The sequence below is a fragment of the Metarhizium acridum genome (assembly GCF_019434415.1).
Source record: "Metarhizium acridum strain ARSEF 324 chromosome Unknown scaffold_395, whole genome shotgun sequence".
Taxonomy (NCBI): Eukaryota; Fungi; Ascomycota; class Sordariomycetes; order Hypocreales; family Clavicipitaceae; genus Metarhizium; species Metarhizium acridum.
Genome location: NW_027094033.1, coordinates 1 through 69,370, shown reverse-complemented (window position 1 = coordinate 69,370; position 69,370 = coordinate 1). Strand labels below are relative to the sequence as shown.

At 40.3% G+C, this 69,370-nt stretch overlaps 15 protein-coding genes across 16 annotated transcripts; 8 read left to right on the top strand and 7 right to left on the bottom strand.

Moving 5' to 3' along the window:
- Window positions 1–31,861: 31,861 nt before the first annotated feature.
- J3458_016619 (uncharacterized protein) lies at window positions 31,862–33,731 on the bottom strand (the record flags this gene model as incomplete). Its single annotated transcript, XM_066120993.1, has 3 exons — window positions 31,862–33,186; window positions 33,253–33,349; window positions 33,414–33,731. The coding sequence occupies 3 exons, from the start codon at window positions 33,729–33,731 to the stop codon at window positions 31,862–31,864; spliced, it is 1,740 nt and encodes a 579-aa protein (XP_065974010.1).
- Window positions 33,732–35,594: 1,863 nt separating this feature from the next.
- J3458_016618 (uncharacterized protein) lies at window positions 35,595–36,397 on the bottom strand (the record flags this gene model as incomplete). Its single annotated transcript, XM_066120992.1, has 2 exons — window positions 35,595–35,641; window positions 35,707–36,397. 2 exons carry the CDS (start codon window positions 36,395–36,397, stop codon window positions 35,595–35,597), a joined length of 738 nt encoding a protein of 245 aa, XP_065974009.1.
- Window positions 36,398–38,185: 1,788 nt separating this feature from the next.
- J3458_016617 (uncharacterized protein) lies at window positions 38,186–39,645 on the top strand. 2 transcript variants are annotated; one of them, XM_066120991.1, is made up of 3 exons: window positions 38,186–38,798; window positions 38,851–39,040; window positions 39,092–39,645. In XM_066120991.1, the coding sequence occupies exons 1-2, from the start codon at window positions 38,318–38,320 to the stop codon at window positions 39,033–39,035; spliced, it is 666 nt and encodes a 221-aa protein (XP_065974008.1). In that variant the 5' UTR covers window positions 38,186–38,317; the 3' UTR covers window positions 39,036–39,040; window positions 39,092–39,645. The 2 variants fall into 2 exon arrangements, with proteins under 2 accessions (XP_065974008.1, XP_007809128.2); XM_007810937.2 differs by having other exon boundaries at window positions 38,851–38,868; window positions 38,924–39,599.
- A 521-nt stretch (window positions 39,646–40,166) lies between these two features.
- J3458_016616 (uncharacterized protein) lies at window positions 40,167–41,685 on the top strand (the record flags this gene model as incomplete). The annotated part of the gene is made up of 2 exons (XM_007810938.2): window positions 40,167–40,397; window positions 40,453–41,685. The coding sequence occupies 2 exons, from the start codon at window positions 40,167–40,169 to the stop codon at window positions 41,683–41,685; spliced, it is 1,464 nt and encodes a 487-aa protein (XP_007809129.2).
- A 4,122-nt stretch (window positions 41,686–45,807) lies between these two features.
- On the bottom strand, window positions 45,808–46,774 carry J3458_016615 (uncharacterized protein; the record flags this gene model as incomplete). Its single annotated transcript, XM_066120990.1, has 1 exon — window positions 45,808–46,774. The coding sequence occupies exon 1, from the start codon at window positions 46,159–46,161 to the stop codon at window positions 45,808–45,810; it is 354 nt and encodes a 117-aa protein (XP_065974007.1). The 5' UTR covers window positions 46,162–46,774.
- Window positions 46,775–47,461: 687 nt separating this feature from the next.
- Window positions 47,462–48,754, top strand: J3458_016614 (uncharacterized protein; the record flags this gene model as incomplete). Its single annotated transcript, XM_066120989.1, has 4 exons — window positions 47,462–48,006; window positions 48,083–48,189; window positions 48,254–48,385; window positions 48,456–48,754. 4 exons carry the CDS (start codon window positions 47,462–47,464, stop codon window positions 48,752–48,754), a joined length of 1,083 nt encoding a protein of 360 aa, XP_065974006.1.
- A 2,067-nt stretch (window positions 48,755–50,821) lies between these two features.
- Window positions 50,822–56,238, top strand: HMG1_2 (3-hydroxy-3-methylglutaryl-coenzyme A (HMG-CoA) reductase isozyme). Its single transcript, XM_066120988.1, has 3 exons — window positions 50,822–51,139; window positions 51,403–54,667; window positions 54,728–56,238. The coding sequence occupies exons 2-3, from the start codon at window positions 51,483–51,485 to the stop codon at window positions 55,104–55,106; spliced, it is 3,564 nt and encodes a 1,187-aa protein (XP_065974004.1). The 5' UTR covers window positions 50,822–51,139; window positions 51,403–51,482; the 3' UTR covers window positions 55,107–56,238.
- Window positions 55,409–56,208, bottom strand: PNC1_2 (NAD(+) salvage pathway protein; the record flags this gene model as incomplete). Its single annotated transcript, XM_066120987.1, has 2 exons — window positions 56,085–56,208; window positions 55,409–56,029 (listed from the first exon to the last, which is right to left on the bottom strand). Exons 1-2 carry the CDS (start codon window positions 56,148–56,150, stop codon window positions 55,409–55,411), a joined length of 687 nt encoding a protein of 228 aa, XP_065974005.1. The 5' UTR covers window positions 56,151–56,208.
- A 1,686-nt stretch (window positions 56,239–57,924) lies between the features above and the next one.
- J3458_016611 (uncharacterized protein) lies at window positions 57,925–59,052 on the top strand (the record flags this gene model as incomplete). The annotated part of the gene is made up of 1 exon (XM_007810943.2): window positions 57,925–59,052. The coding sequence occupies one exon, from the start codon at window positions 57,925–57,927 to the stop codon at window positions 58,993–58,995; it is 1,071 nt and encodes a 356-aa protein (XP_007809134.2). The 3' UTR covers window positions 58,996–59,052.
- A 708-nt stretch (window positions 59,053–59,760) lies between these two features.
- On the top strand, window positions 59,761–63,532 carry J3458_016610 (uncharacterized protein; the record flags this gene model as incomplete). The annotated part of the gene is made up of 4 exons (XM_066120986.1): window positions 59,761–59,912; window positions 59,989–60,017; window positions 60,074–60,786; window positions 60,919–63,532. 4 exons carry the CDS (start codon window positions 59,761–59,763, stop codon window positions 61,960–61,962), a joined length of 1,938 nt encoding a protein of 645 aa, XP_065974002.1. The 3' UTR covers window positions 61,963–63,532.
- On the bottom strand, window positions 62,724–63,029 carry J3458_016609 (uncharacterized protein; the record flags this gene model as incomplete). The annotated part of the gene is made up of 1 exon (XM_066120985.1): window positions 62,724–63,029. The coding sequence occupies one exon, from the start codon at window positions 63,027–63,029 to the stop codon at window positions 62,724–62,726; it is 306 nt and encodes a 101-aa protein (XP_065974003.1).
- A 585-nt stretch (window positions 63,533–64,117) lies between the features above and the next one.
- On the bottom strand, window positions 64,118–65,150 carry J3458_016607 (uncharacterized protein; the record flags this gene model as incomplete). The annotated part of the gene is made up of 4 exons (XM_066120984.1): window positions 64,118–64,122; window positions 64,182–64,252; window positions 64,328–65,026; window positions 65,095–65,150. 4 exons carry the CDS (start codon window positions 65,148–65,150, stop codon window positions 64,118–64,120), a joined length of 831 nt encoding a protein of 276 aa, XP_065974001.1.
- Window positions 65,151–65,685: 535 nt separating this feature from the next.
- On the bottom strand, window positions 65,686–66,141 carry J3458_016606 (uncharacterized protein; the record flags this gene model as incomplete). Its single annotated transcript, XM_066120983.1, has 1 exon — window positions 65,686–66,141. The coding sequence occupies one exon, from the start codon at window positions 66,139–66,141 to the stop codon at window positions 65,686–65,688; it is 456 nt and encodes a 151-aa protein (XP_065974000.1).
- A 2,627-nt stretch (window positions 66,142–68,768) lies between these two features.
- Window positions 68,769–68,948, top strand: J3458_016605 (uncharacterized protein; the record flags this gene model as incomplete). The annotated part of the gene is made up of 1 exon (XM_066120982.1): window positions 68,769–68,948. One exon carries the CDS (start codon window positions 68,769–68,771, stop codon window positions 68,946–68,948), a length of 180 nt encoding a protein of 59 aa, XP_065973999.1.
- Window positions 68,949–69,015: 67 nt separating this feature from the next.
- MIR1_4 (mitochondrial phosphate carrier protein) lies at window positions 69,016–69,348 on the top strand (the record flags this gene model as incomplete). The annotated part of the gene is made up of 1 exon (XM_066120981.1): window positions 69,016–69,348. A coding segment is annotated over one exon (333 nt), but the record flags the coding sequence as incomplete, so codon positions are not given.
- Between the last annotated feature and the right edge of the window lie 22 nt (window positions 69,349–69,370).

The following is a 69,370-nucleotide window of genomic DNA, read 5'->3' as shown; positions in this document are numbered from 1 at the left end:
GACCACAACTGTGAGTGCCGGCGCCCTGCCGAATTCAATTTGCAAATTTCTTGCTAATGAGAATGAATGGATAGGATTCATTGCTACTAGTGAAGGCGAGCCCCCAATCTCGATGAGTTTAGGCTCAAACAAGGCCCGGGAGTGGACGGAAATAGATTCAAGACAGCACTCTTTCTAGAGGCGTCATATTTGTCGGTGTGGGACCTCTCGACACCATCTGGACATCCTCAGTGCTCCTACTTGGAGTAATTCGTCCATTCCTGAGCCGATATCTTTGGCCAATTACTGGGACACGGAAAGCCTTTTCCGTACGGGTATCTGCAAATGGTAACGGCCAGAGCGAATCAACCGATTGCCTGTGTCGACGACGTCGATGAAGAACCAGGGCCAGCCCAAAGGCAATCAGAGCAAAGACCGCTGAGAGCTGTTAGAGACAATATCTCACTGCTGAAATAATTCACTTTACCTATTACGACTCCGGCTATCCCTGCCATTTCGGCCCTGCTAAGACCTCTATATTCCATAGTGGACACTGCGCCAGTCTCAGTCATGTTCTTGGGCATAATACATGGCAGTGAAGTACATGTCGCCAGGGAAGTGGGCTTCGTGGAAGTATTGTAGCGGGAGGTTGAATAAGGCTCCATATCCAGTATACGCGGTTCTGTAGATGGCGTTACCGTCGAGACAGTGGGAGCAGACGAAAGACTCCTTCCCTCTACCGGTAGTGTTGTCATCGGATAAGATGAGTTGGCTGGCGTCGCCTGTTGTGAACTCCCCAATTGCAATACTGCATACACCTTGCTATTGCTGGTGTAGACGGACACAAAGCCGGGGACGATAGAAGGTACACTCATAGAAGCAGCATCGACGGTTGTCATCTGTAATTGCGCACTGGTTTGAGATATAGTGGAGAACATGGTGGAATGTTTCCTTTATGCCTAAGTTGACAAAACTAAAGAATTTCTTAGAGTAGTAAGGTCGCCCACGGCGTCACTGCAAAGGTTCAATATGTTTGGTGAGAGGCTTCCTGGGCCCTGTTCGGTATCGTAATGCCTAAAGAGAAGAGTGTCTAGATAATTGGTCAAGTAGCCAGAATTGAAGTTCACATGCCCAGTATTTAAGTAGAAAGAACGAGGCAAAGATGTCAAACTGAGGTGACGTATATCCGAACCAGCCACCCTTTATCAACTGTTACACCGCAAATGGGACTGTGTCATTTGTATCAAAAACCGTCCGATACATACCTTGAGAAAACCACATTTGATTTCTGATAGGTATGATCCAACAAACCCAAGAAGGCTGCACAAACTTGGTTGCCGTCTGCCTGCTCCTGGTTCTCATAGAGTTCCATATATGTGAAGGTTGGCACCATGATTCCACATCAAACTCTCTGGCTAATGCATTTGATACGCCAGGACTTTGGTCCGCAGTGCACTCCTGCATAGATGCTGTCGCGCTAATGTTCTGAAACGGATCATAAGGCTCATGCAGGGGTTGTGTCTAATGCTTCAGATTTGACTTCAGCCTTGATTCCACATTGCCCACAGGCTTGTTTGTTCCGGAATGGGGCGTCTGAGCGTATGATAGGGCCCGTCTGAAATAATGTCGGACATTGACAGGAACCCAAAGCCTTTGATAAAATAGATTAGACGGCTACAGAATGAAATGTGAAACACGGCATGGGCCGGAGCATGGCATTGGTTCCAATCACGTCCGTCGGCCCAGCCACTCTCGACAATAGCTATTTAGTATATATTTTAGTATTGAAACCATGGACATGTCGCAGCCTCTCATCCCATGGCAATTCCTGACCTTGGGCTTCCCACCTCGTCGGTTCACACAGACGCGCTCCGTAAAGAAATGGCTTGGATAAGGGGCATAAGGCAGTGCGGAACTTCCTTAGCAAGTGATATCAACTGAGGGGTGATTAGTCAAATACACTGCGAGAAAACAAGACAAAGGATGCACATATAGCTCAAAAGGAACAGGTTTTGCGTTCGGAGGGTCAATGTAACCATGGCGAGGCGGTTGAGGGAGAGAATCAGACTTGTCAAAAACGAATCAAGTAAAATTGAAGTTACAAGTCAAATGCAAATTCGGCAAAAAGAATACTGGATTGCAATTTCGTGCAAGGCGTACCATCATGGAACTCAGCCCGTTACATTCAGATTCGGGCAAGGTGAGATCTGCATGGGGCCGCAATATTGGTACGCTAAGCACATATTCAAGGGGAATGGTTGTTACATTGGTACCTGTTTTTACCTGAACGGCTGATTTTTGTTATGTAGAGGTCTACGAAATAGGTCTGGACAAAAGGTATCACGTTGACAGCTATGGAAGCAGATTAAATAGTGGAATTGCCCTTAATTAAAGCTATTTAGGTACGGAAAATAGGCCCTTATTTATAGATATTAAGGTTAATTAATAAGTCACCTAAAAAGTTATTAATTTAAGGGGTTTTACGGTATTTAGCTATTAAAGGTTTAGCTTTAATATAATAATAGCGTGAGCCTTCTTTTAAGGCTTTTTATATAATTAAAAAGTAATAATTTAAGGCGTTTTAAAGCTTATTAAAGTCTTTAATAAATAATAGCCTTTTTTTATTAAAAGAGGCCTTTAACGTTAATATACCCCTATAAATTAGGTTAATAGCTTATTATTAAAGCTATTAATAGCTATTAAGATAAGCTAGATTAGTTAATTTAAGCTTTTTTAATAATACTAATAATATTAATAAGCTTTAATTACTTAATAAAGCGGTTGAATTATTAGCCTATTAGAATCTTTATTAATTTATTAGTTAAATTATTAACGCTTTAAATAAATTTAATATTAAAGGTCTTTTATTAATAGGCTTATTATAAATATTAATATAATAAAGAGCGGTTTTAAGCCTTAAAAGACTACTATTAATAAGCTAGATTATTTATAAATTATTACATTATATTATAGGCTTTAAATAATTTAATTAAAGGTTTAGCTATTAAAAAAGCTTAAATATTATAATAATCTCTTTAGCTATATATATAAAAGCTAATAATTTTGTTAGGATAAACCTAGGATATAGGACGATTAGGTAAGGAATCAGGAAAGAACTCTATTCTTAGGCCTTCTAATAATACAAGACTAAAACTTATCCGAATCATCTAATATTTAGACTAATCCTTTTATACTTATTTATTAAGGGTTCTAGCCCTAATTCGTGCCCGCTTCTCACGTGATAATACTTATAGGATTTAGACTAGAATTAACGGGGATTCGTACCCCGTTTTAGAATATAAGCGAACCCGATTTAGTCCCTCTTTACAGGTGACTTCGTGTGCGCGTTACAATTATCCCCCCCTTTCGGTATAATCGTCCCCGATTATCGTTAATATAGGTGGGCTTTAAAGGTGTATTATCCTCGTTAAAACCTAGTAGGAAAAAGAGTAATAATACTACCCTCTCTAGGTTCTTATAGTTCTATTCCTGTCCTTATATTCTAAGGCGCCGTTTTAGGGTCTCGCGCCTTCATCTCGTTAGGTTGTAATCGTTACCCTTAGTCGACTAACCGTAACGTTTACCCCGCTAATACGTGTCGCTCCTGCTTGTTTTCGTTCTTGGCAGAGCCCTTAGTTAAGGTCTAGCATTTTTTAGGGAAGAGCTTCGCGGGTTCTTTCCTTATTAACCTTTCTTATTCTAGAGTGCCGAGCGTCGTTCTAAATATACCCCTAAGCGTATTCCCCGTCTTCTTCCTAAGAACATTTATTACCGCCCCTAGCGTACTGCCCTAGTAGATTTTTATAACAGCCTATTTCTGTGCTTAAAGGGGTTTAAAGGTGCTAAGAAGGCTTAGCAAGTCATAAAGACGTTCCTAATTAAGCTAGGATAGGATAGTGTTACTAAGGGTTATAAGAAGAAGAAGGCTCGTAAGAGCGCTAGTTTTAATATTAAGGCCTAGTTATCTAATACCTAGTTTCTTTATCTTAGGTCTAATATAACCTAGAATATTTAGCCTATTTTAAAGGGAGACAAGCTTTAATACCGCACTTCTTACTTATATTATTTAGCTAGTCTAATTTACATTTATTCCTCGTGCTTTTCTAGGCTAACCTCTCTTTTAGGGTTCTTACGTAATTTCGTTCCTTTTTATAACTAGGAGTAACGCGATATAATCACGTATAATATTAGGCGCATTTACGAGGTCTTTACTATTAAGCTATTAGTTATACTCGTGTGGCTATCCCTTCCACTTTATAAGGTAATGTAATTAGGCTCCCTTTTAAATATAGTTCTTAATGCTTTTTACCTCCTATTTATCCTTATCGTCTTTTAGCTCTAGTATTAAGAGTATTTCTAACTCGTTTATAGTGCTCTTATACTAGTGCTACTATTCTAGTAGGCTTACGTGAAAGATATTATAGAGTTTCTCGTATTAAGTTAGGAGTGCTAGACGATATGCTTATTATTTAACTCGGTTAAGGATTTAAAAAGGGCTAATATACTTTAGGATTAGTTTATTCTTTTTATACTTAAATCTTATATTCTTAGTTTAAAGTAGCATTAGACTTTCGTTTTAGAATTATATTAATTTATGTTTATTATTATAGTATTTTACCTAGAATACTACCGCTTACTTCTAATATTCTTCTATTTTTTGTCTTACTTAAAGCATTTTTTTAACTTGGTTTCTTGCTTCCAGCACCCCCTCTCCCGTAATATTATCCCTAATATCGTAGTGTACACGAGGCTCGAACCCTATTAGGAGTTAATTCGGCGAGGTATTAGTTATTAAATTAATAGCATTATTACACGCAAATTATACCATAGGTAGTAGGAGCAGCTAGTACGACTAGTTCTTTGTTACAAAAGCTCGGAGATAATATTCTAGTATTTGGTTAGCGCGTTTCGTTTATTCGTTTATCTAGGGGTAGTACGCGGTAAAGAGTTGTCTTTAAATCTTTGCCAGATAACATAAATCCAACCAAAAACAACTAGTAAATAAAGATCCTCTATTAGACACGATTCCAGTAGGGATACTATAGGTATATTTAACCCGTTTATAGAATAGCGTTACTAGTTCGTTAGCCGTAATCGTGTCTAACACTAGGCAGAATAGCGAGTACTTCGTATAACGGTCTACTATTACTAGAATAGCATTAATATCTTATTTATAATACTAGGTCTCTAGTAATCCCATTATAAAGTCTATTAATAATTTAGCTTATAGGCCTTAAGGAATCGGCAGTAATTTTAGTTTACCGTAGGGCTAGTGCCTCCACGCTACGATTCTTTAGTATACTATATAAGACTTCACGTAATCTTTTACATTTACATTTATATGTATCTAGTAGAACTTCCTTTTTAATAGCTTATCCGTTCTTTTTATACTAAAGTGCCTAGTTAACGGGTTATTATAGTATAGCCTAAGTAATTCTTAAATAATAGCCTTATTTAGCGGAACTTATACACGTTATTAATATATTAAGATTCCCTAATTATTTAGGTGCTATTTATTAGCTGAATCTTAACTAAGACAAATCCTTATATATTTAGCTTTTATTTAAGGATCTCTTTTCTATGCATTTAAGATTATATCCCTTAGAGGCGTATTCACGTTCGTTTTATAAGGGTCTTCTCGTCCTATAGTGTCCCGAATTTTCTCCTAAAGCAAGGGTAGTTACGACCCACCTCTTAGTTCTAGGTTAAATTAGCGGCTTAAGGGGGGTAAATCCCCTCGTAAAGGTATCTTACTACGCCCGCTAGATTTTATAAAGACTCGTAGACTTTCTTCTAGTAAAGGCTTTTCGCTACGTCTCTCCTAATTAGGTACTTTATCTAGAAATAACGAATTATATTTTTATACCTAAATAAATCTAATAAGCGCTTTATTTACCTGCGCTATCTTTACACGAATTCCTTTAAGAATCGTAGGATTTTTACGCGGTCTCTCCGCGTAATTCGGCCGTCTTAACGGCGTATTAGTAGGGTTTCTTTTCCCTACTTAGTGCTTAGTTATAAAGTTAAAAGGGGTTAAGTATAAATACTATTAGAACTATCTCCCGTTTAGTTACTTATTACTTATAAACGTTTATAGGTTATAGTGGTCTATTAAGACCTTAATCGGCTTTATTATACCGTCCACATAATATTACTAATATTTAAATGCGTTCTTAATTACTAGTATCTCCTAATTAAGCGTGCTATAACGGGTCTTTATATCTTACAATTTTCGCGACTAGAAGGTAATAGGGTATTATTTCCTATCGTCTCCGAATTATAATAGAATCGCCGCGATTATAAAGATTAATGCATTCGTTTTAATTCGGGTTCGCTAATTAGAATTAAAATGCTATAATAATAGGGCTTTCGTAAAAGCGTTCTTTAAGGCGTGAAACGCCTCTATTTCCTTTTAATTAAGTTTTACACTCCCTAGTTTTCGCCTGTTTTTACTCCCTTTTAGTAAAGCTATTAATAGGGCTATTACGCGGGAGTATACTTTAATAAAGCGTTAATAAAAGTTATAAAACCCTAAGAATACTTATATATCGTGGTAACTTTTAGGTTTTAACTAAGACGTAATAATCTTAATTTAAGCGGGATCTATAAAGATCCCTTTTATTAATAAAATAAACCCTAGAAATTTCACTTAGGGTTAAAAGAATTCGCACTTAAATAATTTAGCGTATAACCCTGCGTTTCTTATTTATTTTAACACTTATACTAGGTGTTTTTTATGTTTCTTCTCCGTCTTAGAGAATACTAAGATATCGTTAAGGTACACGATATAAATAATATTATCTAGGCCTTATAACGCTTAATTTATATAACTTTAAAATATAGCGGGTGCGTTAGTTAACCTAAAAGGCATTACTAAGTATTTAAAATGCCTATACCGTGTCTAAAAAGCGGTTTTCTATTCGTCCCCTTCCTTAATTCTAATCTAATAATAAGCTTCCTTAATGTCTAGTTTTAAGAACACCTTAGCTTCTTATATTCGATCTAATATCTCGGTAATTAAGGGGAGTAGATATTAGTTCTTAATATTAACTTTATTTAGTCCCTAATAGTTTACGTAAAGGTAAAGCGTCCCGTCCTTTTTTAGTATAAATAAGATTAGTACCCCCGTTAGGCTTTTAAAGTGTTAAATTTAGCTTGCCTTTAGGTTTTTATCTAAATAGTCTTATAACGTTACTAGCTCCTTTAGCAAGAGCGGGTATATAGGTTCGTATAAAGGCGATTCTCCTTTTACTAGGTTAATCGTATAATCGGTTAGGCGGTATAGTAGTAGTTCTCCCGCCTTCTTGTCTTTAAAAACGTTAGTATATTCCCGTAATACTAGTAGTAAAGGCGTTACTTTTAGAAAGGGTTTAATGCCGTTTCCTTATAGCGGTACCACCTCTTCTACTTTAAACACGGTAAAGACGTATACGCGATTCTACGCTTCCCTTTTAAACTTATATATTAGGATCACCTTATATTTACTCTTCTTTATATTATACTACTATTATCGTAACCTTACGTTTATAGTAATATCCTTATCCTTAAGGGCTAGTATTCTAAGTAAAAGGAGATTCTCACCTACATCTAGTATTATATAGTAGATTCGAGTGAACTTCCTTCGTTTCTCTCGTAAATCTATAAGAGCTAGGGGTATCTCCTATACTCTTAGCTTTTATAGATAGATATTACCGGGTACTCTAAGGCTTAGTAGGATCTTATTTAAGCGGCGTAGTCTTACACGTTACACTAGGGTAATACCAATTAAGTTCGCTTTAACCCTAGTATTTAGGGTTACTTTAACGAGTATTAATTTTTATCCTTAAATTATAGCTTATATTATAAGGCTAGCTTCTACCTAAATATAGTCTTTATTAGTTATAAATTAGGTATTATTTATAACCGGTTCTCTTTTTTTATAGTGTTCTTCTCGTTTTCCCTCTTCTTATCTTAGGTTTTCACATTATTAATCTTTCCCCTCTTAGGGTATTTATTTCAAAGATATTTATTATTACTAAACTCCTAGCAGGTAAAATTCTTCTTCTCTTTACTATTAGCCTTCTTTTTATCTCCGTTTTAAGATGAGTTTTAGCGCGGGAAACGCCTCTAATTAAGTTCTAAGAACCTTTCTTAATTGCTTTCTCTCTTAAGGGAAGAGTCCCTAGGGTTTCTCTAAGGTACCTTAAAGGGCCTATTATTTAGGTTCTTATTCTAGGGCCGCTTATTATTTCGCTTACCTTTTATACCGTCCTAGAAACAGGTAGTAAGGGCTACGATTTCCTCTTAAGTTTTTAGCATGCTTAATACATGTATTTTAATATGGTTTTAGAGGTGAGGGTAGAGTTTTACGAAAAAGCTAAGTGCTTATTACGCCTTTAAGACGTGAGAGAAGTGCTTTTCCAACGAGTCTAGGTATACGTGAAAGTCTTAGAGAGATTAGTCTTCCCTTTAGCGTGTACCTTTTAACTATTATATTATAATTGTATTTTAGTTAGTAGAATCTTAAATGAAATTTAAGGTCTATACTTTAAATTTTTTCTAGTTAGTATTCACGTTTAAATCGCGCGCCTTTACTTCCTTAATATATTAGTTCTATTAGAAATAACATTCGTTTTTTATTTACGTAACCGTATATAAGATTTAAAAGTAATTCTTCTTAAACTTCCTTAAGGTACCCTTAAAAGTGTATTAAAGGTCGTTCAGCTAATTATCTCTCTTTCTCTAGTTTATATTAAGGGATAACTTAGAGAGGTCCTTAATTTGGATCTCTAAACCCTAATCTTCTTTTAAGAAGAAGAAGTCTTATCGTTTTAAGGACCTCCCCTTATTATTTAGGGATAGGTCTTAGAGTAACTCTTACTCTTAAGCTTTAAGTTCCCGAATTCGCTTAAGTTTACGTAAGTGCTTCTTTAGCTACGCCTCTTACGCGATCGTAGTAAAGTACTTGGTAAGAGTTAAGAGAGTGAATAATTTACGCGTAGGGGATATAGCAGGTGTCTCTTCTTCTAGTACGTTACTATGTAACGCACGGCTTTATCCTTAAGTTCTTACTATCTTTCTAAAGGTAATTATATAGAGAAGTCTTAGGAATTATTAGGATAAACCTAGGATATAGGACGATTAGGTAAGGAATTAGGAAAGAACTCTATTCTTAGGCCTTTTAATAATATAAGACTAAAACTTATTCGAATTATTTAATATTTAGACTAATTCTTTTATACTTATTTATTAAGGGTTTTAGCTTTAATTCATGCCCGCTTCTCACGTAATAATACTTATAGGATTTGGACTAGAATTAACGGGGATTCGTACCCCGTTTTAGGATACAAGCGGACCCGATTCGGTCCCTCTTTACAGGTGACTCCGTGTGCGCGTTACAAATTTAGCCTTTATAAATAATATTATAATTATATTTTACTTATTAATTATTTAATTAATAGGTTTATTAAATAGTTAAATTATTAAGTCTTATAATAACTTTTAGGTCTATTAATCGTTTATAAAGGTAATATTAAACGCTATTTAAAGCTTTAAGTTATTAAAACTTTTATTAAATTTAATTATTAGGTATTACGTTAAATATAAGTACTTAATAACTTAATTAGTAACCTATTAGTAGATTTTTAATGGATTAAAGAGAAATTTAACTAGCCTAACTACTAGTTTAACTATATTAGGTCTTTTAATAACCGCGATATAATTAATAGAGCTAATTATCTATTAATACTAATAAATTTAATTAATAATTATAATACTTAAATTAGATTTTAATTAATTTTTAGGTATTAAACTTCCTTCAAAGCTATCTTTTTTAGGGATATTAAATTTTATAGCTAGTTTTTTAATATAGAAATTCTAATATAATTAAAGCTTATAAGTAGCTTTATCTTAAAGGACTTAAATACCTAAGAACTATTATAGCTTATTAAGGTTCTTTATATTATAGGTTAATTTAAGCTTTTAAATTATTTAATTAATAGCTTTAAAAGCTATTTAATAATATAAAAAGATAATATTATTAACGTAAAAAAAGACTATTAATATTAGGCTATTTAAGATATAAGAGTCTTTTAAATAAGGTATTAGACCTAGTAGCTTAAAGGTTTTACTAAGAGACTATTATTATAATAAGGCTAACCTTTATAGCTTATATAAGGCTTATAATAGCCTTCTTATTTAACTAGGCCTTTTAAAGCCTTTAAAAAATTTAAAGTAAACTTTTACGTTAATTAAGCTATTTATAAAGGCGTTTATTACGTTAAGCTACCTAGCTTTAAGGTTAAATTTAATTATAATAGCTATTAGGGTTTAAAATAACCTTTTAGTTAAGGTTATAATATAGGTCTTCTTATTGTTTAATAGTTAAAGGTTACCTTATACGTATAAATAAGCCTTAAATTTATTAATAAATTCATATTTATTATATTTATATTTAAATACTTAAGTTAATAATAATAAGTAATTTAATTATTGTATTTAATTAGGTTAAATTAGTTAAAAAATCTCTTAGCTAGTTAAGGTATTATATTTAGCTTAAGTAGCCTTTTTAAATTTAAGCTTATAAGGGTACTTTTATAGCTCTTTTTAATATTAAGGTTTAAGTAGTAAGCTTCTTTTATATAGCCTTTTAAGCTATTTAATTAAAAAGCTATTATAAAAGCTATTAAAAGCCTTATTAGAAATTTATTATAATTATTAAGGTCTTTTATCTTAGTTAAAAGGCTCTAATAAAGCTAGTATTAAAAGGTCTTAATAAGAGCTACTTATATTAAATTTAAGGTCTTTAAAAATATTAAATTTAAATAATTAACTTTCTTTTTAATTAGCGTAAAGGCCTTAAGTATTAACTTTAATAATAAACTATATCTTATTAATATTATTATTATTATTAGACTTAATATAGGTTAAAAATTTAACCTATTATAGCTTTTATAATTAAATTTAATAAATTTAGCCTTAATAAAAGGTTTTTTTATTAAAGGTTAATCTTTAACCTATTTAACTTTTAATTTTAATAGAATTTATATATAAAAGATATTAATTAAGTTATATTTAATAAGATAGTCAATTTTTACGTGGGCTATTATCTTAAAAGCCTATTTTTAAATGCCTTAAAGAGCTTCTTAGGTTATTAGATAAGCTCTATAACTATACGTAATTAAATGTGTAATATTAGGCCTATTTAAATAACTTATATTACGATTATTTAATTAAAGCTACTATTAAAGCTATTAAAAGAGCGTCTTTTAGTTTAAGCCTTATTATAATAATAGATTATAAAGGTAGGTAATAGCTTTCTAAATTTTAGGCTATAATTTAATAGAAAGATTAGCTGCTAGCTATATTATACGAGCTTTTAATTTTAAAACACCTTTAAACCTTTTAATAGAGCTGTTTTAAGTGGGTATATATAGTAATATAAGCTTATTAATAATGCCTTTATAGTTAATTTAAGCCTTATAAGCTATTTAAAGGCTTCTATTATTATTCTAATAGATTTAATAAATACCTAACTAATATTACCTTTAAATTTAAGCCTTAAATAATTAAAGAGCTAATAATAGGGTATTTTAAGTGGTATTTTTAAGCTTAAAGACTATTAAAAGGCCTAAGAATTCGTCTTTAATTACTAGAGCTATTAACTTATTATTATAATTAAGCTTAAATTAAAAGATATTAATATAAATTCTTTAAAAGGGTGTTAGGCTTATTATTTAAGGGCTTTTATAAGAGATAACCCTTTTAGCCTTAGCCTTAAAATAGGCTTTATAATTAATTTATATAGGGCCTTAAATCTTTAATTTAATAGTCTATTAAACTAAATATTTAAGGCTATTTACGTTTAAGTAGCCTAGCTATTAGTACTAGAGGTTAATAAAGGCTGTTTTTTAGGGTTAAGATTACATTAAATTAGATTAAAAGCTTTTAATTTAATGAATTTCATTAAATTTAATAATAGATTACTTAAAGTAATACCTTATATAAAAGATAACCTTATTATTCTTTAATATAGCTTTTATAGTTTATTAGCCTAAACGCGATACACCTATATACACCTATAACTTTATACGCGGTATTATAATTTAATTACTTTTTAATTCTTATAACTTACTTCTTAAAAATAATAAGGTTCTTAAATAAGTAATAAATTAATTTAAATAGAGTAATTAAATGCTTTTAAAATACTAGTAAGTTTAATTACACGTATTATAAGCTATAGCTTATTATAAGTATAAATAAGTACTTAAATAACTTAAATAATTTAATTATATAATATAAGCTTATATAAGGCTAATTAAAAGACTTAATAAAACATTAATAAAAGACCTTATAAAACTAATTATAAAGGTAAAACTTATTAAATTAAAGACTTATATATATACTTATTCTCTTATACTAATAATATAGGTATAATTAAATATATTATTTAACTTTCTTTAACTTATAAGTATAAATACTATTATATAAATTCTCTTTAAATAAGTAAAGCCTATTACTTTTATAAGTTAATAATAAGTAATAATAATTAAGTAAATCTATTATATAATCTTTTAATTTATAAATTAATTATTTAATTATAGTTTTAGCTCTCTTATTTTTTTACTTAACTTTAAAGTCTTTAATATTATTAGCTTAATCTTCTTTTCTTTTTTCTTTATAATATTAAAACGTTTTAGTCTTTTAAAGGCTCTTATAAAGCGTTATCTTATAAATTTAATAATTATCTCTTAAAATAATTAATAGTATTTAATAATATTATATTAAAACTCTTTTTATATTAATTCTTTTAAAACTAAGTTTATAAAGCTTATACTTATAGGTAATTTATTATACATTAATTATTTCTATATATACCCTTATAAAAGGTCTATTATATCGCACGTAATTACAGCTAGTAGTAGCTAGCCGAGCCTGGCTAGGTAGCCCTAAAAGTAAGAATAAAGTAAAGTTTACTATAATATACTAACTATACTAGGAATATCTAGAATACAGCGTTATACTAGGCCTAGAATAGTGTAATATAATATAACACCTAGAGAAAACTACGTAATAGCCTTAAATACTTAAATACTAGGATAGCTACCTAACTAGCGTATTAAGACTAACCTAAACTTAGCCTAAACCTCTATTATATATACTCTAATAAACTACTATTAGAATAGCTAGCCTAGTAGGTACCTTTTACTTATATAATTTAAAATACGCTTTATATAACTTTAAGTTATAGTAGAGTAGAGATAACTTAAAATAAAAGCGAGAGGGTTTTTCTTCCTATATAAAGGGTTTTCCCACTTAAACTATATATAAAAGTACTAGAATAGCTATAATAGCTTTAAAGTACTTAAATAAATAAATATCGCACGTAATCTTCTAAGCTAAAGGGAGGTAATAGTACCTTACTTAATCTATAAGAGCCTTACTTTAATTAAAGGTTATTATATTTAAAATTACCCTTTAAATATTTTTCTTATAATTAAAGTATTTATCTTTTATAATTAATAATATAACGTTAATTTTTACTTTTTTCCTAGCCTTTTTAATTTCTTTAAGGTTTTTTAAGTAATTAAAGAGTTATTTAATAATTAAAAGTTAATTTAATATTATTATTTTCTCTTCTTTAATAAAACTTTTATAAGATAATAATAAAAAGAGAGATAAACTAATATTAAATAATAAAAGTTAATTTATTTATTTTCTTAATATTAATCTTAAAGACTTTTAAGTTATAAAACCTTAAATATTATTCTCTTTATTATTATCTTTTTAATTAAAGTTATTAAAACTTTATTATTAAAGCGTCTTTTTTAAGTTTAATATAATAATATTCTTTTTAATCTTTTTTAAGACTTTTATAAGGTTAATAACTTTCTTATTTATTTAATCTCTTATAATCTTAAAGTATATAATAGTTATATTAACCTTACACTTAATAATTAATTACCGTAAATTATTATAAGTAATTAAGTGTTCTCTTAGAATTTTAAGCTATATTCTTTTTATATAATATTATATTTTAAATATAATTATATTCTTATTAATTATAATTTATTTAATTAATCTTAAATAATTATATTTTTATTAGCTAGTATAAGTGTCTCTTAAAATAAAGCCTTTAATTAATATAATAGTATTTTTCTTTATTATAAATATATATAATTTACCTTTACTTTTATAAAGACTTTAATCTAAGAATCTAAGATTATTCTCTTTCTCTCTTATTACTTTAAGATATACTTTAAGCTTATTTATAATTATATCTTATAGAATTTATAAGACCTTATTTACTCTTTTATTATTTATAATATAGCTTTTCTTTAATAAATATAATTAATCTTTTAAGTATAATTTATAATTACTTTTAATTAAGGTTTTCTCTTTAAGTATTATTATTTTTTAAGTATAAATATTCTTTAATTTAACTTATTTTTCTATTATTTTATTTAAGTAATAGCTTATAAGTTCTTTAAAGTAATTAATTAAGAATATTAAGTATATATAATTATATTTTTAGTTTTTAATTTATAATATATATAATATTAAGTTATAATTAAATTTATAGGAGTAATTTAATAATTAAAGTACTTATTATTATCTCTTAATAAATTACTTAAAATATTAATTTTTACCTCTTATAAAAGAGTTAAATATATATAATATTTTACACTTATAATTAAATATAAAGTATACTTAATAGCTTAAAAAGTATATAAATCTTATAAAGAATTATATTTTCTTTTAATATATATAAATATCTTATAAATTATATTAAATATTATATATAATATTTATTAAAGTATTATTAAGTTTTTTAACCTTATTATTAATTAATTTATATAGTTTTTACTTAATAAGTTACTTAACTTATATAATAAATAAGTATAATATAACGTTAAGAATCTTTTTAATTTCTCTTTTTATAATATAACCTATTATTATTAATTTAAATTAATTTTAATTAATAATTTAACTCTTTTTTAACGTAGCTTTTAGCTATAAATTTATAAATTTTTATTAAGTAATTATTTTATAACTCTTTAAATATTATTATAAATATAAATAATAATTCTTTATAATACTTATTAAAGATTTTTAAGTTCTTATAAACTTTACGCTTATAATTCTATTACTTTTATAATTAATATAATAATAATTAAAAGAGGTAAAAATTAATAAGGTTTTTCTTAATAAGTAATTTCTCTCTTTTTATATAAAACTTATTAATATATATAAAGTATATTCTTTTATATATAATAATAATTATATTCTTAATCTTTAAAAATAAGTATACTTAATTCTTTTTTAATTTAATAACGTTAACTTATACTTCTATTTAAGTAATTATAATTAAATACTTTATAAGTTTAATTTCTTTAAAGATATCTTTTTTAATTAAAAATACTTAAAGAGCTTAAATACTTAATTTAATTAATACTTAAATATCTTTTTATAAGGTTTTTATATCTTATAATTAAAACTTAAAGGGGTAAGTAAACTAAAAGATTTAATCTTTAATAACTTAAACCTAGTATTATATAAAATAATAAGTAAAAAAGCTTTATAATACTTTTAATAATAATAATATTAAGGGTTATAAAGCTTTAAGAAGAAAAGATATAAAGGCTATATTATATTAAAGAGAAGAAAAGATATTAATATATATAAAAGATAAGAAAATTAAATGCTTAAAAGATATAAAAAGCACTTTTTTATATTTATAATATATAATATTATAATCTTAAGTGCTTTATTTAAACTTTATAATAAATTATTATATAGTTTTTTACTTAATATTACTTAATTCTTAGTTTTTCTCTTTTATAACTCTCTTCTTTTAATATCTCTCTTTTTTATCTCTTAATTATTTAATTATAAGTAATTAAGTTTATTATATTTATAAGAATCTTTTAAACGTTATTTTAATTATCTTAAAAATAATTCTTAAAGATAAATTTATATTCTTAATTATTATTAAAATTTAATAAGATTATAATAATAAGCTTTAAGTTAATTCTCTTATTATTTATTAAATACTTTACTTTTCTTTATTTAATTAAAGTTTCTTTTAAGTATATATTAATCTTTTTTAACTTAAATATACCTTTTACTTTTAGGTTTATAGTAAATATAACCTTAAATAAGATAATACTCTTATATATATTAAGATAATTATTTATATAAAGCCTTTAAAGAGCACTTTTTTAAATAAAGCTAGCTATTAAGGTAAGATAAAGCTCTTTAATTATTTCTATTAATTTATTTTTAATAAGCTTAAAGATAGTAATCTTTTATACTAGAAAATACTCTATTATTAATTCTATAATATAGGTTTTATTTTTATTAAAATAACTTATTTAAATAATTAATTTCTTTTAATTATAATTTATTACCTTAAGCGCGCTTATACTTTACTTATTTTATTATATAAGAGATTAAATTATATTTTATACTTTAATTACTTTAACTTCTTTAAGAAAATTATTATTATATTTAAAGAATATATTATAACTTCTTTTTATAATTATATATTCTTTAAGATATATTTATATAAATCTTATAATAATTACATTTAAAATAGCTCTTATATTACTTCTTATAAATAACGTTTATACTTAGCTTATAAGCCTTATAATTTTGATTATAATTTCTTATTTAAGCTTTTTCTTAAAAAGAATTACTTATCTTTAATTATTAAGGTATATATTAATTTAAATATCTCTTCTTATATTACTTTAAAGAATACTTTATATATTATAATTAATTACTCTTATTCTTATAATAATAAAAGACTTATTAAAGCTATTACTTATAAAGTAATTAAAAAACTTAATAAAAAGATAAAGAAAAACGTTGAATTTAAGGTATAAGTAAAATAAGCTATATTTTATTAATACTTTAACTTTACTTTATATAATTAATTAATTTATATTTTATTTTATTAACTTTTATCTCTCTTTTAAGTACTTATATTATCTTTTCTTAATATTAATATCTTTTACTTCTTTTAATTTACTTAATTTACTTTATAATATCTTTTATTAATTATAATTTATAAAAGATTTAAGTAATATTAGGCTTCTTAATAAAAAGTTTTATTTTAAGATAATAAAGCTTATCTACTTCTCTTTTTATAATTAATATAATAAATTAATTTTATAATTTTCTTTTTAGCTTATAATTATTCTTATAATATATTAGATTATTTAATCTCTTTATACTTTTAATTATCTTAGCTTTAAGTACTTATAATTAAGGTTAATTATTAAATAATTAAATTTATTAATAGTTAATATTATTAATTATAAATAATAATAAAATAGCTTTTATTTTTAAGCTAAAATCTAATACTTTTAAGCTTTATTTAATTATAAAGAATTAAAATTACTTATATTAAAATTATACTTATATAAGTCTTATATAATAATTATAAAATTTTTAAAGTAAAATTATATATTTCTTATTAAACTTTATAATTTTTAATATTAATTTATATAAGTTAAAATAAAGGTAAATTCTTAGATTTTTAAGTTATTTTAATAATTCTTTTATTAGCTTACTTATATTTAATATAAGTATTATCTCTTATCTCTTATTTTAAGTGTTTATTTCTTCTTTAATTAACGTTTTTTTACTTTTTAAAAGTACTTAAATATTATTAATATATTTATTAATTTTTCTTCTTTTACCTTTTATCTTTTACTTTAATTATAATCTTCTCTTTAAGATAAAATAATTAAGAATAATAGTTTTATCTTTAAAATAAATATTCTTAGCTTTAATTAATTAATATATTTATTAAGATAAACTTATCTCTTTTCTTAGCTATAATAAGAGATAATTTAATTTTAAGATATTATTATAAGTATTATTTAAGTAAAAGTATAACCTTTACCTTCTTATCTTTAAGCTTCTTTACTTAATTCTTATTTAAGTTTACCTTATCTTTAATTTTAATTATTTAATTACTTATATTATAAGTAAATTAGCTTAAGTAAAGCCTTTTAATCTTCTTATTACTCTTTATAACATTTAAATTTATCTCTTTTTATTCTCTTAATAATTAATTATTTATTATAAAGAACTATTAATTATTCTTATTAAGCGTAAACTTCTTTAAATGATTACTTAAGATTATTTTACTTAATATAACTTTATTTAGTATTTTAATTTAATAAGCTCTTATAATAATAGTATAGTTAATAATTTTAAATAAGCTATTTTATCTTATAATAAGTTTTCTAGTTATAAATATATTAATACTTCTTTAAACGTTATAAATAAGAATAAGGTTATTTAAATTTAATTAATCTTTATTTCTTTTAATTAATTTAACTTATAAGTAATTAATTTATTTAATTAATTTTCTTTTAAACTTATATATTCTTTCTTTAACTTTTATAATATCTTTTACTTTTTATTATAATAAGTATACTTTTACTTTAAAGAGATTTTATTTTAATTTTATCTTATTTTATTTAATTAGCCTTTAAGTAAAAAACTTAACTTTTAAAGGTAATATAAGCTTTTATTTATAAATAAAATAAAACGTTAATTTCCCGTAAAAAGCTTAAATAGCTATTCTATTTACTAGTAATACTCTTATTAAATATTAATGCTATTTTCTAGCTAATTCTTTTATCTTAAATATAATTAAAGCTAAAAATTAATACCTAGCTTTTATAATTATATTAGCTTTTAAGTTATATTTAAATATTTAAATTTTATAAGCCTTAATATTCTTAAGAGCTTCCCTTAAATTATCTTATATTTTTAAGCTATTATTATAAATAGTATACTTATAAACTTTAAACTTAATAAGTATTTTATTTAAAAACTTTCTTATTATTAATATATTTACTTTATAAATTAATTTTACTTTAACTTAAATAATAAGGTTATACTTAACTTTAAGTAAATAATTAAAGCTATAATTAAATAATAGGTATTAAGTATTAATATATATTTTACTTATAGAGTTTTTAAAGGCTATTAGTATTAACTTCTCTTATAATTATTATAATATAAATTATTAATAAGTCTTATAATATAGTATTATTTCTTTAATTATATTTTATATTATTCGCTATTAATACTATTATTTAACTACTTAATAAACTATCTTAGTATCTTTATAGCTTATAATTTTATAAATCTTTTTAATTATTAATTACTAATAGTTTAATTTATTAATTATTAATATTAGTTCTTTTATTATTTTAATTAATCTCTTTTAAAGCTAGCTATTTTCTATAAAGAATTACTTAACTCTTATTCTTAACTTTTTATATTTATTATTCTTAAGATTAATTAATCTTTTTAAGGTTAAGAGAAATTTTATAATTTAAAGGTACTTTAATAAGTAATTTTTATGCTTCTTTAACTGAAATATTAATACATTTAAATAAAGGTTAATAAAATTATTTATATTCCCTTTAACCTTTTAATTTATTTAATCTAATAAACTAGGCCCTTTTCTTAAGAGTTTATTTATAATTCTATTAGTAGCTTTAAAGATATATTTAGCTATAAAATTAAATAATAAAATATAATTAATTTATCTAGTAATTAATAAGCTTAATATATTATTAATTACTTTATTAATTTAATAAATTAAGACTTAAAAGTTAATCTTTAAAATAAAGTAAATATTATATAAATATATTTTAAGCTTTCTTAAAGTATAAATAATAGCTTTATACTTATATTTTATAGTATTATACTTCTTTTTAGGTTTTATTTACGTTTTACTTTTATACCTTATTAAATAGCGTTTCTCTTTAATAATTTATAATAAAGTATATCTTTATTTTATACTATTAATATTAACTATTAATATAATCTTTATATAATTCTTTAAAAGATTAAGTGTTATAAGAATAAAAGCTTTTATTATTATATCTTTTAATATTTCTATTATTATTTATTAAGCTTTACCTTATTTTTATTTTATATTCTTTCTTAATAATTTAATAATCAAGCTTATTACTTAAGTATATCCCTTAATTTATATTTTATAATAGTTTATTAGCCTTTAAAAGAACCTTATATTCTTTTAATCTTTACACGTTTTTTATTTTAGAATCTTAAGTATTCTCGCTTTAATAGGCTTTTATTTATATATTTTATAAATAAATTCTATTATAATAGCTATTTAATAATAAAACTTTAATTTTAGCGCTAATATAATATAACCTATTAGCTTAAAGTTTATAAGTACTTTATTAATATTAATTAAATATTCTAATATAAATTTTCTTACTTTTAATAGCGTCTCTTTATTATTATAAGTAATAGTAGATTCTCTTATAATTATATTATTTATAAAGAGAGCGTATATATTTAATATAAGATTATATAAAATTCTTTTCATAATTCTTAAAAATTAAGCTATTAAGTTTATAGCTTCTTATAATAACGTGTATAATTATAATAAACCTATTAACGTAAAGATTATAATTATATTCTTACTTACTTTTATAAGAGCTATTTAATTATAGCTTAAAAGTAAGTTTATAATAAAGAGAATCTTATATATATTAAATCTTTTATTAAATTTATTTACTTTTAATAAGATATAAGTATCTTATATTATAATTTTATTATATTTAATTATTAAGAGAATAAAATACACTTCTTTATTCTTTTTTCTTATTAAAAAGTAAGGGTTTTAATATAACTTATAGCTTTCTTTTAAATACTTATACTTTATCTTTTTCTTTAATAATTTAATTAATTTAACTTAAAGTTTTAATAATATAAAAATTAATTTTACTCTTTATACTTTATACTTAATTACCTTAATAACTTAAGAGAGTATAATAATAGAATTTACTTTATTATAATAAAATAAGTTTTACGTAAAAGCTAGTTTATAGTTTTTAAGAATAATCTTGAAAATATAAGCTTTTTTTAACTATAAGAAGTTTTTAACCTTTTTAAGCACTTAATTAAATATCTTTTAACTTACTTTAAATTCCCTTAATTATTTAAAGAATCTCTTTATAATATATTTTAAGTACTTATTATCTTTTTTAACTTAATCTTTAACTTATTTTTATTTCTTAGTTTTTTAATTATAATTACCTTTTAAGATTAACCTATTTAATAAAATATTATCTTTTAATTATACTTTATTAGCTTTTCTCTTATATATAATATTTACTTAAAAATTAATTACTTATACCTTTTAAAGCTTTTTTACTATTACCTTTATTTATTTACTTTATTTCTAGTATACTTTTTTAATTATTAAGGCTAGTATTTTCTTCTTTTTTTTAATAAATAAAGAAATAAACTCTTCTTTAAGTTCTTTTTTTAATAGCTTATAAAACTTATTATAGGTATTAAATTCTTTATTAAAAGCTAAAGATATATAAATAACTCTCTCTTTTCTTTTCTTTAATATCTCTCTTAATATTATTATATTATTTCTTTTATTATAAATTCTTATCTTTTTAATCTTTTTAATTAAGTTATTAATTAAGATTTTAATAATATTAGGTTTATAATTATAATAATTAACTTATATATTTATATATATAAAACTATAAAATACGTTTTATAGTTTAACTTACTTTTATAAAGTCTTAAATTTAAGAATAAGTTTACCTTATTATTTATAGTTTATATAATAATATTAACTACTTATAAATTAATTAATATAAACCCTTTTTTATATATCTTAGATTTATTTTAGCTATTAAAAGCCTTATAAGTTAGCTTATATTTAGTGTATTTAACTACTATTAGATTTATTTTAGCTTATATTATAATTATTTAATTATTATTTAACACTAATCTTAACGTATTTAACTTACTTAAATTAAATAAAGCTAATATCTTATTATATATTTCCTATATTTAACGTAATATATATAATATTTAGCTACGTTTAATCTTATTTAATACTTTAATATTAAGTAAATAATAGTTTTTTACTTATATATTCTCTTATTTTTTTAATATCTTTTAATTATTAGAATTAAATAGTTTAAAAAATTTTAGTATTTCTATTATAAGTAAATAAGTCTTTAATTATATTTTATTAATTATATTTAATACTTCTTATATAATTAATTCTATTACTTAAAATATAATACGTATAATATTAAATTTATATTAAATAAGTAACTCTTTACTCTCTTTATTATAATTAAATAATATTTAAGTAAGTTTTATAAATAATATATTTAGAGTTAATAGAATATAAATAATATTTAATATAATATATGAATAAATTAAAGTTTATATATTTTTAAGGTAAAGATAAGTTTTTATCTTCTTATATATATATATAATCTTATTAGAAAATAAAGTTATAAATATATTCTTTATAAGTATATATATCTTTAAATTTACTTAAAGAGCGAGCTTTATACTAATAATATTTTCTTATAAGCTATTATTTATTAGGGTATATATAAAAGAAGCTCTCTTATAATTAAGTTATACTTATAAGTATAATAACTTTTACGTATACTTAAGAATTCCTTTAAGCTATAAAATTAAGTTTACTTAAAAGTTAATTTAATAATTAATTAATTTAAGTATACCTTAAAGTCTTTTTATAAGTAATACTTAAAGTTTTACGTTTACGCTTATTAAAGGTATATTATTCTCTTTATTTAAGATTCTTATTATATTTTAATTATTTTTAATATAATTCTTTATAATTAATATTATATTAAATATTAAAATTACTTAATTTAATCTTAAAGTATCTTTATTCGTAAATTTAATAGATTTCTTTAAAAGGGTTATTAATTTTCTATTATATTACTTAATATTATTAATACTATTAATATAATTATTAATTGTATTTCTTATTAAAGTTATAAGGCTTAAAAGTAATTAATATAAGTCTTTTAATAAAACGTTAATCTTTTTAAAAAGCGTTTCTTTATATAATTATATTATAATTCTTTCAATTAAATAATTTCCCTATAATTATATTATTTACGCTTACTTATTAATCTTATCTTTAATAAGTTTAATTATTTTTAGCTTAGCTTTATTATTTTAAGCTATAATTTTACTCTTTTTATTTTTATTCTTAGTATTATTTTAATTATCTTTAAGCTTTACTTACTTACGCGTATTTACGTTTATTAAAAGGTTAACTTTAAATTTAAAATTATTAGTTTAAGCGCTTTTTATTATAAATATTTTAAATATTATAATTATTATAATAAATAAGAGTTTAATTAAAGGTAAATTATAAGAATTACTCTTTCTTAGCGCTTACTTAAATATATTAATTTACTTTAACTTCTTTTATAGTATTTTAGTCTCTTTTTATAGTATATTTTATTTCTTTATTAAGGTATTCTTAAAGCATTTTACTTAATTTAAGTATATATAAACGTATATATTTAAAAATAGTTTAACTTAAAGTATAATAAGCCTTTTTACGTAACTTTTAATAATAAGAAATTAAAATAAAAGTTATAATAATATATTATATTCTTATACTTTAATATTAATTATAAGAATATATATATTTACGTTATATTAAATAAAGCTAAGCATTTAATTATACTTTAAGTAAGAGTATTTCTTAAGAAAATATTCTATATTATTATAATAATAATATTAAATCTTTTAACGTTCTTTTATATAAATATAATTAATTTTAAAGTAATTATTAATACTATTATTATTTAATTCTTTATTCTTAAATTAAATATAATTAAATTAAATTAATTTTCAATTACTTTAATTAAGCTTATTACTTCTTTAAGATAAGTTTTTTTAACGTTACTTAAGTTATTCTTTTAAGTTAATTTACCTTTTAACTTACTTAATTAACGTAATTTTTATCTTTTTAAGTTACTTTATAATTTTATTTATTTAATTAAAAGAAGAATTAATAATAAAGTTAAGTTTTTTACTCTCTCTTTAATTTTTATTTACTTCTTTAAATATAAATTTATTTTAATATAAGCTTTACTTCTTATAATTATTTAAGTTACTCTTAAAAATACCTTTTATTAGTTTATAAATAATCTTTAAGATATACTCTTAGTTTTAAAGTAAGTGCTTTAATCTTAATATAATTAAGTTATAATTTATAAGCTTAAGCTTAGCTTATATATACTTATTTAACTTACTTTAAAGTATAATATACTTCTTTAAGATAATTTTACTTTATAAATACTCTTTCTTATTTATAAAGCTTATAATTAAATAATTAAGTAAAGCTTTATATAAAGTATTTAATTAGAAGATAAATTTTATTTACGTAAAAGGTTTAACTTTACTTTATAAGCTTTAATAAAGATATAATTAATAAAGAGTCTTAGAAATCTCTTTTAAATACTAGGTATTAAGACTTTTTAGCTTATTTATTATAATCTTTATTTAATTTTAATTAATTATATTATATTATAAGAGAAGTTTCTTCTTAGCTTTATTTTAATTATTAATAATTATAAGAGTTTTAACGCGTATACTTTTAAAAGAAGTAATATTACGTTTTAATATCTTTATTTACTTTTTCTTTAAAATAATTAAGGTAATTATCTTCTTCTTAAATTCCTTTAAAAAGTTAAAGATATTTTCTTTATTAAAGAGTTTAACTTTAAAGGCTTTTTAAAATATAATTAAAATTTCTTATTTACTTAAAGCTTCTTTAAGAATTTTAATAAATCCCTTAAAGTTAAAGCTTATATTAATAAATAAAATAAAGTTTTATTAGCTTATAACTTTAAATAAGTTTTTATTATAGAATATAATAAAATTAATTAATCTTAAAACGTTTAGCTTTTTAATTATAAGCTTTTCTTTCTTTAAGTTAAATTCTTAAAGAGAGTATTATAAATAAAAATATAAGTTCTTCTTAATAATTTCGTATTAATTAATAATAAATAAATTAATAAAATCTTTTCTTTTAAATTCTTTTTAATTATTTAATTAATTATATTTAAGAAATATTTATATTAATTTACTTAACTTAAAAATAACCTTTTATATCTCTTTTAAAGATAATTCTATTATAAAGATAATTCTATAAGCTAAGATAATAAAAGTTATAGTATTATTTCTTATAATTAACTATAAGATTATAATTATTAAAGATACTATAAGAAATATTATATTCTTTTAATTAATTAATTAATTCTTTCTCTTTTTAATTCTTTTTAATTAATTTAAGCTATTTTAATAAAAGTCTTCTTTTTAACTATAAGTTTACTAATATTTAAAGAGTAAATACATTTTTATTCTAATTAAAAACCTTTAAAATAACTCTTTTTTTTTAGCTTAATTATAGTAATTTCCATTTTATTATAATTTCTCTTTACTTAATTAAATAATTTAAACTCTCTTTATAATTCACTTATTATTTCTTTCTTAGTTTTAGTTTATTTTTTTATAATTATAGTCCTTTTATATTCTTTTAAACGTAAATATTATTAGGCCTTTATACCTATTTAAATTCGTTTTTATAGTAATTAAAAAGTGCCTTTTATAAGAGATTAAATAATTCTTTCTTAATAAAAATATTATTTAAGTAAAACTATTATTTTTATTAGCTTAAACGCGATATATATATATACGAATAACTTTATACGTAATATTATAATTTAATTACTTTTTAATTCTTATAACTTACTTTTTAAGGCTAATAAGGTTCTTAAATAAGTAATAAATTAATTTAAATAAAGTAATTAAATACTTTTAAAATACTTATAGTTTTAATTACACGTATTATAAGCTATAGCTTATTATAAGTGTAAATAAGTAATTAAATAACTTAAATAATTTAGCTATATAATATAAGCTTATATAAAATTAATTAAATAACTTAATAAAACATTAATAAAAGATCTTATAAACTTAATTATAAAGGTAAAACTTATTAAATTAAAGACTTATACGTGTACCTATTCTCTTATATTAATAACGTAGCTATAATTAAATGTACTATTTAACTTCCTTTAACTTATAAGCGTAAATACCACTACACACTATAAAAAATAAATACTTTAATTATAAGAAAAATATTTAAGGGGTAATTTTAAATATAATAACCTTTAATTAAAGTAAAGCTCTTATAAATTAAGTAAGGTATTATTACCTCTCTTTAACTTAAAAGATTACGTGTAATATAATAAACCTTTTATAAGAGTATATATAAGAATAATTAGTATATAATAGATTACTTATAAGTATAAGCTTTATAAACTTAATTTTAAAAGAACTAATATAAAAAGAGTTTTAATATAATATTATTAAATGCTATTAATTATTCTAAAAGGTAACTATTAAATTTATAAAATAATACTTTATAAGAGCCTTTAAGAGACTAAAACGTTTTAATATTATAAAGAAAAAAGAAGAGAAGATTAAACTAATAATATTAAAGACTTTAAAGTTAAGTAAAGAAATAAAAGAGCTAAAATTATAATTACATAATTAATTTATAAATTAAGAAATTATATAATAAATTTACTTAATTATTATTACTTATTATTAACTTATAAAAGTAATAGGCTTTACTTATTTAAGAAGAATTTATATAATAGTATTTATACTTATAAGTTAAAGAAAGTTAAATAATATATTTAATTATAGCTATATTATTAGTATAAAAGAATAAGTATACGTATAAGTCTTTAATTTAATAAGTTTTACCTTTATATTTAATTTTATAAGGTCTTTTATTAATATTTTATTAAGTCTTTTAATTAGTCTTATATAGAGCTCTTACGGATATAGTAAATACAAGTGTATTGTGTATTGTATTTTGTATTGTATTGTATTTTCGTGTATTGTATTTAAATACATTACATTACATTACTAAAATACTTATAAATGTATTATAAGTAAAAAAGACCCTTGTTTTTTTAACTTAGAATTATAAGGCTAATTATAAGGGTTATAAGGGAAAATTTTATATCATTAAAAAGAGCTAAATTAGTTCTTTAAAATGCCGCACCTCTTACCATTATAAGGTACTACATTAAAAAGTTATAAGCAATTGAAAATTCACCCCACTTTACTTACTTTTTATTTTAAGACATAACTTTAAAGCTTAATATCTCGCTTAATATCCACATTTTAAGGTTATTTTTTAAAAATTCAAAAATCACGTGATTTTTAGCTTTATTTTAATATATAATATGCTTATATAAGCATTTATTTATAATATTAAATATTTTATACCCTTATAATACATTTATAGGTATTCTTATCTTGTAATGTATTGTAATATATTACAATACAATACAATACAATACAGTATAGTAAAAACTACAAAAAATACAATACATTTAGAGGTCTAGTCTTATATAAGCTTACGTTATATAGCTAAATTATTTAAGTTATTTAAGTACTTATTTATACTTATAATAAGTTATAACTTATAATATATATAATTAAGTTTACTAGTATTTTAAAAGTATTTAATTACTTTATTTAAATTAATTTATTACTTATTTAAAAACCTTATTATTCTTAAGAAGTAAGTTATAAGAATTAAAAAGTAATTAAATTATAATACCGCGTATAAAGTTATAGGTATGTGTAGGTGTATCGCGTTTAAGCTAGTAAAATATATTATAATTTAACGTTAAAATATCTTAAATTTAATAGTAAACTAGGCTTATAATTATTACGTTAATAGCTATAAAAGTAGATTAAATAATAGAATTATCCTTAATTAAAGCTATTTAAATACGAAAAATAAGCCCTTATTTATAGATATTAAGGTTAATTAATAGGTTACCTAAAAAGTTATTAATTTAAGGGGTTTTATAGTATTTAACTATTAAAGGTTTAGCTTTAATATAATAGTAGCGTAAGCCTTCTTTTAAGGCTTTTTATACAATCGAAAAGCAGCAATTTAAGGCGTTTTGGGGCTTATCGGGGTCCCCGATAAATAGCAGCCTTTTTCCATTAAAAGGGGCCTTTGGCGTTGACAAAAGGCCATGGCGCAGGTCCTTTTGACCAAGAGATCCGATCGGAGTTCCCGTGCCACTTCTTGTAGGGCCAGGCGTCTCTACAAATGCCAAGGCGGTAAATCTTATTCATAGATTCGACTACGAAGTACTAGTGCTTCAAAGTTCGCATCGGCCTTGAGCCCACGGACTGTTCCGATCTCCGACTTTTCGCTTTCGAGACCACATGTCTCAACTAGCTGTCCTGCCAGTTGCCTTAACATTGTATATTTAAGGTTCTTCATTCCTTTCCCTGGCCGATCTCTGATAGATAATTTATTGACTTAAATATAATTAAAGGATGTTATTATTAGATCAGCTGGTATGTCTAACGTATCGCGATACGTTTATGGTATCTTACGTGGTTAGTTACGGTTCCCTAGCCTAGGTACAGCTAAAATACAGTGTTACTAGATACCCTTTATTTAGCCCGTTTTTTTGATTGTTTTTTTTTAAATTTAATAATAATAATAATAATAATAATAATAATGATTAATTGGAGTACTCGTAATCAATTAATATATGAAAGGTCAACGGTGTAAGCCTTGAATTTTAGGGCACTTTTCAGCACCTTTTAGCACCCGCTTTCACAGGTGCCAGCACCGCTGCAGTTCACCTCGGAGCCCCACCACTTGTATAGCTTAGCCGAGCCGCCCGGTTAATCTGCCTAGGCCAGCCTCCGAAATTGAACCGAACTTGTACCGGAATCAGGAAGTTCCCGAAACGAGCTTCATAATCAGATCCTACACTGATCTTCGCATGAGGCTGATTATTTTTGATACCCTTGACGCGTCGATGGTGTATATTACCCGTTTATTTAACGATAAACGCCGTTTCGAATGCTAGGCCGCCTGTCACTTGTCTAGGGGTTTCCCGCATCCCATCACTCGTTCAGGGTTTTAGTACGGCAATACTCGAGTAGGTCCCAACTCCGACGCGACCACGGTGACCTCGTTTTAGATACTTTTGTTGATATAGGCTGTGAAAAACGATAGCTTAGGCACCTCGGACAACGCTGCCTGCCTGTCAGCTCGTCCCATAATAATGGAATCACCGGTTCGTGTTCTTATCATCGTGAAACAGAGAAGCGTTCGTCTATGGCAAGAAGCATGGGAAGAACCGCAAAAGATGATTTCGAAAGTCTTAATGCATCTCAATTATAATAGCTTGGTGTCGACGGATGACAAGTATAACAGCTCCGACTGCCGGTTTATTGCGGTAGAGCGCTGGGACTCTGTTGTTTTTATTGTCTGTGATCTGTTCAATATCAACTATAACCATCTTAATGCGCATCTAGATGGCAAGAACGAACTACCAGTTATTATAGCTCGTGTTTCTCAAGGCGAACATGGATATATTATCAAGACAAGGGAGCCGCAGGAATCCAAATTACTAGGCGATCGGGTCCGGAGTCTTCATGATATGCATGGCTGGACGGAGGGCGTACCTTACAAGATCGATCACGCTAATGGAGTACACCCTATCTATTACAATCCGCGATCACTATTAACAGATTGTATGTAAATCTTTATGGAAATGCGAGCGGTTATTTGAGTCATATATATCCCTTTGTTTCACAACATACAGGTCTCTGGTTCCCCCTAACCCTATTCACTGCTTGTGTCCGGGGTTGGAAGGCTGTGGACCGCACAAAGTGAGAAGGCGTTCTGTACAACCGAGTTGGGATCAGCTATAGGATGCTGCCCAGTTGAACATGCTAATGTTCTCTTCTCCGAAATCGTGACATTGCATCTTGTGCAACGGGTCCAAGTCCAAGTGAACATCAACTTCGGAAGCTGTTAGCACCGTATCTATATCCCGATACGCTAATATACCAACTTTTTAATTCCTGTTGCGGTCTCACTAAAAGGTAGAGAACTTGATTCTAGGAAGCCTAAAGGATGGCTCTCAAAGTATGCGGGGTAAGAAAGATCTAGAAGTGCTTACTTCGTCTTACCCCCTCAGGCAGTAAGACCCACTCTAGTTGTTTAATGGGCCTATTCTTAGTATACGCGCTTGATTTGCGGCAAGACGCCGCTCGTTTACCAGCGTGATTACTGCGGCCTGTATGCTTGAAAGCAACGTATCCTAAGCCAAGAGCAGATACAGCCAGGTAACCACGCCTGCCGATCCCATAGACACCCTGGCCAACATCACCGATGTTGAGAGTCTGCCTGATCGAAGTAATCCGAGATAGCTACTCAGCTCACGCAAAGGCAGGGGAACATATTATTCCAAAACAGCGCGATCGTCTTGCCGTGGCGGCAAGAATATCATGCTCGAAAATTCCTCTACGAGAAGCTCTTCATCTTTCGTAGTGGTTTAATCAAATTGGATCCACTACTTGATGGCTGGCAGGCAGACGGTCTCAGCAGCAACGCCAGCGCCAACGGGTCAATCCTTCACGGCATTATACGCCGTCTCGGGCAGTGCGAACATTTCAATAGCCTTTTTTCGTCGAAAGGTGCTTTCATAGTCCACCATTCTCCGGAAGCCTACGTTATTACAGGGACCCCCGGAAAACTAGCACTTCGACTCATATCCTTCCTGGGGGCGCGTGCCCCGGCGTCTATGGTTCTCTCTGCACATGGCTAATGCGTATGAGTAAAAGCGCATAGACCGTAACGCTATCCTTCTCCATCTATTATATTCCCCAGTAGTTGTGTTGTCGCTCATAAAGTCTGTAGGAGGCTAATTGCTAAAGTTTGCGTATTTGATTTTGGCTGGTATGGATCTATACACTGCTGGAGGAGTCCAGCAAGTGAATTACCTACAAACCCTAGGAGAACGATAAAGGCGGGTATCAATCTGTCTAAAGAAAAAAGGTTGCGGAGACCGCTCCGAGAACTAATCCGTGTTGTGGTCACTACACAATCGACGTGGTAATGGAAGCTGGCAACGTGATCCTGTATGACTTGCGGAAAGGACAAGGGATCATACCGCCGCGCGACTTGAGAAGCCGTCTTCACAGAATCCGATTCCTGGACATCATGGCCCCATAGGCGCAACAAACTCCACATTCTGTCTTTTTGAAACAAACTGGTGCCCCTTTTTATCATTCCAAGGGTAGTCTTTGGTTGAATCAATCATCTCCTACTAAAACATACTGCTCGTTGGTACTTGCAAAACTGCCACACGTAGAACCGATATGGATGGGTCAAGTAGCCCCTGATATGCTACTCAGTCTCTGCAGTAAAGATGAAAATAGTCACTTCCTCCTTCAGCCTCTAGCAAACACGGAGTGTAACTATTCCTAGCCCAAATCCCTAGGTATAGATCAATAAACCGGCCATCCAAGCACACCTAGAACGCAACACACGGCTCGCCGAGCATGTCGGTCTCTGGCCGCCCACTGTTTTCGTGAGTGTCATGACCCGAATGTGTCCGAACAGGATCGTGTTCCAGCGTTCAAATCTTTACCACGCCCGGAGCCCGGGACAGTCAGTCGCGGCCCGAGACATTTCTATGCATGTCGGCTCCGATGCCCCCAGTTGGGGTGCATTGTCGGACTCCTATGCCGGCACATGGGCCTCCTGTTACGGGAGCGGACAGCTGGGTTCACGATTAGACTAGCAATTCGCATGTGCACTATGCACAGGTGCAAATATCCAGAGTAATATCACACAGTTAACAATAAGCAAGTTCAAAGCCGGCCAATGCAGAGCCCAAGTGCGGATTGGCTAGTGCCTTCATCTGGAATTCTGCGTGATATAGGGGTTTCTTGCACCCTACTTGACATCGCTCTAACCTACATGGAGAGAAATCACCAGCCAACAGGTACTTTTCTGACCAAAGTTGACTAGAGGATTAAAAAAAAAAAAAAAAAAACCCAGTCTAACGCGCACTATATCTGCATTTCGTCTATGAGAAGCGACACCGTCAGGCATGTCTGCCGCCCCTGCTCATAATCTATAACAACCGCATGCGCCATGTCAAAAAAAAACCGGCTAATGTGCAAATCTAAAATTCAGCCTCTTACTGCCCTCGTCCTTTGTCGTATTCAGATAGTGAACCCGCTCCTCCCTCGTCATCGATGACCAAATCTTGTCGCGGCGCTGGTTGACCAGCACATAGTACGCCTTGACACCAATAACCACCACAACGTTCCACGCCACAATGCCCAGCAGGACCTTGTTCCCCGTGTAGTAGTAGGGCTTGTCGTCGTCTCTGTAAATCTGCGAGGCAAAGATGCTCGACATCTGCACCGCCATGTTGTACATGGACGAGCCGACGGTCCGGGTGCGCACCGAGCCCGAGTTGCGCGACGTGAGCGCCACCAGGATGGCGTGGCAGTACGGGTGGCCGACGAGCAGCGTCGACAGGACCCATTTCGACCAGTTGCTGTTTGGGAAGACGGGGGGCAGGGCGACCAGGGCGACCAGCAAGGGCAGTGTCCAGAGCTGGGTGACGAGGGCGATGAGCACGCGCTGGTTGATCTTCTCCGAGACCCACGTCCAGAACAGGAGCTGTATGATGAAGATGGTGTACGCGGGGATGGTGAGGAGGTTGGTCTCGAACGTGTTGAAGCCGAGGGCCTTGCAGGTCAGGGTGATGTAGGCCTGCGGAGGATTCGTGGGGATGGCCCAGGACAGGCCGAGGAGGTAGATGGGCCACAGGTGGTAGTCGAGGAGGGCGTCCTTGAACAGGGACCAGCTGAGGCCCTGGCGGTTGTGCATGGTGGCCTTTCCGGGGTCGTCGCGCAGGATCCTCGTCACCATGATGACCTCTTCCCGCTCCGTGAACCAGCCCTCCCTCGGCCGGAGCAGGCCCTTGTACCTGCGGCGGGCCGTCTGCGTCGGCGACGCGGGGAGGTACAGCCACGTCAGCACGCCGATGATGCCGGTGAAGATGCCCTCGATGAGGAACATGTATCTCCAGCCCTCGTGCAGGGCCCCCTTGCCGCGGAGGTGCAGGATGCCGTAGGCGAGAAAGGCGCCCACGATCTGGGTTGACTGATACGACGTCCAGAACCAGCTGAGGCGCCGGGGCAGCTCCGGGTTTGTGAAGAAGTAGCTCAGGTAGAGAATCACGTCGGGGATGAAGCCGCCTTCGATCAGACCCAGCAGGAAGCGGCAGATGTAGAAGCTTGTCCGGCCGCTGAGAGCAGCCTGCGAGGCTGCGACGATGCTCCAAGACACCATCTGGATGGGAATCCAGGTGTCGGGACCGAGTTTCTTGCTGACGAGCTGCGACGGCAGCTCGGCGAACAGGAAGGAGCAGTAGAAAATGGTTTGGCCGTTGTTGTAGTCGTTGGTGTTCATTTTGAGATCGGCTACGTGGGAGCGTCAGTTTTCACGAGGCTGCACGAATGAGATTCAAAAGCCATCCGGGAGCATACTCAGCATGTTGTCGGACAGGGCCTGAGAGATGTTGCCACGGTCGAGCTGCAATGCAAAGAACATGAGGCACGCAGGAAAGGCAATTCTCCAATTGAGCTAGCCTGGGGGTCAGCATCGCCGGAGCAGAGACGACGGACGAGCTTCAAATGTTCTCATGTACCTTTTTAACCAGCTGTTCCTCCTCCTGCTGTGACCATGTGGCCGAAGGGTCGAATCGATGCGTGCCTTCAAAACCCTCGACGGGCTTGTACACCTCCAACGCCTCTGGCGCAACAAAGACGCCCTCGTTTTTATTTGCATCCTCCAACGACGACGACGAGGCCGAGGAAGGAGAGGTTTCGTAGCCAGCGTCGATGGACACATGGCTAATGTCCTTGCCGCCCAGCTGCCACCACTTTTGCCGTCGATGGCGAACCGTACTCACAACCGCACCGCCCTTGGAGGCCGGGAACGCCTCCGTGTTGTCTCCCTTGGACATTTTTTGTTTTATTTATCTTAATAAAAAAAGGAAAAAAATAAAATCGCCGGGCAGAGGGTAGCATGTGCTCATGTCGAGCGTATTCAAAAAGGGCAGCATCGGTATAAATATGTAAAACCACATGCAGTGTTACTCCCGCACCACCTCCGATCCCTGTCCAAGATAAGAAGCCACAAGCAACCCCCCGGCTTGGGCCTCTAGCAAAGGATGAGTGCTACAGAATCTACAGCGAGATTGGTCTGCATCCTCTCATCCCCTTACGCGTATGAGACATTGTGGGGGATTGACGTGATGGCAAGGCTCACCAAGCTAGAGCCGGTGGCAGGACGTTCGTGATGGTTGCCGTCGATTGCGTGACCAACGCGGCCGCAACGCACCCCCGCCTCATAATCCTCCAACTCTGCCCGAGATTCGCCCATGAGATGGCCAGTGGATCGTCAAGCGCGATTCGCTGCATGATGGAAACTGCTTTCAGGAGCGGCCCTTCAACGCTCAAAATGCCGTTGGCACACCCGATGTTTGTTGCCCTACACAATGAACCCTGTAGGCTTTAAAACGTTTTGCCTCGCCTTGATTGGCCGGAAATGATGTCAGATCTCGATAGCTTCGTGGGCAAAGGACGCCGTTGAACGAGCGTGCGATTTCGGCCGCAGCCATTGGCCCATGGTGACACTAGCACATCTCTGCACATGTTTTGGTTGTGCGGGATGCGGCGTCAATATTCAACACTCCAGACCACTTTTCTTGCGCGGCGGCCCGCACTGGTGATGGCTGTGGTTCGGATGGGGAATCTGTAGGTTTTCGATATTGGCTTCACGTATCCGACGGCTTTGGGCTAGCAGACACGATGAGAATTATACGACATCCGAGCTCGGGATGATATGATGAGAAGAAACCGGCATCTTCTTTGCACACCTGGCCATTTGTCATATTCATGAAAAGCATCTAGCCATGACTCTGCGACTCCAAGGAGTGAAACTTGGTTCGATGAAGGGGGAGAGCAATGCACCCGAAAGCACGCCATCTAGATGGGTTACCTGGATACAAGTGTATCCTCCACTTTGGAGATTTTCTTTTCCACCAGTTGACGTTGTACTGCCAAATAAAGGTTGCCCCGTCACAGTCGGCATCCCGCACTGAACTGCGGTGAGGCAACACCTTTGTCGACTTCCCCTCATGAGTACGCAGATTGTGTTACTATGTGCCTCTGACCATGAAAAAGAAATAGATGCGTATAATCGAGTACGTGGTGTGTTGCGAATCTCGGGCCTGGGTACGGCCAACACATGATGTTGCCTAATGTAATGCTTGCACTATCTTTTACATCGGAAACCCCCCCCCCCCCAAAAAAGTAAATTAGGCTAAAGCTTAAATTTTTTTTGAAACTTAATAATACAGATAATCGAGAGAAGTGATCCGCCCCTGAACACCTGTGGGCTAGCAACTTGGCAGGCTAGTGACACACCCGCCAGAGCAACCACCACCAAGACACGGTCCTCATTGCCTCCTCAATGCAAAATGTGTACGGACGGGACAATTATTGACGCATTTTTGCCATAGATACTCAATGTGTGGCTATAAACGTGTACGAAATATGCACCATGTGTCAGGGTGGTCATCGGGGTTGACTGCTGAGTCAGGGAGCAAAAAGATCCAGCAATAGCGGCCCATGGCTGAATATCCCCAATGTCCAGCTTATAAGTGTGTACGTGTTGGCTTTCGCTCTCTCTATGGCCTCTGTCGCTCCTTGAGGAGACCAACGGGACCTACACCCGTCAAAACGCCAGTCAAGACCATCACCGGGGATGTACCGTCGCAGGGAAACATTACTCATAATTGCCCGGCACGGACTCAACCATGGCATCACTCTTTGCGCCGCTTTTTTTCCATGTAAGCAAGTGCCCATTCCACTATCCGGTCAGCAGTCAGCACAATCTACAAATCAAAGAGAAAAAAGCAGGCAATTCATACTCACGCCGGGCATCAGATTTATTTCTACACGACAACCGCAGTAAATTGTCGACCCTTCCGTCTCTATCTGCATCTGGATCATCATCGCAGCAGTAGCAAAACTCAAACGTGCTCGGCATAGGTGACGAGTGCGGTGTCGCCAGCTTGCCTAGGTCAGGTGCGTCTGGCACTTCTGGGTGGCTTTCCGGGCTCTCATCGTCGAATAACAAGCTCTTGTCGCCAAACAAGTCGGATTCACAATCAATCCACGCACCGGTATGGCCAAAGTCGCTTCCAGTGCTCGTCATTGGCTGTAAGCCAGAAGGAATGCCGCTGCGGCACAGCTCTGGACATGTCGAACGCCATCTGCCGCGTGTAAATGTCGAGGCGACGTTCATGTGGACTTCTGTAGAGCATACCGTGCTCATATTGCTCCAATCATACTCCGATCCGGACATGTAAGCGACGTCGTCTTCGTCCCAGGCACGTGACGAGCCTGTACGTGTTGAACCATGCTCAACAGTCGGCTGGCTGCCGCCTCTGGGGTTATCCGAGCGTGTAAGAGACCGTCTCAAATCTACATCTTGATTTCTGAAATGTCGTTTTGGTGCTCTCTCGGAGCACTTTTCGTCGTTTCCGGTCGAGAGCTGCCTCCTGGTACGCTTCAATGGTGGCCTTGCGCTACCCTTTTCACACATATCCTGACACTGGGCCATGGATACAGGACCGGTGTTGTAAGTGACGGTATCGGTTTTTCAACGTCTAACCTGGTTAATTTGGACTCGTGTGCAAGCCGATAGGCAGCCGGAGGTGTAATGAATAACCTGCTGAGTCGGGAATACGAGTGACAGCGCGGTATAAGTGGGTGAGTAAGGGCTATGTGGCTTCAGCTAGTCACCGATGGTCCCTATGGTTGATATCAAATCATGTCAACCTCCTTCCAACTTGGTTAAAGGGATTCTTTGAAAAGAGAAAAAAAGGGTATGAAGGAGGAGAAAAGAAAAAAAGGAGGGTGAGAGGGGGGAAAGCCGGTCTTTATGGCCCTGCACGCCAGCCGACGCCCCTCGAATCGGACCAATCATGTCCTGCCCTGTCCAACATCACCTCGTCCTAGACTCCTTCCACGTCATGGTTTTACGCACATGTATTATGCTTTTCATCGTTAAATTGAAATGTCGTGAATCTTTCGCCATCTTGTATCAGCTTTGACCGTGAATCATTAAAAAAAGGCTTCTGGAAGCCGTTTCGACCTCGGTGGCCTATGTGTACGACACCCTCTGGTCGACAAGCACGACGTCTGGACATTACACAGCAATGGAACGATTTATGGTGTACAAAACCTGCTGTAGAGGTTATATGAAGGCCTGCCGTGCTCTTGAGGATTGATGCATCACTAATTTGCCGTCTTTGACACAGCTGCTGGTGCCCGAACCCTTTTCTGCGTGTCATAATCGTCACGGCCAGGCGGACTCGTATCTAGAGCAATGCAACGATTGCCCCAGACTTCGTTTTATCATTATAAATGGTCTTGAACGTCTTTTGAGAACTGTGGTAGAGCTGGAAGGGCTTGTTCTGTGCAGAGGACGGAAATGATTAGTGAGGCAAGGCTGTCTGATAGATGCCTGCGGGGCATAATCACTTATTCTTGCTTCCCTTGATAACACAGTCCAAATGTCAGACATTCATCTCTTGGCCTTCCCCAGCCAGGTTTATTTTCCCGCAATAGAGACTTGGCCGTGAGTAGGGGTTGGTGGCAAACGGCTTGCTAGCAGTCCATTGCGGACAGCAGAGCATCTACAGTGATACACCAGCAGACGGCACCAACGTGACAAAGGCCCAGTGTTTCTTGGTCAGGCCGATATGCGTTCCACAGTTGTCACTGGTGTCCTCGTCGGTACATGTCACTGTCCACTGCAGGCAACCAGATACTTGCAAGTCAAGTCTGATGAAGCGCTGGTTCTGTCCGAGGGCGTGTAAGTGCAGAAAATTGCCCGATTGGGCAGTCAGCTGCGGCCGGCCAATGTGATGTGATTAGTCACGTTTGATGTGGCTGGCTGGCAGGTGCGCCGCCGCGTTGGTGCCCGTTCGGCTCGGGAAACTTGGTGTATCGCAAGCCAAGCCACTTGACCATGAAGAGTCTGGTCTTTCCAATGTCGTGGAGTGACGGATTTATGCGTGGCTGTCTGTCATATTATATTGTAGTCGTGCTGTTTGCCTGCAACCCACATTTACGCCGTTGAGTGCTACGAGGCCTCGATTAATACAGGCAAAATTTTCCCGTGGCCAGGGGATCCTAGTTTATTTGAGGCGTGCAATGTGCGAGCTGATATTCTCTCTCACACGGCTCCGTCATTGGTACCAGATACGACGACGTCTGGTTGGTCACGTAGCTCCAAGTCAACGCAGAGCCCCACTTATTGCAAGCACGCGGCAACGGGAGCTTGGCGCCGGCTTGAGGTCTCACCTGTGACCTTGCTTTCAGGTGCGTCGTGGTGGTCACTGGCGATCCCTTCAAAACGGGAGCACACGCATCGCACCAAGGCGTCCCGGTGCATTGCGTCGCGCTCATATCCGGCAGTGCGTTTTCGGTAAATCCTCCGCCCTGTCACCCAGCGTTTGGGCTTCGGGCATACAGCATGGCACCGAGAAAACGAGCTGCCTCGGGCATCGAGAGCAACGGCGAACCAGTTCCCAAGAGACGCTCAGCTCGTCAAGCAACAGCCTCTGTCTCCAATACGTCTTCTCGCCCAGTCTCTACCTCAGATATCAAGGCGCCCCGGAATACTGGGACAAAGCCGAGCTCCAAGCAAGCCAAGACGGACACCAAGGCCGCGGCCAAAAAGCCTACCAAGCAGTCAACAGGCGGCACAGAGACCAACAAGGCCGCCTCGCCAATCGCAAGCAAGAAGGATGCCGGCGCCAAGAGGAATGAAAGAGCCGCGTCGGAAGACGTCGACGTAGACTCTATACCCAGAACTAATCCCGAGGCGCCCCGACATGAAGGCGAGTGGTACTGGTTGATGAAGGCGGAGCCTGAGACGCGCTATGAGAACGGCATCGACGTGAGGTTTTCCATCGACGACTTGAGGGGCAAGACGAAACCCGAGGGCTGGGATGGTAAGCTTACCATTGTCCTCTCAGCAAAACCATGCGTGCTAACTCCCATCAGGAATCAGAGCATATGCCGGTACGTCTCGCTCGCTTCATCCGCAAACACATGAACCATGGCCTAACTATCGCAGCCCGCAATTACATGCGGAACATGAATGCCGGCGACAAAGCCTTCTTCTACCACTCCAACTGCAAAGAACCCGGCATAGTAGGCATAATGGAGGTGGTCAAAGAATTCTCTGAAGACGGTTGGCCTCTCCTTGACTGTTGCCCAGAGTTTTTACTGATCAAGAGCGTAGTAAGCGCCCGTCGGCCGGGCACGCCCTACTACGACCCCCAATCGACAAAGGACAAGCCGCGCTGGAGTCTTGTCCACGTCGAGTTTCGCAAAAAATTCGCTGTGCCGATTACCCTCAAGGAGCTGCGGGAGATGGGAAAGCCAGGAGGCCCGCTGGAGAATATGCAGATGCTGAAGCAGAGCCGGCTGAGTGTGAGCCGGGTCAGCAGTGAGGAGTGGGCGGCCTTGTGTAGGGTTGCGGACGAAAAAGCGAAGAGGGCGGGCTTGGAGCATGAGACGGGCAAGTTGAACAAGTGAAAGTGATGAGGTCAACTGCTCAAGTGGACGTGTACATGTACGGTTGACGGTCTGGATAATTGTATTAGGAGCCAAATAGGAACGACGGCCGTATTCCCACGCTTCAGTCGGCTTTGAGGCATTGGCGCTACATGCAATCCACCAAGTCTCCGGGCCATGTATGTCTAAACTGCACAACAAGAGACGGCGACCGAGAAGCGACTCGTTGTTACTCCCACATGGCCATCTGGCCGTGCTCATTTCTCACGATACTTGGACGCAACGACCTTGCACCATTACAAATGATCTCTTGGCCCGGGCCCGGCCAGATATTTATCTATCTGCCCAGCACTGTTTGCCAATTTCGTTTGGTCCCTGCCACGTGCCTCCATCTCAGTAGCAACGACCGTTTCAGCTCCACCACACACGGTCATCCGAGTGGCGCTGTCGAGTCGAGATTCATTTTCGTGCGGATAGAAAACCCGACGGCATAATATCTAGCATCTCGGGAGCAGTCGCCGAACTCTGCCAGGCCTTCGATTAACCCTAACCCTAAACTACGTGGAGCACCGCTCGATTCTACGCCCCTTCCGACGACGGCACATGTCCCCATCATCGACCATCTTAGTTCCCGTATCCATAGGCCGGCAGTTACGTACTCCAAAATCATTCTCGGACCGTGGATCTCGCGCCCAACCATGACAACAGCCGATATCGGTCACGGAAAGAATATAAAGAAATGGCCATGAATGCGTTTAGACTTCCACCAGACATCGCTCCTCCCTGGCATATTCTCCGAGATGACTTCGGCGGAGGCGACAGGCAATGCCACCGATGGGCGTCGCCCGCCGTCGCCAATCCCTCTGAGCGAGGGCGGTGCCCAAGGCTCATCAACGCCTCACAGTGAATCGGACGACGATGCCATGGCCAATGTTGCGACTGCAGAGCCTGTCCCTCCTAATGGGGGGTATGCGTGGGTTTGCACATTTGCCGTGTTTCTCATCAACGCTCATACCTGGGGTATAAACGCCGTTAGTTGCCTTGCGTCTGGCTGAAAGCCAACACATGCTCACCAAACAAAAACAGTCGTGGGCCGTCATCATGGCTCAGTACTCGACCAACGAGGAGGCCATTCAGGCCTCGCATCTCGAATTCGGGCTCGTGGGCGGCCTCTCCATCTCCCAGGCCCTCCTCATCTCGCCCATTGTCACCGTCGTCCGGAAACGCATCGGCGCCCGATGGACCATTCTCATCGGCACCATGCTGATATTCCTGTCCCTCCTTACGTCCTCCTTCGCCTCCAGCATCTGGCACCTGGTTCTCGCCCAAGGCTTCTGTTTCGGCTGGGGCATGGGCTTCGCCTACATCACCGCCTCTGCGCTTCTGCCTCCCTGGTTTTCCTCCCGCCGAAGCCTGGCCGTTGGCTTCGCGACGGCAGGCTCCGGTATTGGTGGTCTACTGTACAGCATCGTGACCGACCGCATCATCCACGCCTGGGGTCTGGCCTGGGCGTACCGTGTGCTTGCCGTTGCTGCGCTGTCCGCCAACCTCCTGGCTGCGTTCCTGCTGCGGGACCTCAACACCAGGCCGCGTGCTGCGGTGACGGGCGAGATCCGCTCAAGCAGCTTCAACCCGCGCGACTTTGGGCGAGTCGAGGTCCTCCTCATTGTTGTCTGGGGGTTCGCCACGGAGCTGGGGTACATCATCCTCCTGTACTCGCTGCCCATCTACGCCGCATCCATCGGTCTCACGCCGGCCCAGGGCTCGGTAGCAAACGCCCTGCTCAATCTCGGCCTCGCCATCGGCCGGCCGCCTCTGGGCTACCTCAGCGATGTCTTTGGCCGCATCAGCGTGGCCGGGGCGACGACCATGCTCTGCGCCATCTTTTGCTTCGCCCTGTGGATCCCGGCGCAGTCGTTTGCGCCTCTTTTGCTCTTTGCTCTTGTTTCCGGTACGCTCTGCGGCACCTTTTGGTGCACAATCACGCCCGTCCTGGCCGAGGTTGTGGGCATTGCAAAGTTTGCCAACACTTTTGGCGTTATCTGCATCGGGCTAGTTCTGCCCACGACGTTTGCGGAACCCATCGCCATAAAACTTGTGGAAGGGGATCCCAACAGCAATAGGGCCTTTATCCACGCGCAGCTGTTTGCGGGATTCATGTTTCTTATCGGGTCGGTGTGTTTGTGGCTATTGAGGTGTTGGAAGATCTTTACCGATGTCGAGATGCGAGGCGAGTCGATGACTACCCTTGAGAGACAGCATCGATACTGGGTTTCCTGGATCACGCCTCAAATGATATTTAGCACGCAGCGGGTGTAGGTGTGAAGAAACCTAGGCATCTGTTGTCTGCCATGCTGTGGCGGGTATTAGATGCTGGGAAAATCATGATGCAAAAGTCTGGAACGCACTGTAATTTCGTGCCGTTTGCGCTTTGGTGTGAATTTCTGTTTGGCCAACGTGTTTTAGTGATTGGTTGGCACAAGACTGGCAACGATTTTGTTTACGCGATTACATGGAACGAGTAGGAAATTGCCTGTAGAAGAGTTTGCATGCTAGCTCCCCTTAATGGATATCTTTACACGTGGAAGAGATACGATTTTATCCCCATTCAATTTCACTAATATATCTTTGATTAAATGAAATTATTCTTAAATTATATAAAAAAAAGAAAAGAAAAAGGGGGCTAGATGGAGGGCATCTAGTAGCACTGTAATTTGGCCATATATCTTTTATATCAGCTCATTCGGCTTCAGCAACCACCTCTTTGGCAATAGCATCTCGTCCACTGGCACCAGGTCCCGTTGGACATTTCATCTGAAATTCGTCCATGCTCAGCTCAAGACAAATGATGCAGCCGAATCTAACTACTGTTTTCCAAGTATTGAATTTACAGTTTCAGCGCCAGGCTAGTGTTCGTTCATCTTAGATTTTATACCACGGTCACTTTGGGTGAGATGAACTTGACATCTGTGTCCCTGTCATTTTCGTCATCTAAACAGTCAGCCCGCAAGGCACATCGTACGGAAAAGAAAGAGCCGTCTCGGAAGATGCGCGGAAGAATAACCCACGAACGTACGTTCCGAAACCTTCGATTTCAAACTATATCCCAGGTTCCGAGAGGACGATACCAAGGAGCCGACAGTGCTGAAAATAATCAGCCGATGTGCAGGTATTGATCTGACAGACCATGTCCCGCTCCGTTGTCTCAGCTCACCCTTCGTGTTTGCCGTTATAACGAGTCCATCTATTGGGAGCTGTATGCATGAGCGCTGTATAACCTGCCAACCTCGAGTCCATACAACTCCGCACTTCGAACTTGGCGCTACGATATCAGCTCAACACGAGGACTGGGGCAGCCGCGATCCGATTACGGAAGCTGTTAGGTCAAACCTCATATCACGCCTTACGCAGAATGGGCCCTTGGGACACCTACTGCGCCATATGCGGAGTCGTCGCTCAAGACCATATCTCCGAGAACCATATCAGCTCTAATGACTCAATTACGCTGTCTATTGGGCGTAAAAAAGCGACAGCAATCAAGGAAACTCGCAAGAAGTGCAACGAGTCCCGTTTTCATGTCTACTTTGGTAGCGGGGACGGGTACGACCTCGACGAGGCAAAAGAGGGTTGGGACTGGGAGAAAGAGCAAGGACGATATGATCGTGACCATGTAGGCGACCTCGGATGGCTAGACGATGTTCAGTGCTTGGCATTTGACTCCAATGGTGGAAGGTAATCGAGTCGAGCACGGTTTTGCCCGGAACAATCCTGGCATCGTTTGCAACATGGCGTTTGTTACTGTTGAGCTAACAAATGTGGAGGCCTACTACAGATAGAGACTTATCATGATATATTTTGCTGTTGTCTTTTCCGTATAACAATCACTTGCGTCGCTTCCATCCAGGAACATATAAGTTCTTGCACACCTAACATGCTACAAGAGTTTTCTGTTTTTTTTTTTTAAAAAAAAAACAAAAGAAGAAGAATTCTCAACACTATCCGAGTCTGTAGGGACTTGTGGTTTTCGTTGATGGCTAGGTGAACCAAACACGGGGTATTAGGAGAAACGGCTTCGTTAGGACTTCTCCTATCGTTCAAGGCTGGCAGTAAACTCTATCAACGGAGATGTAGCACTGATGGTCTCGTTTGCAGCCTCAACTGTGATACCTGCTCCCGAAAGCTCGATTAAGAATGATATTACGAGAGGCTATATCTCGCCATCGCGGGTCCTATACAACAATGATCATGGGGATATATACCTTTGTCTTTGATTTCCTTTCTCGTGAGATCCTAATCATGGATCCCTATTATCCAATTGTCAGTGGGATTCTCAATAGCCCCGTTGGACTACTGGGATAAATTTCATATTTATATGGTATAAGCTCTGCTAGCTAAGGCCACGTCGTCATTGGACAGACTTGCCGAACCCGACGACCTTGAACGCTCCTATCGGCCAAGTACGCGCTTTATTATATAGGAGCCCTAGGTATAGCAATTATGTAGAGATCCCAGTAAAATGTCTGCAAGTGTTAAAATTGCACGAGATATCCTTCGGGGGGAAATCGGCAAAGATGCTACAGATTTCTCATCTGATGAAATGGGTATAAGCATGGCGTGAACAGCGTCGACGACGGCGAACAATAGCAAGCCGAGGCCGATCTAGCCAACGACCAAAGTATATTTCACACCTGTATTTCACAACCAATCAGAGGTAGCTGTGACAAGTTGTTGTTTCTACAGCGAAAAGGTAGGCCGAAACGCCGCACCTTGGATCCCCTGAGTTCGAGGTTGGAGGCGCAATGGCTCTTATCCCCTGATTATTGTTAATATTAGCTTTCGCGGCTAGAAAGCTCCATGTGTAGGGGCCAAATCAGGCCTGAACAGACATCTTATACACATGGCCAACATGACTAATCACGGAACGCAACAGATACCAGCAATGGATTAAGAGACACTTGCTACTCAAATTGCAATAATTGAATTCGGCAGGCATTTTTTTGGGCGGCTCGATTGGAAGCTTGAACTGAGGGGCAGGCGGTCAATTTGGCAACTTAAGCCAGGCTCGATTGAGGCCAATGGATTTGACAAGACTCCTGTGGGCTCAGAAGCCTGTGGTCAGATTCGGTACTCGCGGGCTTGTTTGCCATGCCTGTCACCACCTTATTTAACTCTCGAGCCACTATCTTGTATGAAGCCTCGATGTGACGCAGGTCGAAAACCTTCTTTTGGAGCTGCTGGCAGATTTGTTGCTGGCTCTGATACCAAACTTGGAGCCGCTGGGTGTATTCATGATATAGAGGACAAGCTAAGGAAGCTTCGAGACGCTGAAATACCTGCTTCCCTAATCCCCGGGGGACAGGCGTGTCGCGACCAATCCTTGCGACATAACTAGGGAAGGAGTTCTGCAGCAGCCGGTGGATTAAGACTGCTGAGGTATATGTAGCTATTAGTAGATTCGGCCGGATGGAACGAAAAAGCAAGGGCTGGCTGTGGCAGCTATCGAATGCGAAGCTTCAGGCAGCCCGAAGCAGTCCAAATGCTCGTGCATACAGTCTTCTAGCTTACCACTCTCAATAAAAGGTCCATACTAACATAATACTACCAGGAGATCCGGCGTGGTGAGCTTTCCTTGGAATTGAAGCTGCGACCGGAAAGTCTGTAGGAGCCATCGAATCGCAGTCGGATTGAAATAAAGGTTGGCTCAATTCGATCGATAGAAACTGGTATCGGATTGCAGGCGTGATAAACTGAAGCTGTCGCTCGAAGGAGGCTGCCGGACGACGCCTACTGAGCGCCCTCGTTCCTTGAGGCTTCAGGTGCAACCACAGGTGGTTGCCTTTTCCTCTAGAACGCTCTAAGCTTCAGATTGCCCTCCTGAGGAGTCAAGATCGTCTCAACTTTCGACGGATAACGGGATTGTGAGAATGCATTGCCAGTCTTATGGGCCACGGAGCACAACCATTTGCTTTGTTTTCCGCATGTGCGATGTAAGCATCATGCCGGTGGCAAAACAACCACCAATCTGTCGTCACTAGAGTAGCTAGTGCTGGATGGAGAACCCCCCCCAAGATAAGTCATAGGTGCTGAGGTTCATGAAGGGATATAGCACGGTAAATAATGACGTCAAAACCGGTGTTGAGCATGTATCACGGCGAGCGAATAGCCACTTTGGCTAACTTTGCCTGGACCGTCCAAGAGGAGGACCCTGATTCTGCAAAGAAGCACCATCCCGGAGCGCCTAGATACATGACACGTGGGTATATCTTCGGGCCGCATGACCCTGATGGCTTTGTACGCCCTTGGTGTTGTATCATTGCATGCATTATGAGATATAGAGCTAGGACGTTATCCCTATGAGGGGTTAGAAATCCCGAATATTGTTCATGCCGAACAACTGTCGGGTATGTGGGCGAGAGAATCCTTGGCGCGGAAAATGGAAGTTCATTTTGACCGACTGTCAGATCTCGACAGCGCATTAACACTGTCGAAGACTTGCTTATTCGGGGTCCGCAGCTTCGTATCACAGTTTGATCCTCCTCCATTGCCATCACGATTGTACACTGCCGGGGCGAGGTAGACAATGCTCCAGGGGTGACCAAGACTCTGTGTATCAGCAAAGTCTTTACAAGTTTGAAGGTAGCTGGACGAACTTGCTGGCTTGCTCGAAATCATTGGATAACTTCGACGTCGATCTGTCGATGCCCTGCAGAAACGAATGGCTCGGGCCCAATCAAAGCTATTGAACCCCCCCCTTTTCAACAGTACTATCACATTCCACGACATTGGCAACTGCATCACCACTTGCCCCCGCCAAGATATTCGTCTTGACACGTCCGTCTTCCAAGGCGCCGATAAGGTGGTTAAGGTCCCTTTCCATGGGTGCGAAAATTCTCGGTACTCCAATTGACGGATGCGGGGACAGCTCGACTTGGCAATATCTTTTGCCTTTTCGCTCCATGGCCGAGTATGAGTGGAACGTGACAATGTTTGTAAAGGCCATGATACGGAATTCTAGACTGCGCGCCACAAGTCCGCTTTATATGACACGAGATCGTTTCCCTTTGTAAATTTCGTTAGTGCGCAATAGAAATCTCAGTTTTTCCATGAGATCAGGGTTTTGGGTCGAGTTGCGTGCTGCAGCGGCGCTGCTTCGGTGTTCTAGCCTTCCCTGGACCTTTTGGTGGAGAGGATCTTGGAGACGGTGAGGCTTCAAGTCTCTGCGTCTTGTCATATCGTTGGGCGATGAGACATGTTAGCCAAGTTACAGGCCCGAGCTAACGAGGAGTAACACGCGAAGAGCCTTTTTCGGAATCCATAGCTTAAACCTTCGGCAACTCTTGCCACTCCATGATGCTATACCACCGTGCGAAATACCAAGTGACTACATAGATGAAAGCACAAGTCTAGGAACCCTAAGGCCTTTTAGGTACGCGATTACGTCCTATTGCAAAGTCAAGGCCGAACCTGTCATGGTCACAAAACCCGTGACAATATTCGATATGTTTCTTTCGCGTTCCTTTATCGGCCGGTTATGGCCACCGTATGACCCAGTTCGCTCGGAAGTAACCTTGTTTCTGGGCACTACAGGCACCGTTTCGTGCCCTCAGTCGCACTACAGCTTGAGGCCTAGGCCCACATGCAGTTCTTCTTAGATCCATTCAAGGTGTCTAAGGGAGATGGCAGAGCAACCTCAAATCATATCCGAAGACGTTGGCCACTGATGTTACCCGAGAGAAATAAAGTATGGCGTGTTTTCTGTTCAAGACGCCACCGGAGGAATCCGCCGGTACTAAAAGCGACGAGTTTGGAAAAGCCTGATAGAGTCGGCGTCGTTACATTTCCTTTTCCCTTGTTACCCGTGGACTATTTTATACTCGACATGCCCCCCCGTCCCCGACAACTCTCGGGCATGAAGAAGAACCAGATGCATAGTTCCTGGTTTCGATCTTATTAATATTAAAAGCGACTGTACCTCTTTAACATGGCTTCACTTACAGTTGATGCGGTGCGTACCAGCACCCCATTCTTTTCAAGAACGGTGCGGTCCCTGCTGCCGGTGGCTGGGAACTCTATTCAACCTACCCACAAAACAACCATGCCGCCAGGTTTTTCGGCCGCCGTAGGGCAGCTGGAAACATTTGTCCTGCCTGAAAGACTGTCGGGGTCGCTCTCTGACAGGGCCATGGCCAAGGCCATGGTGAGAGCCTGGAGACGGCATGGTATTCTGCAAATTGCCATGTCGCCGTCACAACAACAAATATATGCCCAAGCCAATGCCGCCAGTAGAGACTTTTTCAAGGCAAAACCGCCGCAGAAGCAAGCCTGTGTGAACGACTGTAGTTATGCGGGCTATATTGCCTCTGGAGAAGAAATTACTGCGGGCATTGCCGACTATTCGGAGATTTTCACCGTAACAAAGGACCTACACCCAAAGGACCCCAGAGTTTTGGAGAAGTGGCCATGTCATGGCTCATGTCCCTGGTTGGACAAGCGTATGAAGAGCCCTATGCTCAACTACATGGCAGACATGGGGTCCAGCGGCGACAAGGTCCTCCGGCTAATCGAGCTGGGGCTTGATGTGCCGCAGGGATCCTTGACCAAGTACACCCAGGACGGGTGGCACCACATGCGAGTTCTCAGGTACGTAGTAGACACGGTTCGAACTGCATTCACAACAGGTGTCATGATACTGAAGCTTTCATTTTCTCGGCATCAGGTTCCCTGCGAGACACCGAACCAATGGGAAAGGCAAGGCTGGTCGTGGTATTGGATCTCATACGGACTATGGTTTGCTAGTAATAGCAGCTCAAGACGAGGTTGGGGGTATGGATACGGCTTCTCCGAGTCTAAATGAAGAAATAGGCCCCGCTAACTACCATCTCACCAGGTCTTTTTGTGCGGCCTCCCCAGCAAGGCGAATCGTTTGCGAACTGGAGGCAAAGTGTAGCTGGGATGAAGGAAGATGAGCCAGGTTGGTTGTATGTGCCACCGACTCCGGGCGTATTCACTGCATTTCCTGGTAAGTCATGATCGTGGTTTCGATGAGATCTCTGCCCTCGTGGCTCTCGGCTAACCGAGGGCATGTATAGGGGACATGATGCAATACATGACCAACAGCTTTCTCCAGTCCACACCTCACAAGGTCGGTCTGAATGTTCGTGAGCGCTTTGCGTTTGCCTATTTTCACGAGCCGAACTTTCGGGCTGTCGTCAGACCGCTGCCTGGATACAATGCTTCCCAGGAGCCGGTTGATGGTATTCACTACGGAACACACTTCACAAATATGGCCCTGCGGAATTACCCGACCCGCATGGCAACGAAAAAGTTGCTAGAGGAAGGGCGTTACGCAATGCTAAGTAAGGAAGAACTTCGAGACGAAATGGTATGATGGGTTCCAAAGACAAAGGAGAAAGCAGTTTCCGTCGGGTATCTCACATGGCTTGATGTTGCGCCTTCATATAAACTCTGCAAATGGGGAATCCTGGGTAAGATGTTGTTGGCTGAAGCAGCGACGCGGGTGGGCAACGTTTTAAGCCTCGTGTCCCTGACCAGTATAATAAGTCGCATAGACTAGGCGTTCTGCCAATCTGGCCCGGTTTACTAAGGGTAGACTGTCTCAACATTCGAAGACGACAGCCCAGCAATGCTAGTAGTAGTTTATGACAGATGACAATGAGCACTACAAAGAGCTGCGCCACACAAGGCCACGCGGTGGCACCATTTCTGCGTATCTCGGGGCGAGGTTCGAGGCCCTATGTCCAAATGTTATCTGCTGCCTCGTCGAGATCGGGTCCGTGGACTTTCCAATTCAGAGAGCAGGATTAATGGAACATGGGTCGACTGGCTGGCTACGCTCGTAGCTCAGACACTGTCAATATAGAAGAGTAAGAAGTACCCCTAGGCAACTGCTCAGTTCACCATCCTCTGGGTCAATCACATTGGACCACCTGATTGAATGCGGAAAACTCCGTACTCCATAGGTTGAGTATGCACCTCTGAACCGTTCCAAGTTGTCAGAGGTGGGGTGAACGATGGCGTTGGATGTTGTAATGGCCACAATGTACAGGCGATTAACGTATTGGCCATGGCAAAAAAGAAAAAAAAGAAAAAAACATATGCCTAACCATTATGCTTGTTTACCAGGCTATGGCCGACTGTGATGGGTCGAAGGGTTAAAGAGCTGCTACCAGACCCGCTCCAATCATGGCGATTGACAAAGCGGTAACTGAGAGTTCTGCCACCCGGGGGGCTTCAAATTACTCTATACCAACTGGTATTTCGGCCCAGCACTCTGCCAGCAGCTGTTCGATGACCATGACGATGGACTCGATGCCATTTCTGAAGTGGATGCCTTAGGGATGGAGCAGGCCAACATCAAAAGCGAGGTGGGGGGAAGTACTGAGACAGAATTGAACTGCTGCGTACTCTGCAATATACTCGTAGGATGTAATGGAAGCCATGATGCCATCCCAGGCATTCTATTCGCCCACGATCTGGATGGTGGTAGAGCTTCGTGGCTGAGCAATGAATGGGGTGGGCGTGGCCGGGCCCTTTTGTTTCGCCTGTGGTTGAATTATTAGTAACATGTTGACTATGGAGTACGCAGTGCTATAGTTACTTTGATAAGTAGTTATACGCAGTACGCACATACGTCGTGCTCACGAAAAGATGAACTGACTGGGTCGAGAGGCATGACATGGGTGGAGGGCGAAGGGCAATTTCAAGCGAATAAGGACAGACTAAGGAGCTTTGGTAAAACTTGCTAGCCTTGACCGCCTGCTTCATCTGGGAGTGACTATCGGCCGATTTGCGGCAAAAATCGCATCGAGCTGCCCAACTAACTCAATGTGTGAGGATTTTTTTTCTCCCCCTTTCCGTCGCATATTAGCAATTTCGGCATCAGGCATGTCCGCGCCCCGATAAGGGGAAGCCGTCTGGTCTTGGGTGGATTTGGCACACGCTGCATCCTGCTGCAGGTTCAAAAGGGTCAAGTCCATGTCGCATGACATGATTGTGATCAATTGTTACCAAGCCCTGGCCCAGCCACGCAGCACTCCATACACTGTGGGCTTGGAATCATGGCCAATGGATCGTTAATTCGTGAACATGCTCACCTAGTCTGTTGCGTTGTGTTTGAAGCGTGTTGAAGCCAACGTCGGAATGATGTGCCAAGTGCATCACCGATGTGCAGTGTCCATTCAATGTTGGTGCTGGTGCCGCTGTTTCTTCCCCGAGTTCAATGAAAGCACTGCCCCAACCCATCTACGGTGGGCGTGCCCAGGTACTCCGTGCTCCGTAGTTGTACTGTAAGCCGCCTACTCCGGGCTCCGTGCTCCTAACAGGCGCCCCCGACCAATCTCTAGCCTGAGTTGTGCGGACAGGGACTCATAAAGTTGCTGGACCAGTCCAGTCCATTCGACATTCATTTCCTTGGTCATCACCTTGGCTTCTAATCCTCCGTCCGTCACTCTTATTCACCTCTTCCACGCTCAACACGTTCAACTATCGGCGTGCAGCCCTTTGTTGTTGCTGTGTTGTGGTCTGCTGCCAATTGGCTCATCCGTTGCTATTGTTCTCTGCCTCCTCTATTCAGGGTCCAACTTTCTCCCGTACTTCGCGCACCTGCATTGGCCCCGCGCTCCCTCCTTTTACCACCACAATAGATTTTTTTGGTCCGCCACCACATCATCCGCAATCGTCAATCCAAGCCGACAGCAACACGTCCTCCTCCATCCTTGTCGTGCCGTCGGCGGCTGACCTGCCTCCGATCGAGGTAAGTAAATACCACTGTATTTCCTTGCTCGGGTTCGTTTGGACTTGTCAAATATTCTCCATTAAGCGAATACCCAGCAAGCTTCCAGTCCCAGCCCGTCATCACTTCTCGCTCAAATGCCCGTGTCCGTCGGTGTTCCATCATGTCCACTTCGACTCTTGTTATTCGCAGGATGACCCAGGGTCAACATCTGCTGGACCAACAAGACTCCCCGTCGTCAACGTCGTTTTCGTCTGCTTACAAAAAATCCTCGCTCTGTGTAGACCGAGCTGTTGCCGAGAATCCACCCAGGAACAAATGTCGTAAACCGAACCGCCGAGTTACCTTCTCCGACCACGTCGACATGATATCTTCTTCTTTTCTGCCTACTCGATTTCGAGGGGAGCCTGACTGCTCTCAGAGCTCAGCTGCCCCCTCCCGAATTGGCAAGAAGCTTGCGCCCCTGCTGCAGTTCCTGTCCAGAGTCGCATGTTCCCATCCCATCCACACCGTCGTCATTGTTGCCGTCCTAGCTAGCACGTCCTACGTCGGTTTAATCCAAGACAGCCTCTTCGAGGGCCCCGTGAGTCTGGGCAAAGCCGACTGGTCATCTCTGGTTGAAGGCAGTAGGGACCTCATAGCTGGCCCCGACACGCAGTGGAAATGGCAGAGTATCGAACAAGACGTTGCCTCTGTGGCTGACGCCAACCATTTGGCGCTTCTCACCTTTGTCTTCCCCGATACCTCCTCGACCGATTCCTCCAGCTCTGCTCCTCGATCCCATGTCGTTCCCACGCCTCAGAACCTCTCGATTACACCTCTCCCTGTTACCGAGAACTCGTTCAACACTTACACCTTGGACAGCATCCTCGCCTACTCTGTTCCTAAGAAGCAGGCGCCGGAGTTTGTTTCAGCCGCAAAGGAGATTCCTGACGAACAAGCAGAAGAAATTGTTACTCGTCATGGCCGCGAAAAGAAAATGTGGATTATGAAGGCAGCCAAGGTCAACACCCGCAATACCATTGTCCAGTGGCTTAGCAACGCTTGGGTGGAATTCATCGATCTGCTCAAAAACGCCGAGACTCTTGATATTGTCATCATGGTCCTCGGATATCTCTCTATGCATCTAACCTTTGTGTCCCTCTTCCTCTCCATGCGACGGATGGGCTCCAATTTCTGGCTGGGCATGAGCACTCTTTTCTCGTCCGTCTTTGCCTTCCTCTTTGGCCTGGCTGTCACTACGAAGCTTGGAGTTCCTATTAGTGTCATTCTCTTGTCCGAGGGATTGCCATTCTTGGTTGTGACCATCGGCTTTGAGAAGAATATTGTTCTCACAAGAGCAGTTCTGAGTCATGCTGTCGAGCATCGCCGTACCCAAGCTCGCGATGTCGGGCCTGGCAAGAAGTCCGATGAACGAACTCAGTCTCAAAATGTCATTTCATATGCCATTCAGGCTGCTATCAAGGACAAGGGCTACGAGATTCTGCGTGACTATGCCATTGAAATAGCAATCCTCTCCATTGGTGCTGCTTCGGGGGTTCAGGGCGGTCTCCAACAGTTCTGCTTCCTGGCTGCCTGGATTTTGTTCTTTGATTGCATCTTGCTCTTCACCTTCTACACCGCCATTCTCAGCATCAAGCTTGAAATAAACCGCATCAAGCGGCACTACGATATGCGCATGGCCCTGGAGGCTGATGGCGTCAGCCGCCGTGTTGCCGAAAACGTGGCCAAGAGCAATGACGACTGGGCCCAGTCCAATAGCTCTGGATCTAAAGACACCACGTTGTTTGGCCGCATGAGGAGCAGCACCGTGCCCAAGTTCAAGGTGCTCATGATTTCGGGATTTGTTCTTATCAATGTAATCAATATTTGCACTATTCCTTTCCGTAGTGCAGCCTCCCTATCCACCCTGCGATCCTGGGCTGGCGGTCTTGGAGGAGTTGTTTCAACTCTACCAGTTGACCCCTACAAGGTCGCAAAGAATGGTTTGGACGCCATTTTGCGTGCTGCCCAAGCTAGTAATACGCCGACTCGCGTTACTATCCTGACCCCGATCAAGTACGAGCTAGAATATCCTTCAGTTCACTATGCTCTGTCGTCGTCATTGGGCGAGAGCGGCCTCGGTTCTAATGGTTCTTCAGTTCAGTTTGACAACTATGGCGTCGGAGGCCGCATGGTTGGTAGTCTCCTGAAGAGTCTTGAAGACCCTGTGTTGTCAAAGTGGATCGTGGTGGCCCTGGCACTGAGTGTCGGCCTCAACGGGTATCTCTTCAACGTGGCCAGATGGAGCATCAAGGACCCCAATTTGCCCGATCACAGTATTGACCGCAAGGAACTTGCCCGAGCTCAGCGATTCAATGACACGGAGTCTGCCACTCTGCCACTTGGAGAATATGTGCCCCCCACACCCATGCGTACCGAACCTGCGACCCCTGCCTTGACCGATGATGAAGGTGATGGCCTCCAGATGCGCAAGGTCAAGCCTGCAAGGTCCCAGTCTCAGTCAGAGCATCGATCAATTGAAGAGTTGGAGAAACTCATTGCTGAGAAACGAACCCACGAGCTCAATGATGAAGAAGTTGTCACCATGTCCATGCGTGGCAAGATCCCAGGTTATGCTCTTGAAAAGGCATTGAGGGACTTCACCCGTGCCGTCAAGATCCGACGGACCATTATCTCCCGCACCAAGGCTACCTCGGGGCTCACCAACGGATTAGATTCGTCTTTACTGCCTTACGAGCACTACAACTGGGAGCGAGTCTTTGGAGCCTGCTGTGAAAACGTTATTGGTTACTTGCCCCTCCCTGTAGGTGTTGCCGGCCCTCTAGTTATTGATGGCCAGAGCTATTTTATTCCCATGGCTACGACAGAAGGTGTTCTAGTTGCTAGCACGAGCCGTGGATGCAAGGCTATCAACTCTGGTGGCGGTGCCATTACTGTTCTCACTAGCGATGGCATGACCCGTGGTCCTTGTGTTAGCTTTGAAACCCTCGAGCGGGCTGGTGCCGCCAAACTCTGGCTGGATTCTGAGGTTGGCCAGAAGACAATGAAGGATGCGTTTGACTCAACGAGTCGTTTTGCTCGACTGCAACACATGAAGACTGCCTTGGCCGGAACAAACTTGTATATTCGATTTAAAACCACTACCGGCGACGCCATGGGCATGAATATGATTTCCAAGGGTGTTGAACACGCACTTAATGTCATGTCTACTGAGGGTGGATTTGATGACATGAACATTGTCACGGTGTCTGGCAACTTTTGCATTGATAAGAAGCCGGCTGCCATGAACTGGATCGACGGTCGCGGCAAGGGGATTGTTGCCGAGGCCATCATTCCGGCCGACATTGTCAAGTCTGTCTTGAAGAGTGATGTCGATGCTTTGGTTGAGCTTAATGTTGCTAAGAACCTGATCGGATCTGCCATGGCTGGTTCCATTGGTGGTTTTAACGCGCACGCTGCTAATATTGTCGCTGCAATCTTCCTTGCCACTGGCCAAGACCCTGCACAAGTGGTGGAGAGTGCCAACTGTATTACGACAATGAAGAAGTGAGTATTCAAACTCAAAAAACATGTCGTGTTTTCTTTCTAACCTGTATATTCTTCTAGTCTTCACGGGTCCCTCCAGATCGCTGTTTCCATGCCCTCGCTCGAAGTCGGCACCCTGGGCGGCGGCACCATCCTGGAGCCTCAGAGTGCTATGCTCGACATGCTCGGTGTCAGGGGATCACACCCAACAAACCCCGGTGACAATGCCCGACGACTTGCACGAATTATCGGTGCCGCGGTCTTGGCCGGTGAACTGTCCCTTTGCAGCGCACTCCAGGCTGGTCACCTTGTCAAGGCGCACATGCAGCACAACAGAAGCGCTGCCCCCTCGAGAACCGGCACGCCTGCTCCTCCTCCCATGACCCCTGTTTCCCTAGCCATGACAAATGCTCAGGACAAGTCCAAGAGCGCTGCTGCCATACAGAGGTCGAAGCGATGATTGCAAATTTTCGCCCATTGGCCACCAGAGGAGTTCTCTAAGCGAGGCCTGATATGGTGCAAAAATGGGCATCATCAACATGGTGTTGGCAGGAGTTTAATATTTCGCATCTTGGGAGTTTTTTTGTTCTCTTGCGACAGGCACAAAGCAGGCTCAAAGAGTAGAAAGGCACCAACATAGAAATACGTACATACATATATATAATGCCGAGTGGTGATGGACATCTTCGGGGGGGCCATTGTAATCTTTCTTGTAAGCCGTCAACTAGTCGAATCCAAATCAAAGCGACCGCATTTTGCTTTCTATTTTCCCCATAGCGCCTTTACTCTTGCAACGTCGTCCCCATGAATAGAAATCATCCCAACTCCCTTTGCCACGATCCCCTCCCGGCATGTCTCCCAGGCATCAGGCATGACGGGCTTCGTCGCCTCTTCCACGATATAAGTCTCGTACCCCTCGGCAACAGCATCTTCGGCCGTCGCCTTGACACAAAAGTCGGCCGCCAATCCGACGACGTAGACGTGCGTTACGTGCTCCTCCTTCAACCTCTTGGCCAACCCACTGTCACTTACATGAAGGGGATCATAAAACGCAGAGTACATCTCCACGCGGTCATCCTGCCCCTTGTCGAGGACTTGGTGGACCTGCGAGAGGTCCAGCTCGGGAACGAGCTGGGCCCCGGGTGTGCCTTGGACGCAGTGAACGGGCCAGAGGGTCGTCGTGTACGACTGAGACGGGTCCGAGGGGTGGCGTATCGTCGCGCGGGACGTGAAGGGCTCCGAGGACGGGTGGTTGCTCGCAAAGGAGACGTGGGTGCGGGGATGCCAGTCGCGGGTGGCGATTTTGAGGGGGAACGGGAGCGCGAGGAGCGTGTTGACGGCGTGTGCGATGGTGCGGCCTGCGGGGACGGCTAGGCTGCCGTTCTGCGAGCGGTCAGATTGTCAAGGTTGCCATTGCTTGGGCTGGGGGGCGACCAACGGGCGGGCAGAAGTCTTCTTGGAAGTCGACTATGATGAGGGCGGGTTTGAATTGTTTCCCGGCCATGGTTGTTGGGGAACTGGGTGTGAGGGGCAATTGCCGAGCTGAAGTGAGTGGCGATGGGGTGAGTTTTTATGTGACTCGAGGTGCGGGGGGTTCGTGGAGAGCTGTGTATATCTTGATTGCACTTTTAATCTTGTCAGTCTGGGGTCTCGGTTTGGTGAAATATAAAGGTGTATTAGTGAGTGGTTGGACGCTTTTATCTCATGGGTGAAACTGAGAGAGAGGCAATTTCAAGGAGCTCTGGTGGGGTTTATGAGACATGGACGAGATTTCTGTAGGAATCAGTGTAGACAGAAGCCCGCTACTCAAAATGTTCAAGTTGGGGTTTTCTTATTGGCTGAAACTACATACATCTTACCTAGCAAATCATCCGATATGAAATTTTAAGAATAGTTCGAATTACACCGCATATCAGCAACAGCCTAAACAAACAGATCCATCACAAAATCCACCTCTCAGAAATAAGCGTCGACAACAAGTCGTGTCTGTTGCCACATCATTGCCGCAGAATACTGCGGAACGTAAACCGGCAGGGCCATCAGTCGATTGAAAATCTTGGCCTGTCACCACGGTCGCTTTCTGCATCTGTTCCCTCTTCATGGAGTTGAGTTCGTCGAAGCACATAAGAAATGTTGGTGAGACCTTGGGCACGAGCCAAAACGTCCTCTACAGCCGAACGAGGGACCGACTGAGGGTATTTTTGATGCAAGTGAGTAACCACGTCGATGAAGAAATGCTGGCAGTTGTTGGTCAAGGCATTGTACCATTTTCCATTGAAAACCTCCTCGGCGGCCCAACGCAGTTGAGACTGGGTGGCAAAGGCATTGGCGATGGGGAAGGCAGACCTCAAGCCATCGCTTCGGAGCACGGGGAAGTGGTGCCATCTGAGCGTGTACTTTTCCACTTGCCAGTGCGATTGGGTCGGCGAATGGGTGGGCGAATGACTCCGGGATTGGTTCCGCCGCTGTCTTGCTTTTATACTCCAACGTGGACCAGAACGCCGTCGGTACGTGCAGGAGCGTACGGAATGAACAGAGCCAGTGAGCTGTTCGTTCGCCCTCAAAGGCAACTCTGTACAGAGGAAGAGGGCCGTGGTACACCGCATGGGATGTTGAAGTCGAGGAAAGGGCCGGCATGTTGATAAGAGAAGGCACAAGAGACTGTGGTCCTGAAATACGAAACACACAGGGACAAAATACGCTTTTCGAATACGCGTTGCCTTATGACCGGTGACTAGGAATGGTTCGTGGATTTAAAGATATCGATTGATTCGTGATTCTGCTCCGAGAGTGGCCCAGGGTTTTATACATTTCTGTTCCGTCAAGTTGCTAGCTGTGTTGACGACAACAAACCGGCACACAGCAAACGGGCATGCCTGGCCGTGTACCAACCAGGCTCAGGATGCACGGGTGGCACTGGAAGACAGGCCATGCTGGTGGTCATATTGTACGGCGTTTATGCGACCATGTTTCAAGGCCTTTTGCTGTTGGTTCCGGAAGACGTTTAGATTTGCCAACTCAACGGGGCTTGGTGCGTACTGTGGTATTCTTGTCTCGTCATCTGCGGCAGCAATGCTTTCGTGGAGACTCAGCATCCTGCTTGAATTTGTTAGTCGAGACTTTTTTACAGTCGAGGGCCGCGGTCTACATGAACCTGGCGGCAAATAGATGGAAAGCGGCTCAGACTGAGCCTCACCGTATATGGAGCTACCGCCGTCGTCATCAGAGCTCACTGAGCAAAGCATCAAATCAACCCGTAATTGAACACATGCAGGGGGATGGTTCAGGCGACGTCAAATGTCGACATGGGTCAGCACTTAATCCCAACGGCAGAGGAGCCACGTGACAGCTGCCAAAGTGTCAACTTTGGTCGTCCGTCTCCTTGTGAAGCCGCCCAAGCTGTGCATCGTCTCGTCTCCCAACTACCCGCGAAATTCCGAGCGTTGAGAAGAATCTGGTTGCTGATTGAGGCGCATTGCCAGACCAACATGGCTGAGTCCACAGATGAAGATGTCGCCGCGGTCCGCAGCATCTCTTATCCAGATGCTGTCGACAAGAACCTCCCAGAACTCTATTACTTCATGGGCATACGCGTACTCGAACACACAACGTCAAACGGCGATGTACTCGCCCTCAAAGTCAAGAGTCATGATTCCCTGGCGCGCTCTGAAGCAGACATGATGCAGTTTGCTGCAACGCACGGCATCCTGGCGCCCAAAGTCCGCGGATGTTATGACATCGTGACCATGAAGCCCCAAAGGCCACTGGCACGCGTCTTGGTGGCCGAGAGGGTACCCGGAGAATCATTGGACACCGTATGGGACGAGCTCAGCAAGTTGGATAGGGAATCCATCAAGAAACAGCTACGTGAGCAGTTCGCCCTCATGAGAAGCTGCACCCAGCCGTACATTGGACGGGTTGACAAACAGCCCACGTACAATGTCTACGATCGACTGGAATACAACTTCATCGGCCCGTTTGAGGATGAAGAAGCCTTTGACACGTGGTGTTTGAATCGACTCGGGACGTCTGACTTCACAACGTGGAGAATGCGCCGGTTCCTTGAGAAGTCGCGCGCAAGGTCAAAGGCTGCCGGCACAGCAAACAGATTTGTCCTCACGCACGGCGACTTGTCACCGCGCAACGTCATGGTTGAGAATGGACGGGTGACTGGCATTGTGGATTGGGAGAGGAGCGGTTTCTTCCCGGAATATGCAGAGTACGCCTTTGCGTTGAAGCTCGGCCACGAGATTGAGAAGTGGTGGATTCCCGTCCTGAAGGAGCTGTTGGTGCCTTGCGAGAAGAAGAGGCTAAACTTGACAAAGATGGTGGAGTATCGAGGCTGGTAGCTGCGATTCGACAACTTGATGCTGCCATGGCGGTGATTTTTCTTTTTTCTTTTTTTTTCCTATTATTTTTTTTATATATTATATTTCAGAGCAAGCAAGCGATAGGTTGCAGCAACTCCATCGACCAATGTACTTACTTGACCACGCCGGCGTCAGCCGATTATGTGAGGACGAGCGAAACGGCGACTCGTTCGTTCATGCTTCAATGTTGACATAATCAAAATGGTCGCAAGCAGTTTCCCAGGACATGGAGTGTTGGTGCAACCCAAGATATCGACCCAGCTTATTGGTTCACGGCGATTATTGGTTTCGCTGCCGCCCGACGGCCCAGTCCATCGCATCAGATGATCAATGCGCACGCATGTCACGGAACCGAGTCAAACTCGGGAACTCGGCCTCGTCGAAACTTGGTCGACGGTGAGGATAAATCCGTCGGACACAATGTGCTTCTCGTCCGACTCACTTGGCCCTCCTTGCATTCAGAATCCGCCAAAAGAGAACAAGATGACGATGAAAAAGCACGTCAGCAAATCGCCCACAGCGTGCGAGCACAGCAGACGAAATCAAGTGAACCCACCACACTATACATGACGTCGAGGCATCATCGTACATGGCATCGCCGACGGCGACGTGCAGCATGCGTCTATCAATCCGGGCCCCTCTTAAATACCTGCCCTCCGGCCACCCTCTTCGCCACCTCAACATCGTCCGACTTTTGGCGTATATACCTGAACGAGCGCTCGAGGCTTGGCTCTGTGCACTGAGATGGTTTCCTCAGCTTCACTCTTGCGCGGCATTTGTGAGATGGATTCACAGGAGGACTGGGTGAGCGATGAGAGGGCCACGGAGGAAGCTGAAGTCGACTTGCTTGAGCCCGACGAGTGTGAGCCCGAGTCTGTTTACGTGACACTCCATCGGTATGACTGACCCCTCCCTTTTTCCCCCCTTTTCTCCCTCCAGTTGGATCATGATTAGCTAAATGTGCTGTTACAGAGTGAGACGCCTGGTTCTCGCCAGTATAGGTAGGCTCACTGTCCGGTGCTGTGGTGATATCGTCCCATCTCACACAACTTGGCAGATGATCCGTACACGCTGGACCACTTCCGCCAGCCAAATCTCAACGCACTCATTGTCAGACCCCTCGTCGACCGACTCTACGAAACGCAAAATATCTCCATTGGTAAGAGCCGTCCGTCTCATCGCCCAAGGAGAAAAAGAGAACTGAGATCCCCCTCCTCCTTCCAGTGTACTGCCTCCTCGCCAACCGCGTCTTCTTCCTCAAGTCCAGTCCGGACTCGCCACAACAAAGCGTCAACCGAGCCCGCTCCATCCTCTGCGAGGCTCGTGGCGACCCGTGTCATTCGACGCTTCCACGAGGACAACCCCGGAAACGAGGGCCTCTTGCTCCTCGCGCAGATCCTCGTCGAGGGGTTTGATCCCTTCGACGGCGCGCCGTACGAGGTTGAGCGCGAGGGCCGCTACCTCCAATGGCCCATCCAACGGCGCGGCGGCCACGAGAGGAAGCTCACGGCGCTCGAGCTGGCCATTCTCTCCGAGAGCAAGGCCTTCATCAGCTCGGCCGCCTGCCAGCGACTCGTCGAGGCCGTCCACGTGGGCAAGGTCGTCTACACGCCGCTGTCGTTCATGGACATTCTCCCCGACCACTACAAACACCCGCCCGATCCAGCTCTACGACCCGCGCGAGTCGCGTATCCTCAACCACCGGCGCCTCATCGTGCCGCGGATCCGCGCCCTCATCGAAATGGTGCAGTTCATGGTCCTCGTCCTGCTGTACGTCCATGACCATGACGAACCAGCAGGCCGCCTTCAACCAGTGGGAGCTCGCCTTTGCCGTCTACACGGCGGGCTGGGTGCTGCGGAGTTTGCGTCCGTCACCGAGCACGGCTGGAGCTGCACTCGCAGAGCCTCTGGTCCTTCCTCGACGTCACCTTTGTCGCCATCTACGGCGCCTACGTGCTGGGCCGGGTGTACGACGTCTTGGCCGGCCGGCTGCCCAACGGCTACGGCCTGCACATGCTCTGCGTGGCGGCGCCCATCCTCCTCACGCGCATCGCCTTCAACGTCATGCCGCACAACATTGTCTTCATCTCGCTCCACGCCATGATGAAGGACTTTACGCTGCTGACCTTTCTCGCCGTGTGGTGCTTCCTGGGCTTCCTCCTCGCGCTGCTGTGGCTCTACGACGCCGACCGGGCGGACCAGACGTCGGCGACGGCGCCGCCTCCGTGGCCGACCGTCGGCAAATGGCTCCTCTGGATCTGGTTCGGCCTCGACGGCACGGGCATCGCCGAGTCGGTGCGCTTCAACATGGTCCTCGGCCCCGCGCTCATGATCGCCTTTGCCTTCCTCGGCAACACGCTCTTCCTGACCATCCTCGTGGCCATCCTGACAAACACCTTCTCGCACATTGTCGCCAACGAGGCCGCCGAGATTCGCTTCCGCCGCACCGTCCTCACCTTTGAGGGCGTCAAGAGCGACTCGCTCTTCGCCTACCCGCCGCCCTTCAACATGCTGGCCGTCCTCGCCGTGCTGCCGCTCAAGTTCCTCGTCTCGCCGCGCTTCTTCCACACCATCAACGTCGCCCTCATACGCGTGCTCAACGGGCCGCTCCTCGTGGCCATTAGCATCTTTGAGCGCCGACGCCTGTGGGCCGCCGAGAACAAGCGCCGCCGCCCTGCCGGCCTCTTCCGCTGGCGCTTCACGGGCTTCTCGCCCCACGGCGACATCCAGGCCGTCTTCACGGCGCCGCTGCCCGACGACGTCTCCACGCGCATCCATCTGCTCGACCCCGTCGACGACGTGCCCGTCTTGGAGGACGACGTCATGTCCACCTTGTCCGGGGACGTGTCGAGGTCGCGGCTGCGGCGGCCCAAGCTGTGGGCCGGCCGGAGGGAGTATCCGCGCGCGAGGCCGAGGAGGAGGTCGCCTTTGCGGTTTCAGGTGTGACCCGATGCTGTGTTTTATACGTGTACTTTTTTGTATTTATAGTTTTGGTTTGTCCTTGTATTTTGTTTCTGTTTTTTTTTTTTTTTTTTTTTTTTTTTTTTGGTGGGGGGGTTTTCGGCTTCATGTAGCGGTGCGTAATAGAAAAGGGGATTTAGAAGAGCTGGATTTAGTAATGGGCGCACACGATAGTAGATGGACAGCCTTGTTTACAGCCTCGCATTCAGTTGCAACTTGCCATGAGACTTTGTCAATGTCATGATGGAAGAAATCAGTCTGGCAAAGCTTGTCCGCACCTCCCGGCTTCAAGGCCACGGGCATAGCCTCCACGAGAGTTGTCCAATTAGGCTTTTCAGCACACGTCCTCTTTCTTTAAACCGTTTGACCCCCCCCCCCCCCCCCCGGAGATGGGCAACTCTCGATAGCCAGAGACCACGGGCATACTCTGTCCGTGTGCTGAGAGCCGCAGCACCATGTCTGGATACATTGACTCCTCTTGCGAAATGCACGCTCGGCATGAGCTGGGCCTGGCAGCGCTCGGATTCACATCAACTACGCCGCCGGGCCCTGTGCTCGGGGATTTCAGAACCGACGACGGCCTCGTCATGGCGTCATTTATCCTGTCCGCCAACTGGGATAGGAACACCACACATGCGGGGACCAAGGCGCGTCCTTTATGGCGCTCGAGTCTCTCGGCCTGGCCTTGGACGTGGCCGTACTAGCCACTCCGGCCGTGTATGTGATGCGGTTACGTTCAATGCCGTCTAGCTGTCATTGTCGTCTTGAACGCGGAAATAATGTAGTTTTTGGCTCGTGCCCAGGAGCAAAAACAGGTCGCGGGTACTAATCACGTGGGAGCAGCGTGCTCGTAGTGTCTGCCTTTCGGATAAAGGCGCTGCACGGCGCGGATGCCCCCGACTTTGCTTCCTCCAGCAGCTACATGTCTTTGCTGTCGGCGTGGGCACCATGAGGGCATCATCTGTTGCGGGATCCCGGGTCTCCGGGCCGTCGTGGCCCGTCGGCAGCGCGGGAGACATGTCGACCAAGTAAGTGGTCCAAGGTGCACACATCTCTGCTTCTGCTGCCGGCCAAGAAGATGGCAATAGCGAAATTCACAAGTATGCGTGATTGGACCGTCCAAACTTGAAAGGACAGACAAGATGTGTAGGTCGACCTAGCGGCCAAGTTGGCAGCATATCGTGTCGCTGCCAAAAGTGGAGGAACATCGGGTATGGCAGGTTGATATTTCTGTCACATCAATGATGGCAAAAGAATACTAAATGCCCGGCATGGGAAAAGAAAAGGAAAAGGAAAAAAGGCTTCACTCTCTTAAGCGGCGGGGCTGCCACTAAAAAGGAAATTACAAAGGCAAAATTATAAAATTTATAAATGAGGTAAAAAAAAAAAAAGTAGGGAACACGGGACCACCGTCTCAATCAAATTCATATAGGAAAAGCCCGATGCGGGGGTCGAACCCGCAACCTTGAGATTTCGTGTACTCTTAAGAGTCTCACGCTCTACCGATTGAGCTAACCGGGCCGGATCAGTTGAACTGTCCGGGTGCGTCCCGTCATCCGTGTCGGAGATGGCGTCCTTATTACTCCTTAACAAGGCTTGTCACGATACGCAATCAGAAAGGGAAAAAGAAGATTGGCGAGTTGTGGACCAGGTGGGTGTGACTGCTGTCATGACTCGAGCAAGGTTTCGCCGCCGCTAGGGCAAAAAAAAAAGAAGGTTCAAATGTCTGGTGTGTGGGCGAGGAGGCCATGTAAGGGGGTGCCTCCCCTCCCGGAGACCGAGGGATGGACGGACGGGAGACAAGGTCGGCCTGAAGATGGATTAGGCTCTACCGAGTCGGGCGGGTATGCTTCCTATTCGTCGGCCATGTGATACATGCTTCTTCCATGTCCTACGGCATGGCGGGCGGGATGACTTGCGTTCTCCATGTGTGCCACCGCTCTACATACCCTGCCATGTTGCATCACTGGCATCGTCACTGAGGAGCACTTGATCAAGAGAACAGGCAAAATTCCCTACAAGAAGAGACCCAGTGTAGCTAAGACACAGTATCAAGATTCACCCCTCCATTTCTTTATCCCAGTGCAAAAATCTCATCGACTGAACAACCCCACACACGTATGGACGAGGAGATGCCTTGTCATCCTGTTACAACTATGAGCTTGATGCCCTTGCAGACTTTTCCATTGCAGTAGTGCGCTTACCATCGCCTGCCAGACGACGTGCTCTCTGATGCTTGTTCACTCGACCGTGCTTTGTCTTCATTGTGGCCGCCCTATTATACCCCCGCTTCCTTGTTAGCAAAAACGCTCGCTGCGTACAACCGCCTCAAGGACCGGCACTTTCTTACCGGTGGTACAGCTGGATGCTATTCGTGCCATCTCCTAGGCCAGCCAGCCCTGCTTCTTGTAACTGGCGGTGAAGGGATTCATAGCGAAGAGAATTTGGGGAAGGGGCATATGACGGGTCGAGCAGGGAAAGGCTAGAAGACTGGGATGATGACGATGATGATGAGGCGGCCGAAGGGGTCACGGACAATACAGACGCAGAGTCTAGCGATATGACTTCATTTTTTTCCATGCCACCCAAGCCATCCGTCGTCGTCGTGGCGGCTGCTTGATAGCCCCTCACGCTCGCCAATTCTGCATAGTCCACTTCGATATACTCCGAGTCAAAAAAGCCTGTGTTTGTTGCCCGGTCGGCGACTGCAACTGGTGAAGGACTATGTGTGTAGAGTTGCACCGCTTGTTGGCCAGCCTGGCGCTCTTCGGAGCTTGAGCATCGGCCTTGCCCAGGCATGCCTGCTATACACCGCTCCAGATCATTCTCATCATTGAGATACTCTTGGAGAGAAAATGGGACCGTAGGTGACGACTTAAGAACGTCAGGTCTAGGGGCCGCGAATGATGTTTCTACCCATAGGCTCTGTGTTCCGCTACCTCCAGAGAGAGGCCGCGTCTCCTGGGGACTCATGATTAACAGCGGGGACTTTGGACAGGCGTCACTCTGGTTTCTGCTATCGCGTCTTTCAACACCCGCTTTGGAGCTTCTGAGTTGTCATTGGAATTAGTCTTCCACTGCCACATTAAAAGCAAATTGTACGGATTGGCAACTTACACTTGGTCGTGATTGTTTCTACGGGACATACCATTGGCGCCAGAGCCCGCAACCATGTTAACTAAGATGGGAAATGGGATAATGAGGGGTGAGGATCCTATGACTAGAAAAAGGGGCTGGTAGCGGAGACGGTGTTGATGTGCGAGATGGTGAAGATGCTGGTCAACAACTAGCCAAAGATGAAATAAAGAACGCTCAGCCGTTGATACACGAGCTTGAAGCGTAGATGTCCAACTTTGGGGCTTGAATAGCCAGAACAAAGTAAACATGTTAGAGGCACAAGCTGTTGTTTTGTAGGGTTTTCGCCCGTCCAAACCACACCATTCGATTTTCTACACTCCGAAGATTACGCCTAACCAGCACGGAGAAAACAATCCGCAAGGACAGATGGATCCATTGTCTCTGACACTAGTCAGCTTGTGGCACCATTCGCACACATGTGCATATGCAGAGAACCAAAGCACCGGGTCATGACCACCAGGTGCCTGGAACATTCATTGGTCATATTGTGGCATGTTTTCTCTGCCAGCCCGTTCCAACAGACTGGAACCGACCCCTGTAGGCATACGAACCAACCAAGAGAGTGGTTGATCACACAAAACAAGGCAAGACTCTCAAGACCCGAAGCTCTGAGAATCGAGGTAAGAAAGGCGTCCTAAACAGCATGTCATGGCCTTGGTATGGACGCCTGCCATGACACCAGGATGATCTTTCGCGGACAAGAAATCGAACGCCGGCGAGGATTACCGGAATCACGGTTCGCTGTGGGCCGTATGATACAAAAGCAACCACCTCGTTGGGTCTGCTGCAGACGCCACGGGTAGCCCTCGCAACCCGAAACCCTTGCTTCTTTGGAGATGGACGCCGGGGCGAAGCCCAAGTTAAGGTGGTGTTGTTGTCTCTCGGCTGCAGGAAACTGAGCCGAGGACCTTGTTGTCTCAGGCAATAGCGAATCAGCTCCTCCGGAGTTCTTCGGAGTGCCATATTTTCGTTGGTGCAATTACGGCCAGGCTGTGCCAGCATCTCACAGGGGTGAGACGGCCGCATGCAACAGAGCTCGGCGATGCTAGTTCCCCAAAACACAGTTAGCGTCCCGACCTGTCGGTACGGAGCAGAGGACAGTGATAGCTCATAACCAACGAACATGAGAGGTGGCCATGGTTCGCCCGTTGCCCAAGCCCCAAGTTCCCGGGACGAGAAGGCTGTTTGCGCGGAGTCTCGGTCTGGGGTTTGTGGCCAACACAAGCTTGGCAGCGCCCCCAACTTACTTGCTATCCCAAGCCAATGAGCCACATAAATTTGTGCCACTGTATTGTCGGAAAGAAAAGAGTGCAGTTGCGAAGCTGCACAATTCTTTGGTCATGGACAAGTGAAGTTAACGTCTGACATTGTCGAATCATCACCAGGATATAAACGTTGTGCAGGCAGTTGTGATTGTGTACTTCAAGTAACAAAGTCTCCTACTTGCCAGCCAATGTCCAGGATGATGGCCTGAATTGGCGTTAGCATGATGTAAGCAGAGCAATCTGGACGTGGGGAAGCAAAGGCAAAGCTGGAAATCGGCAACCAAGGGCGGCGTGGCTTCAAGAGTGGCGGCCTTGAAGCGGGATATCAGGCTGCTCGTAGATGTTGAGTAGATGTTGCAATGAAGCCTTCGGAACCTTGGAGCGCAGCGGGATAACGCCAGACGGGCGCCGATCAAACTCTCACCAAATGAGTTGCGATGACGAAGCATGCGGAAACGAAGGAAAGAATCGAATGAGAGTTGCAGGTAGTAATGGGTGCACGGCCTGCATTAAAGCGAATGCAGGGGCTGGGTCTGGGAAATTTGACAGGTCGTCTGCGAAGGCTTCGGTTAGCAACCCATTGACGACTTGCCACTCGTTAATGGAGCACAGAGAAATTGGATCTATGTCATTTATAATAATCTGTGCATCGCAAATAAGTAACCAACACTGCGGCAATCTAGTCCATGCGGCAATGTCAGTGCTTGTTGGAGTAGTACCTACTACTGCGATGCCGAAGTAGGAAGAACCCAATGTTCACTCTGTTATAGGACGGATACTTTGCGAGCCCGACGTTTCACCATGCTGTTGCTGGATATTTGCGTGGGCTTGCCGTACGCTATGTAGACAATTCTTCTGGCCATTATTATTGACACGAGAAGGTGATCTGTTGCTCCAGTTGATGTTGCCTCAAGCCCTACGCTCCTGTTGCCGTTGGCGTTGCTGACTCTCGCCCGCAAGCTTTCGGGATTCCCAAAAAACAGCGAAGCAAAGTAAACACTGGGCAGTAGCAGTAGGTAGTCAGACACACTTCGTACGCGCAACGTCGTTCTCGAGAGACGGCAGCAAGCCTCTGAACCAGGGGTTGAACTAGTTTAATCGAGATGTGGTGTTCGTAGGCCGAGGTAAAACAGTAGTATCTAGTCGGAAGAGGCCTAATGCGTCTCTCAAGCTCCGCTCAAGGACCGAGGAATATCGTAAGTCAGCGAAAAACGTTGAGCATGAGGAATCACACCTCGTTTCGAACGAATACAAAACACAAGGCGAATGCTGAAGCTACCGAGTCCAAGACGCGCTCACCGCATGGTCAGCAGAGCAGATGAGCCCCCTGTAGCAGGCTGCGGCAGTACCACAGAGAACGGATCACAACGGTCTCTGGCGCTTCAGCGCGACACGAATTCTATGTTGTTGACTTATTCGGTTGAAGCGGTAGCGTTGATGCTGTGACGTCGTATAGATATCACCAGTCATCTTGACCACCCTTCATCCTGAACTCAAAGAAGGAGTTGGCCTTATAAATAAATAATCAAGTTGAGCGTCTAATGTCGGGATCAAAGAGAGACGTGAAAAAACAAGAAGTCGCTGTAAAATTTAGAAAACCGCCCACGTTCCAAGTACAGACCAACTGTGCAATATGAGCATTTTGTATGCTGTCTGACATCTCAATGACGCGATCCCTGCGCTACAAGGCCATTTCGTCGTATCCTTAGCATAGGGTCTCTCATAATACCAATTGTCCCATGAGTCCCTAGACCGTGGCGTGGCTGCAATATTAGGGCCATCAAGAGTCAGCCCTTGCCCGGAATTGGAGGTTTCATTTGGAGAGTATGCTTTCAGCATGGAGAAGATCCAAACCCGAAATGGCAAAGTGCTTTCTCGAAGGATTGTCCTGATCCTAGGCAGCCAAAGCCGCTTTAAGGTGGCCTGCGAAAGAGTTTCCTGGAAGAGTGTGATACCGCCAGGCCATCAGTCAACGGCAGAGTGAACGTGATGGCTGAATAGATCAAACCAGACGTCTCTCAATTTGAAATGGGAAGGCCGAATACCGGTCCATGGCGCAAACGGCCCCAGCTTTCAGAGTTTCCAATGGGCGGGAACTCCTGGGATCCACAGCTCCAGGGGTCGACACCACCCAGGGGCACGCTGATGGAGGATTGGTGCACTATCTACAGATGTCCACGGACCGTTCGGCAAGGGCGGAACGACGTCATGAGGAAAAATGGATGCGATGAGGTCGATCCAAGGCCCTCGGTGGCTTGATGAGCATGTGCTGGACGCTGCTTAAAAACCAGCACCCCTCGAACGAGGGCGCGTTATTTTTTTGGCTTATGCCATATCAGATCAGGGTTGCCAGAATAATAACCAAGAAACGCAAATTGATAGAACAAGATGGCTTCCAAAGGAAACGAGCTGCCCGACTTCACAGTCAGCGACTATGTCAAGTTCTTCGCGGCGCAGGCGCTCTTGCTGCCACATCAACTCATGCGGTACGATGCCAGTGATGCTTCAAATAACCCGCTTCGCTCAATGCGTGAAGGTGCTGGGGACACCACCATGATCCGATACTGACTACGAAACACTGCAGGCCGCGACGCCGATTGATGTTGTCAAGACGCGAATCCAGGTCGACGATGCCATGAAGGGACTCAATATGCTTCGAGCGGCTCGCACAATTGTCGCAAAGGAAGGTTCATCGGCATTGTTAACCGGCTTCGGCCCAACCGCCGTCGGTTATCTGGTCCAAGGCGGCGCCAAGTTTGCAGGATACGAATTCTTCAAAAAGCAGTACATTGCGTTGACAGGAGGGCCAGAGAAAGCCGTCAGTAACCGCATGGGCATATACTTGGGTGCCAGCGCTACAGCGGAGTTTTTTGCAGATATTCTGCTTTGCCCCCTTGAGGCAACTCGAATCCGTTTAGTCTCGCAGAGAGGCTACGCGAGTGGGCTGGCGTCGGGATTTATGCGAATGGCTAGAGAAGAAGGCTTTCGAG

Coding starts and splice junctions, on each gene's coding strand:
- J3458_016617 (XM_007810937.2), top strand. CDS start 38,318: ATGGCACCGAGAAAACGAGCTGCCTCGGGCATCGAGAGCAACGGCGAA.
- HMG1_2 (XM_066120988.1), top strand. CDS start 51,483: ATGATATCTTCTTCTTTTCTGCCTACTCGATTTCGAGGGGAGCCTGAC. Junction 54,668..54,727: donor TGTATTACGACAATGAAGAA/GTGAGTATTCAA, acceptor ATATTCTTCTAG/TCTTCACGGGTCCCTCCAGA.